At 47.0% G+C, this 72,089-nt stretch overlaps 1 protein-coding gene across 3 annotated transcripts; it reads left to right on the top strand.

Annotated features, from left to right (window-relative positions):
* Positions 1-19,571: 19,571 nt before the first annotated feature.
* adgrg4a (adhesion G protein-coupled receptor G4a) lies at positions 19,572-66,452 on the top strand. 3 transcript variants are annotated; one of them, XM_069893557.1, is made up of 23 exons: positions 19,572-19,648; positions 19,999-20,604; positions 26,342-26,722; positions 26,981-27,072; positions 27,537-27,601; positions 32,443-32,482; positions 32,773-32,801; positions 32,888-33,039; positions 38,833-38,962; positions 39,845-39,954; positions 41,353-41,557; positions 49,565-49,730; positions 50,208-50,351; positions 52,226-52,348; positions 53,011-53,056; positions 53,814-53,917; positions 55,470-55,591; positions 60,120-60,388; positions 60,468-60,564; positions 61,430-61,707; positions 62,721-62,822; positions 64,622-64,762; positions 66,041-66,452. In XM_069893557.1, exons 1-23 carry the CDS (start codon positions 19,576-19,578, stop codon positions 66,292-66,294), a joined length of 3,729 nt encoding a protein of 1,242 aa, XP_069749658.1. In that variant the 5' UTR covers positions 19,572-19,575; the 3' UTR covers positions 66,295-66,452. The 3 variants fall into 3 exon arrangements, with proteins under 3 accessions (XP_069749658.1, XP_069749659.1, XP_069749660.1); XM_069893558.1 differs by lacking the exon at positions 50,208-50,351; XM_069893559.1 differs by lacking the exons at positions 50,208-50,351; positions 52,226-52,348.
* Positions 66,453-72,089: the final 5,637 nt, after the last annotated feature.

Below are 72,089 nucleotides of genomic sequence, written 5' to 3'. Positions count from 1 at the left end.
GTAGACATTGTGCAGAACAACTACTTCTGGACAGTAATCCTCCACAAATCTAATATGTAGACTTTGAGGAGTTAGATCTTTTTTTGAATGCGTGGTTCTCAAGATTAGCTCCTTTTTTTGATAATGATGAAAGTGTAATATTATTGCTCTGGAATGTTCTGAAGCATTCTTTAAAGGTAAGGAGCGTTGTGCTTTTTCCAGCACTAAAATTTTCCAACCACTTCAACTCCCAACCATTCTGTAAATAATTCCATAAAAATTTTATCGTGGTTTACCCTTTTCAAAATCTTCCTTTAGGCCTAAAATATGAAGATTATTTCAACGACTCTGTCCTTCTAATGTCAGTACTCAAGCTTTTAACTTTTTGTTATCAGCATTCAAAGCTTGATTTTGTTGTTCAAGTTTATCCAGCCTATTATTCACCATGATGCTGTGGGCTTCCAATGTAGTCAGATGTTCTTCTTTTGTGGTAGTTAGTCCAAAATTGTATAAAGTTTCTTCTTAGTTTCTTTCGTCCACATTTTTAAAGCTTTGTTAATATCCAATCATTTTGGTAGTCATTTCTAAACATCAGAGGTGTGTCCTATTCAATCTTAGTTTCTTCCTCCATTTCTTCCTCCTCCCTTCTTTCTTTCATGGTTTTAAGCTTGAGAGATCTTCTAGAAGTAATTGACGGTCTTAAAAATAAACTTTAACCAGTTTGGTTAATTAAAATCAAGTAGAAAGTAGGAAATTATAAACAAATTAGTCAGAGCTCACGACCTCACTTCTTTACAGCATCAGGTTGCCAGCAGAAGTCTCTTCCTCCTTTACCATCCTTTCCCCACCTCAGTGGAATATTCTTGTGCAGAGCACCATGCAACTGTTCCCTGAACATTTGTCACATTTCTGTCATACATGTTCCTGAGTACATTTGTTCCCAATGTACTGTATACTCCTAAAGTTCTGTCTAATAGCATCGTATTTTCTCTGACCCCAATTAAATGTTTTCCAAAATTGTCTATTCCTGTCCAGCTCCATTGCTATGGTAAAACTAAGGGAGTTTGATCACTTTCTCTGAAATGTTTCCCCAGCACCAGGTCAAGTATAACCCCTCCTCTAGTTGGTCTAGCTACATATTGTCAGGGAACCTTCCTGAACACACTAACAAATTCTACTCCATCCAAAGCCTTCACTCCAAGATGGTGCCAATCAATGTGAGGAAAGTTAAAATCATCCATCACAACAACCTTTTTTTTCACCTTTCTAGAGTCTGCCTCTCTGTCAGCTCCTCAATGTCACTGTTACAATGGGGACATGGGTTCTATAATATACATTCAATTGAGTTATTTCCCCCTTCCTCTTCCTGACTTCCATCCACACTGATTCAGTAGTCAATCTCTCCACTACTTCTCCCTTTTCTGCAGTCATGATAGTATCCCAGATCAGCAATGCCACTTCCCCTAACTATTTTACCTCCCTCCCTGTGGATGAATCAATAGTAGTTGGCTTCATCAGCAATGATAAGTCAGCTTACAGAGAGGAGGAGGTTGGGAGGTTTGTACAATGGTGTGAGAACAGCAACCTGGACAAGACAAAAGAGTTGGGTCAGTTGGACTAGGCAAAAAAAAATGGTTCAGCACAGACTAGAAGGGCATCCACTACCTGCATCCCCACATCTCTTCATGAGTGAGGAAGGCACAGCTGTGTCTACACTTCCTAAGGAGGTTGAGGAGGGAAAGGTTACCAATCCCCATTTTGACAACTTTTTGCAGGAGCACAATTGAAAGTGTCATGTCTACTTCATCATTGCATGGTCAGAGAATCATCAAGAAGATCGCTGGGCTTTCCTCTGTACATTTACTGGGAGTGATGCTTAAATGGGGCTCAAAGAATTATGGAGGACTTTTTACATGCAGCACACAATATCTTTGATCTGATACCTTCAAGGAGGAGGTACAGGAGTTTCAAAATCAGGATTGCCAGGCTGGGAAACAGCTTTTTCCCATAGGCTGTGAAAGTGATAATCAGTATCCTGTAACGGTGTAAATCATCCAAAAAAATGTATATTTATTTTAAATTGTATATGTACAAATGTAATTATTACATTCCATTTACTGTGTATGTGTGTGCACCATGGTCTTGAGAGGCACTATTTTGTCTGGTTGAATATGTACAGTAAGATGATAATAAACTTGAACTCATCAAGGGTGTTCTTTAAGTCCTTTGGTTTTTGACTTGGCATCAGAACCTCGAGCAGTGGCTCTTTGTGTAAATAGAGGTTCCAAGGGGATATATAGGAATGGCATTGATCATAAGGTTTCTTTATACGCAGATGATCTTTTGCTTTTTGTGTCCAGTCCACATGTCCTGTTACCAAACATATTAGCTTTACTTACTCATATTGGTAAATTTTCTGGATATAAGTTGAATCTGCATAAAAGTTAACTATTATCATTAAATGGTTCTATTTCAAGATATTTCAATTTCCTTTTAAGATTGTAAAGGATCAATTTACTTATCTTGGTATTACAATTACTAGGAGATATAAATATATTTTTAAAGAAAATCTTTTGCTTTTATTGAATCAGGTTAAATTATTGTTATCGAGATTGTCACCATTATCTATCTCCATGATTGGACCTATCAATTCTATCAAAATAAATATTTTACATAAATTTTTGTATCTCTTCCAATCAATACCAATTTTCATTTTCAAATCTTTTTTTGACTCACTTGATTCGATTCTATAATCTTACATTTGGCAAGAAAAACACCCTCGTTTAAATAAAACTCACCTTCAGAAAGCTGAAAGGAATGGTGGATTGGCATTTCCTAATTTTAGATTCTATTATTGGGCAGTCAATGCAGGTAAGTTGCTTCTTTTGTTACAGTTTTAGGAATCTGAGTTCCGCCCTTCAAAGGTAGAAATGGAACTGAAATTTACTAAAAGTACCTCAATGTTGGCAATTCTTGGTCTTTTTTTTATCCTCTTCCTCATACAAAATGACTAATAATTCAATTATTAGACATAGTTTGAGAATATGGGCACTGTTTAGAAGGTTCTTTGGATTTCAGAGTTTTTCTCTTGCCAGCCCTATTACATCTAATCATCTTCATGAACCTTCTTTGTTAGATACTGCTTTTAAGGACTGGCATAGATTAGGTATTCAATGTTTTAAAGATCTTTTTATTTGAAACAATTTTGCTTCCTTTGAATAATTGGTAGTAAAATTTAACTTACCAAACACTCATTTTTTTAGATATTTACAAATTAGACATTTTGTTCAATCAGATTTTGTGCACATTCCCGAGGCAAACGCTTTTGATTTACAGCTTTCCCATAAAGGTTCATATCTATTATTTATAATAACTTGCTGGATTTACGAATAGCCTAGCTAGTTAAGATCAAGAATGATTGGGAACAGGATTTGAATTTATCATTTTCAGATGTTGTTTGGGACTCTATATGTAATTTGATTAATACAACCTCCTTTTGTGCAAGGCACTGTTTATTGCAATTTAAAGTGGTCCATAGAGTACATATGTCTAAAGTTAAACTATCTTGTTTTTATTTGGATATAAATCCTCTATGTGATAAATGGAAAATTGGTGATGCTTCTTTGATTCGCATGTTCTGGACTTGCTGTAGTTTTGAAAATTTTGGAAAGATGTTTTTCAAACATTATTGATGATTCTTAAGGTCCAATTAGAACCTCGTCCTTTAATTTTATGATTTCAAGAAGATGAAGTCTTATTGACTCCAACTCAAAGTTGAATTTTACCTTTTACGTCTTTGATAGTCAGATGTGCAATTCTGATTAAATGGAAAGACAAAACTCCACCTTCACACACACAATGGCTAAATGATATTATGTCTTGTCTAAGTTAAAAAAAAAATTAGATATGCTATTAAAGTTCAAAAATTAACTTCCAAAAGACATGGGGCTCATTTATGGACTACTACCATAATCTAATGAGTTAGGGTTGTCAAAGTGCTTTGGCAGATGTGCTGTCAAGTTCCAGGTTGATGTCACTTGATTTACATGTATCATTTCCTAACATTGCTTAGTTGGAGGGGTTTTAAGCTATTGGTGGGAGGTCTTTTTTTAAAATTATTTTAGTTTCTTTTTTTTCTTTTCTTTTTTAAATTGGATAATATAACAGAAAATGGCTTTGGTCAACCGTGAATAATACAACTTTTGATTAAAAACATTCTTACAGAATGAGAAGAGAATAAAAAAAAATAAGTTTATAATGAATTTGATAACTTTTAAGTTTGTTTTTACTTTCTTTTCTTTATTTCTCTTTCTTTTGAGTTTTTTTTGTTTGATGTTAAATTTTACTACACTATTACCAATGTGCATTGGTACTTTGAATAATGTTCATATTTGAAATCTTTTTCTGATATTTTTAAATGTATTGCACATTATATAATTATATAATTCAAGTGTTTATATATGAAATGCCAAAAAATATTTTAAAAGGGAAAGAACTTCAAACATTTAGGAGCTGTTCCTGTCCCCAAGACAGCCAAGTCTCTGTAATGGTTATAATGTCATAGTTCCATGTATTGACCCGGACTCTGAGTTCACCTTGGTCCATTCCTGATAATCCTTGCATTAAAGTACACCATTTCAACCCATCCAATTTACTGCATTTATGTATGTTCCATCCATTGCCTGTCCTTCCTCACAGTCCCACTATACATTGCATCTACCACTTCACCAACTACTCCATCATCTGACCAAACACTCTGGATCCCATCTCCATGCCACGCTAGTTTAAACCATCCCCAGCAGGTCCAACAAACCTCGATCCCTCTCCAGTTCAGGTTCAACCTGTCCTTTTTGTACAGATCAGACCTTTCCCAGAAGAGATCATAGAGATCCACAAACTTGGACCATTGTCCCCTGTATAAACTGCTCAGCCAACCATTCATCTGCCATAACTTCCTATTCTTGCTCTCTCTAGTGTGTTACACAGGCAGCTATCCAGAGATTACTACCCTTGAGGTGCTGCTCTTTAGTTTGCTTCCTATCTCCCTATATTTCTTGTCACTTTTCCTATTTATGTGTACCACAATAGCTGGCTGTTCACCCTCCCTCTCAAGAATTATATGGATTTCATCAGAGATGTCTGGCATCTGAGAGGTAACAAACCATCTGAGAGACTCAATCCCTTCCACAGAATCTCCTGTTTATTCTCCTCACCAATGAATCCCCCATCACTGTTAAACTGTCCTGAATCTTCTTTCTGATGATCAGGGAGTGAAGAGAGTATGGTCAGGATAGGATGAGTCTCTTAATATGTTGGCTGCTTTTCCAAGGAGTCAGAGAAACATAGATTGAGTTTATAGAAAAAAATAGTTAGTGTGAACTTCCTATTCACTACTACATGTACAATGTGAATTTACGATTGATAATTCTGTCTCCAGACTGCTGAGTTGAAGTGAATGAATACCACCATTTGTCACATTCATGAAAAAAATACAAGTCCCCTGGATCTCTATCCCAATCAACTTCCTGCTGATCTGAGCTTTTCAAATTCAACTGCCTGTGTCTCCTGACTCCAATTGCTAGGTACAGCCTTCAGATAAAATCCCTTGCTGAAGTCTGCTACAAGTTAATGGTGTATGCAATGGACTGAACTGCATTCACTACTCTTTGCAATTTCTGCCATCTTGGGAGTGCAGTTCCTGTAACATGCAGTGAAGCTCCCTCAAGATGTTTCTAATGCTGCATCTGGAGAAGTTGTTCAGGAATACAGGTGACACATCAAATTTTCTCAGGCTTCAGAGAAGGTAAAGGCACTGGTGCACTTTCCTGGTCATTGCATTGACCTAGGTAGATCAGGACAAGTCCCTGGAGATGTTTACCCTGAGGAAATTAAAGCTGCCTTCGATCTCCACCTCAGTACTGTAGATGTGGACCAGGAAGTGAGCTCAACCTCTCCTCCAGAGGTCTATAACCAGTTCCTTGGTCTCACTGATATTGAGAGTGCCATCTATACTCAAACTCATGGTTGATAGCATTTCTGGCTATGACAGGAGTGTGATCTGTAGATTTATAGATGGCATTGGAATGGTGGGAATAAATGTTTTGGTACTGTTGTGTTGAAGGTGGAGCTATATTTAATAAATAACAGTTGATGTAGGTGTTCATGTTCTCCAGGTATTCCAAAGCTGTGTATAGGGCCAGGTGTTAGTGTAGTGGCCAGAGGGATACGGGCCAAATGTAGGACAATGGGACAAATGAACTTGGCCAACATGGATGTTGGGCTGAATGGGCTGTTTCTTCCATGACTTGGAGAAATGACCGTGCATCTGCTGGCATTGTCAGGACAGTGGTGGAGAGGGTTAGGACCTTGAAGTTCCTGAGAGTCCACATTGGAGGATCTCTCCTGGAACCAGCACATTGAGGCAATCATGAAGCAAGCACACCAATACTTCCTAAGAAATCTAAGCAGATTTGGGATTTTTGTCAAAAACTATCAAACTCCTACAGGTGCACTGGGGAAAGAATACCGGTACTTGCGCGTTGCATCACTGCCTGCTTTGGTAATTTGAATATCTGAGAACACAGGAGGCAGTAGAAAATAGCACACATAGCCAGGTCCATCACAGGCTCTGACCTCCTCTCCACTTCAGACAACTAAGTGAAGATGCTGCCTCAAGAAAGCAGCTGACATCATGAATGGCTCCCATCGCCATGGTCAGAACCTCTTCTCAGTGCTCTCTTCAAGAAGAACATATAGAAGTCCACCACCTCTAGGTTCAAGAGCAATTTTTTTCCCACAGGTATCAAGCTCTTGAATCTCTCTGCACTACCCAAATCATAAACTATCCTAGCACCACAAAAAGACCTGTCTGCCCTATTGCAACATTGCTTTTTTTTCTTGCACTAACTTGTATCTGTGAATATATATTAATCTATCTACCTTTTACATATATTATCTCTCTCCATTTGGTAATTTAAGGAGTTTATCTCCATTATTTTGATTTACAATGTATCAATTTAGCTGCAGCTAGTAAGAATTTCAGTGCATATGTACATTGTGTACAACAATAACCTCAATATCCTTACCATTAAAAGACCTAGATTGCTTGCTGGAAACTTTGAGTTATCAAATGAGATTGGATAGGCTGGGTCTGTTTTTCCCTGGAGTGTAGGAGGCTGAGGTGGTGGGGTGGGGACGGGGGGGGGGGGGGGGGGGCGGGTGTGATATATGAGAGTGGTGTATAAAATCATAGGAGGCATAGACAGGGTGGATAACCATATCTTTTTCCCATGGTTAGGAGTGTCTAAAACTAGAGGACATAGGTTTAAGGTGAGAGGGAAAAGGTTTAAATGTTTAAGTTTATTTGTCACAAAATACCTAATACAAAGAGAAGGGCTCTTCTGCAAGCAATCGAAAAAGTTATCTTTGACATTTACAGCTGTGTAGAGAGTATAGGATTGCAAGCAAGGGCAGTATGAGAGCAGTTCATTCAGGAGCCTAATAACTGGAGAAGAACCACATATGATAATTTTGTCACATACAATGTACAGATGAACTTTTTGTAAAAACAAACTCCAATAGTTTAAATTAAATTACCAAATAGAAAGAAATAATAAATGCAAAATATAAATAATTAATATATACAGTTAATGTTCATTCAAGAGAAAAGCTGGTAAAACATTCAATGCTGGGTCAATAAGTGACTTTAAATAAAAGCAGAAACTGCTGGATGTGGTTAACTGCTGACATAAGGCAGTAACGTTGCAATGCAATGTGGGAGACTCTTGAGGCCAGTGTAGTCATCATTGGGATGATGATAAAGCTGTCTCCATGGTTACTGAATCTTGTGGCCATCAACACACGCCAGAATCCAATTTGCTGCTGTTTACAAAGCCTTATTGAGAAACAAATTAAATATTTGAAGAATTTTCTCTGCAAATTATTTGTTCTTCTTGTTTGTACATTTTTCTGGATCTGGGGATTGCTGTGTTTATTGCTTGCTTCTCTAATTGCTTTTGAGAAGGTGATTGTGAGCTGGTGAAAGGTTCTCTACCCTGCCTGATGCTGTTGAAACTCACATGAACATCTCCATTTCCCTCATGTCTGCTCTCATTCCCCCATCCCACAGACAGAACAGTTTGTATTAACTGCATCATTCCTCACCATTTCTACCACCTCCAATAGGACCCACCACCACTCACACCTTTCCTCCTTCCCCTTTTCTGCTTTCCATGGGGAACATTCTCTCCATCACTTCTATTTATCTCTCCCCACCTACCCTCCCTGTCCCCTTGCACTTCCCCCTACAACCACAGGAGGACTAATGTTTTTCCCTACCCTCACTGCCACTCATGGAGGTGTCAGGCCAGGTGTTACAAACTCCTTCCACTTGAAGCAGAGATTCCTCCATTATGAAATGCTTTGAGCATCTGGTGATGGAACGCATCAAAGCGCACCTTCTAAAAATGTTGGACCCATTTCAGTTCACTGTACCAGATGATGCTATAGCCTTGCTCCTTCATGCAGTCTTGACCCAAGTGGAGAACCACGCCTCATGCCAAGCTGATGTTCATTGACTTCATCTTGGTGTTTAATGCAATCATTCCTCAGAGGTTGGTGGAAAAACTGTCCTCCCTGGGACTCAGCACGCCTCTCTGTAAATGGATTATGGACTTTCTAACGGAAAGAGCACAGTCTGTCCAGGTCAGTAGCAGAACTTCAAGTACCCACATGCTGAGCACTGGTGCACCTCAGGGCTTTGAGTTCAGCCGACTCCCATTCATGCTACTGACCCACGACTGCATTGCCAGATGCAGCTCCAACAGAGTCATCAAGTTTGCAGATTATTCAAAAGTAGTTGGCCTGATTAGCGATAACATGAGTTGCACTACACAGAAGAGGTGGAAAATATTGTGATCTGGTGTGAGAGTAACAACCTGGGTCTCAATGTAGACAAGGCAAAGGAGATGATCGTGGACATCAGGAGGTCAAGGAATCATGATCCTCCACTACACATCAACAACTCTGTACTAGAGAGAGTGGAGAGCACCAAGTTCCTTGGTGTTCACTTAGGCACGCAACATCTTCTCATTTGTCAGGAAGGTGCAACTGTGACTGCAGTTCCTGAGAAGACTGAAGCGAGCAAGGCTACCAGCCACCATTATGTTAACCTGCTACAGGAGCTCTATCGAGAGCATCCTGGCCACTGCGTCACAGTTGCTGCAGAGAAATGGATCAGAGGTCAATCCACAGGACCATAAGATGGCAGAGAGGATCACTGGGGTCTCCCTCCCCTCATCAAATGTGATCTACCAGAATCATTGTCTGAAGAGGGCACCCAAAATCATTGAGGACTTCTTCCACCTTGCACACAGCATCTTTCAGCTGCTCCTATTGGGGAAGAGATACAAGAGTGTGAGAGCTAGCACCACCAGACTAAGGAACAGCTTCTTCCCATGAGTAATGAGAATGATAGAATGATGAACAATCTAAGGAATTCCCCACACTCACCATCTGACACTTTCATATTCATGAAACTATTTATTTGTTCATTTGTATATATGAATACTTGCCTTGCATGTGTCTTTCTTGTCTATATGTGCGCTATGTCTGGTTGTATGTCTTCACGTTTTGAACTGAGGACCAGAGAATGCTGATTCATTTGGTTGTGTTTGTGCAATCAGATGACATTAAATGACTTGACTTATTTTGATTTGCCTAAACCTCTCCAATCTGGTCGACTGTATTTGATGCTCTTAATGTGGCCTCCTCCTCATCGGTGAGACCAAGTGTATACTGGGCAACTGCTTTACCAAGCTCAATTCATAATGCCACCCTGAGCTTCTGCTTTCAAGTAATTGTGACTCCCCTTCCCATTCCCACACCAAGATGCCGGTCCCTGGCCTGTGGCGCTGCCCCAGAGAGGCCAAACACAATTCATTTGGGTAGCCTGCAGCCTGCATACATTTAAATTCCTAATATCAGGTAATGGTCCTTTCCCACTCCCACCTGTCCAGTCAGCTTCTCTCACATCTCATCTCAACTCTTCAACCTCCCACATCTGGACCAACCTATCAATCACCCACAAACCTATCCACCTGCATTTCTTTCTCTTTGCTATCCTCCTCCCCCTCTTGGTTCCTTCAGGTCATCAGCTCACCTCTCCCATATCACCAACCCACCCATCTCTAACTCCTGCTCTGTACTCTATCCACTTCTATCTGCCTATTTTATTTTCCATATCTGTTTTCCCACCTAACCCCTACCAGCCTCTATCTCCGCTCTTCCTCTCACTGCTTTACACTGGCTAACTTTCTCTCGGCCCCAATACAGGATCTTGAATTGAAACCTCAGCTGACGAGAGTGAAGATAGGGCCACATAAGGATAAAGGAGCGGATGCCTGGAGTGGATGAGGATGGGGAGGTATAAATAAATACTTTGCTTCAGTATTCACAGAAAAAAGGACCTTGATCAAGATGAGGTTGGATAAGAACAAGATTATGTGCTGGACCATGTTGAGATTAAGAAAGAAGAAGTGCTGGATTTTCTTAAAAACATTAGAATTGATAAGTCCCTGGGATCAGACAAGATATACCCCAGGTTGCTATGGGAATGGATGAGAGAGATGGCAAGGGCATTGGCAATGATCTTTACATCCTCCTTGGCCACAGGGAAGGTGCTGGAGGATTGAAAAAAAAAGTAAAAAGGAGATTCCTGGGAATTATAGACCCATGAGTCTTACATCAATGGTGGGTAAACTATTAGAGAGGATTTTTAAGGTCAGGATTTATGATCATTTAAAGAAGTACAATCTTCTCAGGGATAGTCAGCACAGCTTTGTGAAGGGAAGATCATGTTTTATGAGCCTAATTTAGTTTTTTGAGGAGGTTACAAAAGAAATTGTTGAAGGTAGGGCAATAGAAGGTGGTATATATGAATTTTAGTAAGGCATTTGACCAGGTCCCCAATTCTGAAAATCGTGAGGCATGCAACTTTGGCTGTGTGATTTCAGAATTGACTTGCCTGCATAGAGAGTAGTAGTGGTCGGAAGGTATTTTGCCTGGAAGTCAGTGACTAGTGGAGTTCTGTGGGGGATTTGTTCTGAGATCCCTGATTTTTGTGATTTTTTTAATATGTGACCTTCATGAAGAAGTAAAGGGATGGGTCAGTAAGTTTGCAGATAATATGAAGGTTGGAGGCATAGTGATAGTATTGAAAGTTGTCATAGGTTACAACAGGATATAGCAAGGATACAGAGTTGGGCGAAAAAATGGCAGATGGACTTCCATCTGGATAAGTGTGAGGTGATGCATTTTGGAAGGTCAAACTTGAAGGCAGAGTACATGGTTAATGGTAGGATACTTAACAGTGGGGAGGAACAGAGGGGCCTGGCGGACCAAATACATAGATCTCTCAAGGTCGCTGTGCAGATTGATAGGACAGTTAAGAAGGCCTATGGGATGCTGGACTTTATTAGTCGGGATTGAGTTCAGGAGTCATGAGGTAATGTTCCAACTCTGGTGAGACATTAGAATATTGCATTCAGTTCCAGTCACCTCATTACAGGAAGGATGAGGAAGTTTTGAGAGGGTGAAGAGATTTACAAGAATGTTGCCTGGATTGGAATATATGTCTTATGATGCAAGTTTAGCAGAGCTAGGACTTTTCTCTTTGGAGTGAAGAAGGTTGAGAGGAGACTTCATAAAGGTCTACAATATGAGAAACATAGGTAAGGTAGATAGCCACCACCTTTTTCCCAGGGTGGGAGTAGCAAATAGCAGAGGACATCTGTACAAAGTGAAGGGTAGTAAGTTTCAAGATGACATCAGTGGTAGATTTTTTACACAGAGAGTATGGGTGCCTGGAATGCATTGCCAGGAATGGTGGTGGAATCTGGAACAATTGGGGCATTTAAGAGACTCTTAAACAGGCACATGGATGAAAAAAAGAGGGATATTTAGGGAGGTTTTTTTTGGGGGGGGTGGTGTATAGGCACAATATCATGGTCCAAGGGGCTTGCACTGTGCTGTAATATTCTGTTCATTATTCTTTCCCTCTACAAATGCTAAGTTACAACATAGAACATGGGATGGTACAGATAGCAACAGGCCCTAGGTCTGTGTGGAACACTCTGCTGTCTGCGCATGATCCATATCCCTCCATCCCCTTCATAGTCACGAGTCTATCTTCAAGCTTCTTTATTGTGTCTGCTTTCACCACAACTCCTGGAAGCCAATTTCAGACGGACACCACTATGTGGGTATAGAAAAAGAACTTCCCCATACATTTCCATTAAATTTCCTCTCCCTCACCTTTAACATATCCTCTAATATTTTACATTTTTACCCTAGGAGAAAAATCCATCCTACCATGCCTCTTTATAAACTTCAAGTCTCCCCTCAGCCTCCAACCTTCCAGAGAGAGCAACCAATGTCTCCCCATGGCTCATAATCCTCTAATCCAGACATCATCCTGGTAAACCTGTGCTCTTTTTACAGCCTTGCTGTGTGGTGGGGCAACCAGAATTGCACTCAGGATTGTCGTCCCTCCAGCACTTTGTTTTTGCTCGTGAAAGCGAGCTGAGTCATGACGTGTTTTTTTCTGGTGAAGGTGCGCCCATAGTTCTGTTGATGAGGGAACTCTAGGATTCAGGCCTCAGTGGTGAAGCACCAGTGTTATATTTCCAAATTTTTATGGGGTCTGCTGGTGTTTCTTGCTGCTGGAGGGCTCAGGTTTAGGAGATGTGTCAGAGTAACCTGGATGATTTATTGGAGTGCATTTTGTAGATGTTTCCCATTGCACCTAATATCTGCATGAATTGGGGGATGATGCATTCACATGAAAAGAGGATTGGTTCACCAATAGATGGCAGAGAGTTGGGATAAATGGATGTTTCTCCAGTTGGCTATGAGTAGAGTGCTGCAGGGGTCGATGCTGGGTCCACAACTGTTCACCATATACATTAACAATTGGGAAGAAGTGACTGAGTGTAATGTATCTTAAGTTTGTTGATGACACTAAATTTAGAGGAAAAGCACATTGTGTCCAGGACACAAAGAGTCTATAGATAGACTTAACCCATGGTTAAGTGAGTGGGTAAGGATCTGGCAGATGGAGTAAAATTTTGGTAAATGTGTGGTCATCTACTTTGAAATGAAAATAATGAAATATTGCAGCATCCTGTTGTGCAGAGTGACTTGGGAATGCTGGTGTCTGAATCATAAAAGGATAGTTTTCAGGTGTAATGGGTAATCAAGAATATCTGTACACTGCTTTGAACTGCTGTACACTCCACCCTGTCCTGTGACTGTACCTGTAGCTCCTCTCTCTTGACCCTGTCTAGAGGCTCCAACACCATAACCCCACCCCAGAAAGCTTGGGTCACAGCACAGGATGACCTTCAAGTTTATTGTAAATAAAAGCCTATAGTGTTCTGAAACTCTAGTCTTTCAAGTTATTGATAGCACATCATGAGCAAGCTAGGGCTTTTCTCCTTGGAGTGATGAAGGATGAGAGACAATTTATTATAAGATTATGAGAGATTTAGAAAGAGTGGACAGTCAGCATCTTTTTTCTCAGGGTGGCATTAGCCCATACCAGAGACATCTGTTTAAGATGAGTGGAGAAAAGTTTAGGGTAGATGTCAGAGGTAGGGTTTTTACCCAGTAGGTGCATCGAATGGATTGCCGAAGATGGTAGTGCAGGCTGGTACAATAAGAACATTCAAAAGTCCCTTAGACATGCACATGGTAAGAAGGAAAATAAAGGGTAATGAGCTCTCAGGTTGGGAAGGGTTAGATTGATGTGGAGTAGGCTTATATAAGTTGGCACAATGTGGGCTAAAGGGAACATATGTTCCATGGACTTTGGACTTCATCAAGGTGTTTAACAAGATCCCACATGGGGCCTAGAAAGTGTTGTAGAATTAAATGGAGTTGTTCATTTATTGACTTGTGTACTGAGATGCAGTGAAAATTTGCACCACCTAGTCAACCCATGGATTAAAACATGAAACAAAAGTGTAGAGAAAAGTTCAGTTAAAGCAGTGCAAGGGCAAAAATGAGTTGGGTTTGTGAGATCAAGATAGTATTAAGTCTTAGCAGGAGTGTGAAAGAAACTGCAGGAAAGAAACTGTCCTTGGATCTGGAGATTGATGTTTTCATGTTCAAGGATTTTCTGCCGGACAGAAAGGGGGAGAAGAGAGGGCAACTGAGATGTGATGGGTCCTTAATATGTTGGCTGCTTCCCTAAGACATCGAAAGATATAGATGGAGCTGATGAAGGGGAGGTTGGTTTGTCTGATAGCTTGAGCTGTGTTCAACACTTTCTGCAGTTTCTTTTGGTTTTGGGTAGAACAGTTCCCATCCTAAGCTGTGATGCATCTGGACAGGATACCTCCTGGGTACATATGCAAAAGTTGTTCAGAAATATTGAGTTCATGCCAAATTTCCCATAGCTTCTGAGGAAGTAGTGATGTTGATGCATTTTCTTGTCTGTTGTTCAACATTTTTGGACCAGGACATATTCTTGATGATATTTACATTGAAAAACTTGAAGCTCTCCACCATCTCCACCTACCTACTGTTGATGCAGACAGAGACATATACTCCCCTGTGCTTAGGGGAACAAATACATCATTCCCTGTAAGTGATAGCACAGATAAACAGGGTGGTGAAGAAGGTGTTTGACATGCTTCCCTTTATCAGTCAGGAGGAGGAATTTCATGTTGCGGCTGTATAGGATGTTGGTGAGACCACACTGGAGTATTGTGCATCTTGCTGCTGGAAAGATCTCATTAATCTTCATACATAAGGAAGTTGAGGACCGAGCTAGGAGGATGAGCTGGGACCATATAGAGGTGTACCAAATCATGAAAAGCACAGATTAGGTGAAGAGTCAGAATATTTTTCTCAGGGCAGGAGCTTCAAAATCTAGAGGGCATAAGTTTAAGGTGAGAGGGGAAAGATTAAAAAGTACCTAAGGGGCTCCTTCTTCACATCGAGGATGGCAGATAAATGGAACAAGCTGCCTGAGAAAGTGTTTGAGTTGGGACAATTACAATACAGGGAGTCCCTGGGTTACGAACGTCCGACTTGCAGACAACTCATACTTACGAACAAATTGTGCTCCCAATTCGCACATGCGCATAAATTGTTACGAATGACCCTTCCGGTATGCAAGACATTGATGGAACGAAAGTAAGTGTTAACTTTTAATCATGATCTTTTTATCTTTTTTTAAAATATTTTATTTATTTTCCAAACAAACAATTATCAACATGATCAGTGTCAATGTTAAATGGCTACAATTTACAATGATTTACAAAGTTTTCTGCAGAGTTCAAGCTCTTTTCGTCCCCCTTCCCCACCCCCCGACCCTCAACATTTAACTCTTAACTAACCACAGTTACACATGACATTGAAGATACTCACAACAAAGGTGTGAAACATATATCATGGGTTTATGGGTTTGTCATGGCATGGCCGCCAGAGCTCAAGCTGCTTTCTTTTCTTGACTTTTCCTGGATGGGATAGGATGGACCCCCTCTCCCACCCCACACCCCCCCTCGCCGATTGAGGAATAGACGGGGAAGGTAGGGCGGCGAGGCACGATGGTCCACACTATAGTTGTGTTCCTATGGAATTTAAGTATGGTTGCCAATTTTTTTTTAAAGTGTCATACTTTTTTTCTTAAATTGTAAATGATTTTCTCCAGGAAAACACAGCTTTGCATTTCCGTGTTCCAGTGCGCGATGTTCAGGCAGGAGTCGGATTTCCAAGTAATTGTTATGCACTTTCTAGCCACTGCCAATGTGGTCATTACGAATTGGATTTGGAATTTGGACAGGTTCATCCTAAGTCTTATGTCCATTATATTTCCCAACAGGACCAACTTTGGATCCTGTGGGAATTCTTTGCCAATAATTTTTCCTAAGATTTGGCCTAGTTCCACCCAAAAGGACCTCACCTTGGAACATTATTTTAATATCTTAACTGTTTAAAGAATTTTTTTTACAGTACTAAGATACATTTGACACATTGATGCTAATTAAGAACTGTATATACTTGTTCTAACTAATCTACAAATTTGACTTTAAGATAAATGTAGGAATGGATCTCATTTGTAATCCGTGAAACCGTTAGATAGGAATGTGAAAATAATGGTTGAGTGGAATACAAGCCAAATGTAGGTCAATGGAACAAGCTCAGGAAGGCAACTTGATGGGCATGGTCAAGCTGGGCCAAATGGCCTGCTTCCATGCTGTAAAACTCTGACACCAAGCAGATGTACAGACAGGCTTCTGGAGACACAAGGTGTTTACAGATGTGTGCAGTAAATGATAAAACAGGTGGAGAGCTGCTGAATCACACGATCAAATCAAATGTTGTAAAGGTGGGGTATTTTATGATGCAATGAGTTGCTTGTTCGGTGAAGTGTAGGGAACCAAGGCAACATGTTATAATATTTACTGAATCAAAACTAGCCTGGGAGCAAGTGGTAAAGGATATGTTGGGACATATCCGAGCAGCTGAGCTCCCATCGCATTCAGACCTGCTGTAGTGGAAGAGAGCATTGATGAAGCAGGTGAGTTAACATTCAGCCAACTGATTGGAATGGGTCTTCAGCGATAGAAGAGAAGGAAAGATGTGGAGCTAACGCAACCTTCCTCAACTCAATGCTCAGAAGGAATTTCACTTTTTCAAAATGACCAGGAATTCCAAGGGTACACTGCATAGCGGGAGGGACAGCATTGAGGGAGGTTCACACTGTGGAAATGGCAGTGCAGAAGTCACGGTCTGCACCACCGCAAAGATGGAGAAGGACTAATGATTTAAACAGCTGAAATGGGATTTGAATTGAAAGGAGGTTTTGGGCATGAGATGTGGGAGTACTTGGGCAGTCTTACTGTTCAAAAACCTGCTGCTTGTGAGAAAAGCTCTGCTGTCTCCAACTACACAGTTCAAACAATTAGCAGGCAGTTTGCCAGGGTGGATTTACTCCACCATGAAACTGCTATCTTTCATCTAATTTGCTCATTAAAATTTTAACATCGGGGACTCCACTGCTGGTTCATCACTGATAAGCTCGACATTTCAATGGCATCTTAAAGGTCTGGGAGCCTTGGCCTCACCTTCAAGGAGTTCGGGAAGCTTGGGCAGATTGCCAGGGAGCTAGTTCGTGAGCCATTCAGGGATTTCTGTTATCTCATCGTCCGATAAAGTACTCACATCTCAGACTCTCATTTTAATGTGGGAATACGGATGGTGTGCTCCGAGGAGGATTGTGCTAGTATTACTTCAGTCAATGTGAGACTTGCTCTGTCCTGTTTTGAACTATTATTTTATACAATGGTCTAGTTTGTTTGTTTTTCATAAATATCCCAGACCCATCTTCTAAAATACCTGGGCCCTACAGGAGTTGCACTGGGACAGTGATTTCAGTAACCCCTGTGGCCAGGAATTTTTTTCATCACTGGAAGATGAGAACGCAGTCACAATACTTGCCCACAACTATCATGGTTGGACAATGCACAAAGGCAATGATGGGGAGTGATGGCACCCCAGAAATTACAATGTGTGAAAATGGAGGAAAAATCATGATTTTCCTATGAAAAGTGACCTGGCAGGTCTAGAGATGAGTTGAGTTGATTCATGGACTCACCAGCTGTCTGTCACTTCAGTGGCTCGAATGGGACCATGTTTCATGGAAATATGGAGAATGCAAGGGTGTAGATCTGCTTGTGCTTGAAGGGGTTGCTTTTCAAGCTCTGGGTGGCATTTCATCCCCATGCTCCTGATCTTTGGGCGCCTGATACGAAGGAGGGAGGGTTATCCTTGCCGGTCTGGTACTAGCCCTGGCTAAGATGGCCAAGCATGGATCAGCTCGGGCTAACTGCCTGCCCCTGTTCTGAGGACACCTGTGTGCCCGTATATCTCTGGAGAAGGAGCACTCAGTGCTCACGAGCAGTTTGAAGGGTCTCCAGGAACAGTTGACCCGCTCCAGCCCTGGCCCCGTAGTCCCATGCCGGCCGCCCCAGCCCTATAGTCCCGCGCCAGCCCTGTAGTCCCGTGCCAGTCAGCCCTGTAGTCCCGCACCGAGGGGCTTCAGGCAGTAGGGAGGCGAGCAGTCAGATGGCTACCCCTGCCCCGACTCAGGAGCCGGCATTTGCTCCATGGCACCTCTCCCCGCTGCGGACCTTTCAGATGGCAGAACACCGCCTTCAGCGCTGCCACCTGAATGTCCCTCACAAACATCTGCAGCCAGCTCCGGAGCCACATTCTCCTGGTGATTCCACCTGAAAATGGCTTAAATCTCTCTGCAGATTCTCCTCATGTTCTGCACAATTTGCTTTTCACTCAGTTTAGTGTCATCAGCAAACGTAAGCCCCTTTCACACTTGTGTCCTGGGATAGGAATGGGGATTTAGCCTTCCACACTAGACCACTACTAACTGAGACATTGAACGCTTTCACACTTGCAACAGTCTATCCCTGGCGTTTGGTCTGTTCTACCTTCAATAAAAGAGAGAAGTGATTGCCCATTTCACACTTGCCTGATCTCAATGCCAGCATCTGCAGATGCCAGGGATTATACTAGGGATAGAGGCTGGCAATCCCTGGCATGAGATGATGTTATCTGACACCGGCGTTGAGCAGGTTTTGCTTTCACATTTGCCACTTTAAAGGCTGAGTGGTGATTGATTCCTGGGATCACTGGCAAGTGTGAAAGGGGCTTTAGATTCACTGCACTCTGTCCCCTCTTCCAAATCATTGATGTTTTTCATGAACTGATGCAGGCCCTGTTCTGACCCCAGCGGCACTGCTGATTGCCAATCAGAGAAACACCTATTTATCCCAACTCTGCTTAACCAATCCTATACCCATGCTAAAATATTACCAACTCCATGCATCAATATAACAAAGGATATTAAGAGGGAAAGAAGCTGGGTTGGGGCCAAGTGGTGATAAGGTTCAGGACAGAAGGTGGAAGAAGTGGCTAGAGGTAGAATGGGGGGGGGGGGGGGGAGGGGAAGGGGGAGGTTGTTGGATATAAGAAATGGAGTGAGGAGATTGGAGTTGGAAGTAAGAACTGGAGTAGGAATAAATAGAATTAGATAAAGGTATCACCTAAAGTTTGAAAATTTGGTGTTCATGCCCTTGGATTAAGGCTGCCTGGGAGAAATATATATGTGTTGTTCCATAAGTTTACCTTTAGTCTCACCTGACAACAGAAGAGACTGAGGACACACGTCTGTAGGAATGGTGAAGGAAATTAAAACGTCCGACACTGGGAGTTCGAAGTAGTGGCCACACTGAATACACCGAATGTAGTCGATGAGGTTGGGCGATGTGCAGATAAAGCTCTGTCTCGAAGGTTTGTTTGTGGCCCTAGATAAAGATGAAAGGGAGGTGGGGGGGGGGGGGTGGATGCAAAAAAATGATTTGCACTTTCTGCGATTACAGTGGGAAGTGGCGAATGTGGAAGGGTGGTTGGGAAGGGCAGGGTGGATCTGAGAGACTTTTATCGCTGCAAAACAAAAATGCCACCTTCTCAACTCAGCTTTTCTTTCAGGGAGATCCTCCGCGAGGAAGCAGGATGTTACAGATTCACCGTTCATGGACATGTCTTCTGATCGGTGGAATTCTCCTAATGAACAGACATGCAGCAGGTAACAGTGCGCGCTTTATTTTGGGGAAGGAAGGTTTGTTGTGATTCTGCTCCAGCAGTTGACTGATCTCCTGAGCAGAGGTCATGCATCAATCTTCCGTCGGAGAGGGGAGTGGGAGAAGCAGGTTTAAAGGACGTTTGGACAGGTACGTGGATAGGAAGGGATTAAGGGTATGGACCGAACTAGCACGTCGTGCAGGGCCGAATCGTTTCGGTGCTGTCCAACTCTGCGATTATGGGTCTGTGTGACTTAGAAACTAACCCCCCCCCAACCCAACCCGTGCAATGGGGCGAAGTGACCATCGCCTCTCTGGGTGCAGGGCAGCATTCACCGCTCCCTCTGTTTTGCAGACGGCGTCTCACTGCGGGATCGGAAGGCCACTTTTGATGTGGTGTCCCAGTACGGCCGACTGCGGGACGGCTTGCGTGTGCCGCCACTCACCGCCCTCACCGTTTGCATCGACATTTACCCCACACACAATCTCAGCAAGTGGACGGCGTTCACCTATCAGACCCCGGCGGCGGGCGATGTCCAGGAACTAGGCATCGGCGGCTACAAGGACAACCTGCGAGTGTGGCTGGCCGGGGCGGCTTATGACGTGCGATGCCCGCTTCCACTGAACGCCTGGCACACGGTCTGCTTAACCTGGAGCCTATCCTCCGGGATCCTCGCCGTCTACCTGAACTCCTCGCGGGCGCACAGCTCGCAGCCGGTCGCCCGGAGACTGCGGGCGGGCGGCGCCCTGGTTCTGGGGCAGTACCAGCTCTCACACTCCGACTTCGACAGGTCCTGGGCCTTTCTGGGCGAACTCTATTACTTCAGGCTATGGGACCGCGTCAGGGCTGGCGGGGAACTTTCAGCCACCGACTGTTCCCGAGGCAATGTCATCAGCTGGACGGAGAGCGACCTGAACTTCAGCACCAACACCCTGAGGCAGGACTCCACGCTGCGCTGCGGTGAGGAAGGGGCGCGCCTCTCGGGGGAAAGGTTGGGGGGGGGGGGAGTGCGAGGGAGCGCGGGAAGGTGGGGGGACGGGGGCGGCGGAAGGGAGAGAAGGAGGGATGAGGGACTGGGGAGGGAGATGGAGATGTTTCCCCCAAATCACAGAAGCCGGGACCATTCAATAACCACCCCGCTGTCGTGTAGTCCGTGAGCACAGGATCCCGCGGGTTCTCTGTCGCTCCAAGAAACATCGAAACATAGAAGATAGGAGCAGGAGTAGGTCATTGGACCCTTCGAGCCTGCTCCGCCATTCAACAGATCATGGCTGATCTTAAAGTTCAGTACCCCATCCCCGCCTTCTCTCCGTAACCTTTAATTTAGAACGTGTCTGCAAATGCAACCCGCTAAGAGAGTTGTGTTCCGGTCCTGCCTCCTGTTGATTCCAGTTCTGCCCAGCTTGTCTCTTTTTGGGGTCCTCCCGGCTCACTCAGGGGATGTGGGAAGAATCCGGAGGTCAGAGGAAAGCTCAGGGGGAGAAGGGTCAAACACCACACGGCCACTACCGGAGATCAGGATCCAACCGGAGTCACTGGAGTTTCCGGGCAGCGGCACTACCCGCTGCGTCAACATCGCTCCCCCCACTCCCTCCCCGACACACCCTGCCCCAAAACCAAATTCAACAATCTGGGAACACCCTTGATCCGAGAAGTTTTCCTGAATATATTTCAGAAAGTTGTTATCCTTAACTCCATCATTTTCCCAATAGCCTGGCCCTGTGGTTCAGAAGAGAAAGAGTCAGAAAAGGAGAGACAGGGGATTCAATAGTCAGGGGGCAGGCAGGAGATTCTATGCACATGAAGGAGATACTCAGATGGTTTGATGCCTCAGAGGTGCCAGGGTCTCAGATCAGGTCCATGGCATCCTAAAAAGGGAAGGTGAGCAGCTAAGAGTTGTAGTACATATTGATATCAAATGACATGGGCAGGAAAATGGAGGAAGTCCTAAGAGAGAATACAGGGAGCTTGGTAGGAAGCTGAAAGACAGGACCTCAAGGGTAGTAATTGCTGCCTGTGCCACATCCCAGTGAGGGTAAGTATAGGGTGATATGGCAGATGAATGTGTGGCTGTATAATGAGTGCAGGGGCAGAGTTTCCAGATCATAGGATCTCTTCTGAAGAAGGCATGATCTGTACTAAAAGGACAGGTTGTACCTGAACTGAATTGGGGCTCGATGTCCTGGTGGAGAGGTTTGCAAGAGCCATTGGGGAGGGTTAGACTAGTTTGAGAGGGAAATGGAAGACAGAATGCTAGGACAGAGAATAGAGCAGATGGGGGAAAGGTTGATGCAAAGTGGCATGAGATGGTGAGGAAGGACAGGCAGTGAAGGGAGCACAAATATAGTCAGTTGGAAGAATTGAAATGTTTTTATTTCAATGCAAGAAGTATTGGGATAAGGGAATTGAACTTAGTCCATGGATCAGTAGGAGGAATTACAATGTTGTGGTTGTTACAGAGGCTTGGCTAATGCAAGGACAGGATTGGTTGATGCAGGTTTAGGTGTTTTACAAGGGATAGAATGGGAGGTAAAAGAGGGGAGGTGGGGCAGAAGTATACTGGTCAGGGATAGTATCACAGCTGCAGAAAGGGAACACATTATGAAGGGAATGCCTACTGAGTCAGTGTGGGTGGAAGTCAGAAACAGGAAAGGAACAATGACTCTATTGAGAGCAGTCTGTGGCTGTTAAATAGTCCTCAAGACACTGAGGAACAAATAAGTAGACATATTTTGGAATGGTGCAGAAATTACAGGGTTGTTGTTCTGGGAAACTTCAACTTCCAAAGTATTGACCTCCTTGCTGCAAAAAAAAAGGAGATATGGAGGAGAATTTGTCAGGTGTATCCAACAAGGATTCCTGACACAGTATGTGGAACAACCAATGAGACAGGGGCCATATTGAATCTAGTTCTGGGTAATGAACCTGGTCAGGTAACAGACCTCTTGGTGGGGGAGCATTTTGGTGAGAGTGACCACAATTCCCTGAGCTTTAGCACAGCTGTGGACAAGAATAAAAGCAGAAAAAATAGTATAGTGTTTTAATTGGGGAAGGGCTAATAACAACGGGATGAGGCAGGAAGTAGGGAGAGGAAATTGGGAACAGATCTTCTCAGGAGAGAGCAAAGAAGTAATGTGGAGGATGTTTAGGGACCACTTGCATAGGGTTCTGGATATGTTTGACCTACTAAGACAGGGTAGAATGGTAGGAAAAGGGAACAATGGTGGTTGACAAAAGAGATGAGACAGCTAGTTAAAAGGAAGAAGGAAGCATAGAGAAGATTGAGGAAGAAAATGACAGAAAGGGTTCATGATGATTGTATGGTAGCCAGAACAAACTTAAGGAAGCACTTAGGAGAGACAGAAGGGGACATGAGAAGACCTTGGAAATAGGATTAAGTAAAATCCTAAAATGTTCTATGCATACATGAAGAACATAAGGATGAGAGTGAAAGTAGGGCTGCTTGAGGATAAAGGAGACAACATGTGCCTGGAGGCAGAGGAGGTAGGGGAGGTCCTAAATGAATACTTTGCCTCAGTCCTCGTTAGGGTGAGGGGATCTTGCTCAATGTAAGGTCAGTATAGTTGGGCTGCTTAAGGATAAAGGAGACAACATGTGCCTGGAGGTAGGGGAGGTCCTAAATGAATACTTTGTCTCAGTTCTTGTTAGGGAGATGGAACCTTGGTCAAGCGAGGTCAGTATAGAACAGTCTTATGTGCTGGAGCATGTTGAGGTTAAGAAAAAAGTGCTGGATTTTCTTAAAAAGATTCAGATTGATGTCCTTGCGGCCGCATGAGATATATCCCATTTTACTACAAGAAGTGAGGTAAGAGATTACTGGGGCATTGGCAATAATCTTTGAATCCCTTCTGGCCACAGGGGAGGATTGGAGAATGCAAATGTGTCCCCTTCTTTATTGAAAAGAAAGTAATAGGGAGAATCCTGGGAATTATAGACTAATGAATTTTGTGTCACTGTTGGGGAAAACAATTGTAGAGAATTCTTAGAGACAGGATTTGCAGGAATTTAAAGAAGCATAGACTTCTTGGTTATAGTCAGCAGGGCTTTGTGAGGGGAAAATCATGCCTCATGATTCCAATTTAGTTTTTCAAGAAAGTAACAAAAGAAATTTATGAAGGTAGCTCTATAGATGTGTTGTTTGTGGATCTTAGTAAGACATTTGACATGGTCCCTCAAGTCATGAGGCATGGGATCCATGGAACCTTAGGTGAGTGGATTCAGATTTGGCTTTCCTGCAGAAAGCAGAGAGTAGTAGTGGATTAAATGTACTCTGCCTGGAGGTCAGTGACTGCAGGGATCTGTTCTGGGACCCTTGGTCTTTGTCATTTTTATAAATGACCTGGATGAAGTAGAGGAATGAGTCCTTAAGTTTCCAGATGACATGAAGGTTGGAGAGTGGAGGATGCCTGCAGTGTGGACGGTGCTGACAGTACACTTACATCTCTTTAGAACCAATTGCCTTCAGACCCACAATTTTTCTATTCTTGTAAGATCTTTAGAAGGCCCTCTGCATGCTGGCCAATGTGATCACATCTCCCCTGTAATGTGGTGGTCATACCTGTGCCCACTTTTCAGCCCCATTCAAAACAGTAACTGGAGAACATGGCCTCCGGACCCTACATGTCCTCCTACTCTCACCAGTGGAAAATGAGTGCTGGAGCATGAGGTTACTGACTTGGCACCCCGCTGGCATGCGGCATCCACCCGCAGCTCTGCCTACCCCTATCTCCTCAGCAGGACCATGTCACACTTACCATGCAGAGCATCTTCAACGCATGGTGGGACTTTGGCAAAAAGTGGACCGAGGCCACTTCTGGTGGGGGAAACAATCTGTTCTAGGTGGATCATTGGTTATCCCTTTGGTGGGGGGTCACTCACTTTACCTGCCACAGAGCCAATAGAACCACTCATGCGCGTCCGTACACACACACACACACACACACACACACACACACACACACACACACACACACACACACACACACACACACACACACACACACAAGGATAGAACTACAGCACTGAAACAGGCCCTTTTGCCCATCCAGTCCAGGCAGAGTTATTATTTGGCCTGGTCCCACTAGGCCTTTTCACATTGTCATACAAAATGGGGATTCCCGGGATCCCTCCAGTGAACTGGTGATGTAAAAATGTCGGCCCAGGAAAATTACCCAGTCCGTGGCCCTACCTAAGAGGGTGATTAAAGTAAAGAATTATACTGCAGAAATCCTGACAACAACGGGCAGTTTTGAGGCCGCTCTGGCAACTTGCAGCAGGGGCTCAATGCAGGATCAATGGCCGACCTTGTTACCCATAATCCCCCATGCAACTCGAACTGCTCTGCATTTCCCATTTGATTGAGGGATTATGGGTAATGGTTGGCCATTGATCCTGCATTGTGTCGTGACGTGCCGAAGTGAGGGTGGGGGGGCCTCATTAAACATTTGGACCATATCACCAAATCTGAATCTCATTCAATGCTGATTGGAGAACTGGGTAAAGAAATGCTTTTAAAGACATGTGTTAACATGATAATGAAATAAGCATCCCATATCCAGTTCAAGTATCAGTGAAGGTTGGTTTGAATGAACTATGGGAAGCGACATAAAGGTCCAATTCTGAGAACTCTGGTTAGAGTAACCTCATGTGTAATGCATCATTGCTGGGGGGGGGGGGGACCCCACCCCCCAAATTGCCAGAGAGGGCAAATTTCAGGGAATTTGGACTGCAGTGTGAAAGGCCCAGTAGGTCCTGCCTTCCCAGGAATTTCACCTGGGTGCAATTAGGGTCACTGCTTACCCATGGTGTGAAAAGGCCTACTGACTACACCCCAGCCATATTGCTCTGTATCCCTCCCATCCACGTACCTGTCCAAATTTTTCTTAAATATCAAAATTGAGTCCGCATTCACCACTTCAGCTGGCAGCTCATTCCACACTCCCACCACTCTCTGTGTGAAGAAGTTCCTCATAATATTCCCTTTAAACACCACATTTCATTCTGAACCTATGGCCCCTCTCCCTCCCATAACAACTCATGGCCCCCACCCCCCAGTAACAACTCACTGCCCCCCATAGTAACAACTCAGCCCCCCCAGTAACAATTCACACCTACCCCCGCCAGTAACAACCCATGGGACTCCCCACCCCACCCCCAGTGCTTCCAGGTTGGGAGGTACTGCAGTAGACAATCCTTGACCTGCTGGTGTTCCTTTGCTTGGAACTACTTTTTAAATATGGTACCAAGTAAATGGTGTGTGGTGAAGTGCAGCCCGCCTGTCCTGGATGGAGTTAGACAAAATTATAAGGGATTTAGTTAGACAAAATGCAAACAACCTATGGGTTGTTACTGGCAGTCCATGATCAGTGGTGATGTGGTGCAGACAAATATTACTGATATGATAAACAAGTGATATATAAAGCAAGGTTGTAATTTCATAACAAAAAGAAAAATTCCTAAAAGCCTCAGGAGCAGTCAGGGAAGGGGATCAACCACCACCCTTCCCCCATCCCCCCCCCCCCCACCCCTGGGGATCTGTGAAGTTGTTTGGTATTGAGTGAAGAAATTCTTCAAGTGAAATGTGAGTGAGAAAAGGTTGAGTACCATTGGCTTCTCCAGCTGGGGAATTTTATATTAATTGTAAAATTGTTAACTATAAGATTACTTTCTGTCTTAGATTTGACCACAACGCCATCATCTGATAGGACCACCTCATTGCCAACCTCCACTGCTAAGACCTCCTCATCTCCAACCTCCTCTGGTAGGACCACCTCATCGCTGATCTCCTCAGGCAGGACCACCTCATCGCCAACCTCTGGCAGGACCATCTCTTTGCTGACCTCCTCTGACAGGACCACCTCATCACCATCCTCCTCTGACAGGACCACCTCACCGCCATCCTCCTCTGATAGGACCACCTCATCACCATCCTCCTCTGATAGGACCACCTCATCGGCATCCTCCTCTGATAGGACAACCTCATCAGCATCCTCCTCTGATAGAACCATCTCATCATCAACGTTGTCAAAGACAATCACCATTTCAAGCCCTCCCACAGGTATGGCCACTAAATTGTCACTAAGAAACAGAATTAGTGTTTTGGACTGATGACCCTTCGTCAGATCACCGATATCTTCAAAAGTTAAATCACTCACTGCATCTCAAGGTCCTCACACAGGCATTTACAACCTTGACCGCTGCAGGGGTCAGTAGTGAGTCTGGAGGGGCTCTGGGTGGAGTATCATGATGTAGCAGATGTGGATGGGGAGCTGCTCTGTGCTTTCTGAACCTGGAATCTGTCTCCTTCATCTTTCAGTGAATTTCTTCAGGGTTTCGATGGTCAGCATCGTGACAGAGAGGATAGGAGCATCAGAATCAACAGATGTGCAGAATTTGACCACCAACTGGGTGAGTGAGGCTGTGCCATTGCTTCGGGCAGGAGATGTGGGGCATGTTCCCCCAGCATGGTTCTCTCACCCCCCCCACTCCAACCTGGTCCTCTCACCCCTACCCACCCCCCACCTGGTCCACACCCGCCCAAACCTGGTCCCCAAACATCCCACTTCTATTGGGCCCACCCACCTAACTAAGTCCTCCCACCCTGAGTTCTCCCATCCCATTGGGTCATCTCAACTGGTCCACTCCCACCTGGTCTTCCCACCCGCCACCCCCCCTACTCCTGGTCTTCCAACCACACCCCTCCCACCACTGGTCCTCCCAAGCCCTCCTTGTCCTTTCACCTGCTCCTCCTACCCCCTGCCTGCTGCTCCTCCCACCTGGTATGGTCACATGGCAGGGTCACAGCAGGTGTCCCAAAGTGGCGTCATGTGTTTGTACGTACCTGTTTAACTCTTTTACTCCCTCACCTTCAGCTGAAGCACATCTTCAATAGGGACATTTCACTGGTGGACCTGAGACCATTGACCCTCATACAACGGTAAGTCCCAAGGGGATGTGTGGGGAGAGGGCAACTGGACCCAGCATCACACTGGGAGGGTCTTACCTCAGTTCAGTGGGTGCGGGGGTGTCATGGGGTTCAGAGAGGGTGTCAGTGAGGTGGTGGTGGGGTCAGTGAGGTGGTGGTGGGGTCAGTGAGGTGGTGGTGGGGTCAGTGAGGTGAGGGTCAATATGGTGGGGATGGGGAGTTGAGTGAGGTGAGGGGGGACAATCTGCCAAAATCTCTATTTACAACCCTATCTAACTGTGTCGTCACTTTCAGGGAATTGTGCATCTGAATTCCCAGATCCCTCTGTTCTACCACATTCCTCATTCCCTACCATTTACTGCGTATATTCTATTTTGGTTTGTCCTTCCAAAGTGCAACACCTCACACTTAAATTCCATCTGCCATTTTGCAGCCAATTTTTCCAGCTGGTCCAGATCCCTCTGCAAGTGTTGAAAACCTTCCTCACTGTCTACTACACTTCTGATCTTTGTGTCAGCTACAAACCTGCTGATTCAACTTAGCACATTATCATCCAGATAATGGACCATATCCATAGCCTTTCTTTTGTCAACTTTCCTGGTAACTTCCTTGAAAAACTCTATATGATTGGTTAAACATGCACCATGCCATGCTGACTATCTCTAATCAGTCCATGGGTATCCAAATATTTGTGTATCTCATCTCTTAGAACACCTTTTCATAATTTACCCTCTATTGAGATCAGGCTCAGGCGCAGCAGCCTATAATTTCCCAGATTACTTTTAGAGCCTTTCTTAAACAAGTGAATAACATCAGTTATCATCTAGTCCTCCAGCACCTCACCTGTGGCTAAAGATGTTAAATTTCTCTGCCAGATCCTCTGCTATTTCTACAGTAGTTTCCATCGAGGCCCATGGGATCTATTCACTCTTATTTGCCTCCTCCTCTTTAATTGGTATGGGGTCCATGACCTCACTGCTTGTTTACCTCACTTCCATAGTCTCTGCGTCAGTCTCTTGAGTAAATACTGATATAAGAAACCCATTTAAAATCTCCCCCATTTCTTTTGGTTTTATGTATAGATAACCACACTGATCTTCAAAGGGATCTATTTTATCCCTCTCTATCCTTTAGCACTTAATATATCTGTAGAGGAACCTTGGGATTTTCCTTTACCTTGTCTGCCAGAGAAACCTCATGTCTTCTTTTTGCTCCTTAAGTGTTTTCTTGCATTTCTGATACTCCTCAAAGTCCCCAGCTCGGTCTCTCCCTTTCATCTCCCTTTGCACAAACATGATTAATTCTTACCTCGTCCCTTATTATATCCAATTAACACATTTTGTTGGTTTGGATTAATCTCTCAGCCAACATTTCCTGCTTCTGGATCATTCTGCTTTTTCCTTGAAGAAGGACTTAGGCCCGAAACATCGGCAATATACCTTTGTCTTGTTATGAGCCCAGTGGACCCCAAAACCCAACAGCAATAGATATTCACCAAGACAAATGGTTACTTAAACAAAAGTTGCTTTTAATTATCTTCAAACATGAAAACAGAATCACACTTTAACTTATCACTATTAACTTAACTAACTTGACTTAACCCCCTTCCAATTCTAAGCACACATGTATGTAATGTGTGTGTAAGTTCAGAAAAGTTCTTTGATTCACACCCAATCTCGCTTCTCATTTCTCCAAGTTCACTGGTTGCAGGCAATTCTTATACTGTGAATTTAACATTTATGAATTCCACCAGGCTGTGGTGCTTGAAAGGTAAATGGTTACCGCATAGGAAGGTTCTTGTCAGTTTTCAGAGAGAGATTTGTTGTTCCTGGACATAAACTGATCCCTTTTAATCAGCCTCGTCAGTGTTTTGCCGAAGAAACTTGCCCCATCATGGTTTTTCAGATGATAACCTCTTTCTTTCAGGTCACCACAGAGTTCTTTTTTGTTTCTCTTATTTCAAGTGAAACATTAGGCAGCCAGTCCTCTCCTCTTGCATAAACCACAAGGGCTTTGACCAGGCTGAACTAAGCACTCACAGCCTGTCTTCCAAGTGGAGTTTCTCCTCAAACTTTCCAGCTTGTCCTGTTCTAGTCTCAGCTGCTGCTGCTGGATGTAGAACTGCAGAACTGAATTCCTCTCTCCGTCAGAGACTCTATCTGCTTGGAAAACCACATGACCCTTTTAGAACAGCAAGCTGCACTCCAGATAGTCTGCGGCTCCGATTTCATCTGTTGCCTTTTTGTAAACAACAATCCATTATGAAGTCTTTTGGGCACTCTCCAAAGCTTTTGCAAAGGCCCCCAGGAGCCGCGCTGTCTGGCTTGTGCAGAGCTCCAGTTTTTAAAATTAGTTCTGTTTTGAAGTGTTTGTATGTGACCTACTCTAAAAAACCTTCCCCAATTTATCTCCCAAAATCATATCTATATACAATATAAACACAACATAATCTGTCACAGTCTCCTATGGATGCTGAAAAGACCAGCTGAGTTCCTCCAGCATTTCAGTGTGCTTAACCATACTTTTCCACTTTATCTAATTATAAAAATGATCAGTTTTTTTATATTTTATGTTAGTTAACTTTCATAATCTATCTTTCCTTTTATTGCTTGCTAAGTGGATTTTGTTGCTTTTTAAAGTTTTTCCAGTCTTCCAGTTTCTCACTACTCTTGGCATAAGCTTTTAGTTTGACACTATTCCTTTATTTTCAACACTGGTTCCTCCCACCCTTACTGTCCTTGCTTTCAACTGGAATATATTTTTGTTGAGCACTGTGAAAAATCACTTTGAAAGTCTTCCACTGTTCCTTGACCATCCCACCATACAGCCTGTGTTGCCAGTCAATACCAGCCTCAAGCCATTGTAGGCAGAATGTGCTAGTTTTAGATCGAACTATATCACTCTCCATTTGTATGAGAGATTCAATCACAGTGAACATTCTTTCTGAAAGACCATTCATTTAACCTGTCTCATTGCACAGGTCCCAATCTCAGGTAACGGGTTCCCTGGAGGTTCAGTAACATGCTAGCCAAGAAAGCTATCACCGAGAAATCTATGAATCCTCCTCAAGACTGCCTCGTCCGATGTGATTCACTTAATCACTGTGCATGTTAAAGTCCCTCATGACAACTGCAGTCCCTTTCTTATTTGCATCAGATATTTCTTGGTTCATTGCCTTTGCCACTTTCATGTTATTATTTGGTGGCCCCCACTCAATACCCACCAGTGATTTTCCCCTTACTGTTCCTCCTTTCTACCCAGATGGATTCAACATTGGCTGGTATTGGATCTTATATTGTCTCTCACTCTCTCTCTGATCTTATCCCCTCTTCTATCCTTCCAAATTTCCTGATATCCCTAGATATTTAATTCCTGCTCATCTCCATCCCGCAACCACATTCCTGTAATGATGTAGCTGCAATTCTGTCATTTGTGCCACCAGTTCACGGACCTTGTTTGGAACACTATGGGCATTCAGATAAAGCCCCCCCCCCCCACCCCACCTCACTCCTCCCTTTAATCTTTGAGTCCTTTGCATTTGACTTTTCTCTACTCCCCTCATACTTTTCCCTTTTCTAATGTTTGCTTTGGACTCTGCATTGCTTCCCTCTGTCTTTCTACCTGGATTCCCATCCCCCTGCCATGTTAGTTTAAACTCTCCCATCAGCATGGGCAAACAATCTCTTGGGGCATTGATCCTGGTCCTGCCTAGGTGTAGACTGCTTGATTTGCACTGGTCTCACCTCATTGCACAGGAATCTGAACCTCTCCTTCCTCTACTCCTGCTCGAGCCACGTATTCATCATTACTACCCTGACTAGCACCTGCCACAGGTGGTAATCCTGAGATACCATTTATATTTAACAGGCCATTTCAGCCCATGATCCCATGCATTCCAATTACCCCCAATTGACATACAATCCCGGTACGCTTTGAGGTGGGGGGAGGAAACCAGAGCATCCAGAGGAAAAACTCCTTATAGACAGCACTGGATTTGAACCCCAGTCACTGGGGCTGAAACAGCATTGCACTAACCACCATGCTAACCATGCTGCCCTGAGGTCCTACTTTTTAATTTACCCCTTCTTCCCTAAATTTGGCTTGAAGGATCTCATCCTGCGTTTTTCCATGTTGTTGATACCTACATGCTCCACAACGATTGGCTTTTCACCCTTCTCTTTTCAAATGCCCTGTATCTGCTCCAAAACATCCTGACCCTTGTACCTGGGAGGCAACACACCAACCCAGAGAGCTGTTAGTGGCCACAGAACATCCAGTCTAGATTCGTTATCATGCAATCCCCCACCACTATTGCTCTGCCACCCTATTTCCTGCACAGCAGAGACAACCACAGGGCCATGATCTTGGCTACTGCTGTCTTCCCCAATGACCCATCTGCTCCCAACAGTATCCAAAGGGGTACATCTGTGTTGGAGAGGGATGACCACAGGGGTCTCCTGCTCTACCTTCCTGCCACTGCTCTGCCTAGTGGTCACCCATTCCCCATCTTTCCTGCAGTGTGACCAACTCACTTAACATGTTATTCACAATGTTCCCAGCATTGCAGATGCTCCAGGGCCATCCTACGGTCTGTCAGCTGGACACAGGGGCTGGTCTACCCCATCACGTGATCCGCAGACTCGGCCATCTTGGACCTCCAACCTTGTCAGTCTCTGCCTCCACCAGCCCCCGCAGGCTCCAGACGCCATCCTCCAATCCCTAGAGAAAACATTCCCCAACATCGCGCCCACTCTGGGGTTATATTGCTCGCCAGCAGTTCCTGCATTGCTGGTGAATGCAAGGGAACTCTGACTTCAAGGTGCAAACAGTAACAGGATCTCTTGTGTTTTCAGAGGCATCGGTAGCTGGGACAGAAGTGGCAACTCTCTGATGGTAAGCCCCAACCCTTTCCTCCAACAACCCCACTGGTGGGTGGGTGTGTGGCAAATTTAAGGGGACAGAGTCAGAGACCACCTCCCACAGTGTGATTCTCCCAGTTTATTGTCCCTTCTACAGTGTTGTCCTCCTTCAGCACTGCCCCTTCCAATGTAACCCCCCTCCCATTAGTACACCCGTTCCCACAGTGAGGCTCTGCCTCCCACTTTGGTTGTTGTACATCTGACTGGGTGGAGCCCTCAGTTATGGCCAAAATGAACCTGAAGGTTTGCCTGTGTTTTTTGCAGATTCCAAAGGCCACTCTTATGTCAGACAGGTAGGAGCTGAACCATTTGTCGGCTGTCACCTGTGCTTAGACCCAACTCGAACTTCCAAAGGACTGACTCTCTCTAAACTCTGCAGGTACCAATGTGAGTTCCGGCTGCAAACTCTATTGTCCAATGCGGAATCTCAGGTCCAGAGAGAAATTGAGGACAGACTGAAGAATGGAGATTATGTGGGAGCAACAGTGGAATTGGCAGCTGACCCCTCCACCATCCTAGTGCATCACTTGGGTAATGGCTTGTTGACTGAGACGTAAATCAAATGGCAAAGAGGCAGACCTTTTGACCCATTCAGATGCCTTGCTGTTCAGCCTGGGTGATCATGTCTCTCCATCCATCACAGTCTCTGATCCTCTGAACTGTAGCTGTTGCCTCCCTTGTTTTACACAGTTAATCTATCTATCATTTTCATTTTCTGTCTTGTTCAGCTTCTTTTTCCTTTCCACTTTCCATTTGTAACTAAATGTTCTAATTATCTCTTTGTATGATGTGCCCAAAGTATTTTGAATGCTGTTTTCTGATTCTTTTAAGTAATACACATTTTGTTTTCATTCTTCATAGAACTTTGTTTGTTATCCTGTCCATATATAATATGTGTAGCATTCTTCTGAAAAACCACATCTCATCTCTGCTCGCAAAGTGATCCACCTTGTCCATTCTGCCCACTGTACAATCTAAACCAGCCCCATTTCCTTTTGTCGGGTCTGTGACGTGTAGGTATTGTGACCCTCTGTTGCTCAGTGGGGGGAGTGAAGAAACTACCACTTTGGCATTCCCCTTCTTCAACACCCTAGGACCAAGAAGGGGTTTGCTCTCTGCAGCCAGAGGAAAGGGGAAGGGACAGAGGGGGAGGAATAGGGATGGTGCAGTAACAATGCCATACAGCACATCTTGCTCTGCCCTGCCCAGTCAGTGAAGCTTGGACATGATGGATGGAGATAGGGGGAGGACTGTCTTGGCTAGATGACTCTATTGGGCAGGTTCCAATGTGCTCTTGGTGAGCACCAGTAAGACACACACAATGACTGGAGGGAGCTTGGTGTACAGGTGTACGCATCCCTGAAGGTGGCAGCACAGGTACAAAAGGTAGTGCAGAAGGTGAATAGGAAGTTACCTTCATTAGCTGGGTCACTAAATCTAAACGCAGCTGTACAAAAGGTAGTGCAGAAGGTGAATAGGAAGTTACCTTCATTAGCTGGGGCACTAAATCTAAACGCAGCCAGGTAATGGCAAGACATAAAAAGGCCACAGCTGGAAGTGTAAATCCTTGTGCCACCCTGCAGAATGTGATCACTTTGAAGATTCACCAAGATATCGAACCACAGAAGCTGCAGTTTTCATCAATTTCCATCTCTTCTTTATCCACTGTTGTTCCTAATGTTTTTCTTTCTCTAGCTTTTCTTTCCTGCCCCCCACCCCCACACCATCATGGTTTCTTGCTGTATCTGTCTCTCCACATCTTACACTGTCCTATACTCTTGGCCCCTCCCTCTGCTTCTTTCCCCCTTTGTAAATGTAATTTCACCATTTTACCTTTGTCTTGTTAAAGGTTCCAGACCTAAGATCCACAAACCCACTTGTCCTGATAGACCCAATCAGCCCCATTGAACTGGCATAATATTACCTTGATTCCGTTTTATCCTTCCCACTCCAGTCTCTTCCTACCTACATCCACAATACCTCCCAGGCCCTCCCTCATTTCAACAACTTCTAATTCCCTGAACTTCACTGCGTCATTTTCACTATGGGCATCCAATCTCTAAATACCTCCATCCCCCATACCGAGGGTCTCATAGCCCTTCATTTTCTTCACAACAACAGTCCCAGTCCACCACCACTCTTCTCTGGCAGGCAGAATCTGTCCTCACCCTCAATAACTTTTCTGTTAACTCATCTCACTTCCTCCAAATCAAAGGAGAAGCCATGGGTACCCACATGGGTCCCAGCTACACCTGCCTGGGCTTCGTGGAGCAATCCTGCAAGCCTACTCAGGCAAAGCCCTTCAACTCTTCCACGGTTATATTGATGACTACATTGGGGCTGCCTCATGCACCCACAATGAGCTTGTCAACTTCACGGCCAACTTCCACCCCAATCTCAAACTCATCCAGTCCATCACCGACAACACTCTCCCCTTTCTTAATCTCTCTGTCTCCATCTCAGGAGACTAGCTTTCCATTGACATATATTACAAACCCATTAACTCCCACTACTACCTCGACTACAGCTCTTCACACCCTGTCCCTTGTAAGGATTCTGTTCCTTTCTCTCAATTCCTCCGTCACTGTCGGATCAGCTCCCAGGATGAAGTTTTCCATGTCAGAACATCCGAGATATTCTTGTTCATCAAAAAGTGTGGCTTTCCCTCTATTGTCATCAACTCAGCCCTTACTGTCATCTTCTCAATTTCCTGCACATCTGCCCTGGCACCCTCCACCCTGAGATGCAACAACGACATGATTCCCCTTGTCCTTATCTACCACTCCACCAGCTTCCACTTCCCGCAGAGAAAATATTTTCCCTCATCCCACCCTTCTTGGGTAACAACTTCTGCCACCAACTATGTGATTCCACTATCTTCATGTCTTTCCCTCTCCGTGCCTATCTGCTTTCCTCTGTGTATCTCTCATCCACTCCTCCTTTCCCACTATTAGCCTCCTTGATTCCTACCCCTGTGACTATAAAAAATGCTACACTTGCATCCACACCTCCTCCTTCACCACCATTCGGGGTCCTAAATAGTCCTTCCAAGTGAGGCAAAATTTCACTACAGGGATCATCTATTGCATCTAGTGCTCCTGATGTGGCCTCCTCTACTTTGGAGGGACTGAATATCGACTGGGAGATTATTTTGCTGAACATCTTTGCTCTGTCCACTTCCATAACAGGGATCACCAAGTGGCCAACCATTTTAATTCCACATACCATTCCCACACCAACATATCTATCCATGGACTCATGCATTGCCAAACTGAGGCTACCCATAAATTGGAGGAACAAAGCATCATGTTCTGTCTGGAGACTCTTCAACAAGCATTAATATTGACATAGAACCTTACAACACTAAAGCACAGAAAATAGGCAGTTCGGCCCTTCTAGTCTGTGCTGAAACATTATTCCACTAGTCCTTCTGAATGGCATCATTCTATAACCCTCTCCCAATATTGTATCTATCCAATTTATTCTTAAAACTTCAGAGTGAGCCCATATTTACCACATCAAATGGCAGCTCGTTCCACACTCCCAACCCTCTCTGAGTGAAGAGGTTCCCCCTGATATTCCCCCTAAACCTTTTCCCTTTCACCTTAAAGCCATGTCCTCTTGTATTTATCTAAGTGGAAAGAGCCCACTCACATTTACTCTGTCTATACCCCTCATAATTTTGTAAACCTCAATTAAATCTCCCCTCATTCTTCTACACTCCAAGGAATAGTCTTAACCTGTTTAATCTTTCCCTGTAACTCAACTCCTGAAGACCCAGCAATAACCTAGTAAACCTTCTCTGCTCTTTCAATCTTACTGATAACCTTCCTGTAGTTTTGTGACCAGAACCTCACACAATACTCCAAATTTGGCCTCATCAATGTCTTATACAACCTCACCATATCATCCAACTCCTGTACTCAATACTATTTGAAGGCCAAGATGCCAAAAACTTTCTTCACAACTGTGTCTATCTGTGATGCCACTTTCAGGGAATTATGTATCTGTATTCCCAGATCCCTTTGTTCCTCCGCACTCCTCAATGCCCTCCAATTTACTGTGTATGTCCTACCTTGGTTTGTTCTTCCAAAATGCAACACCTCACATTTGTCTCCATTAAATTCCATCTGCCATTTTCTGTCCCATTTTTCCAGTTGGTCCACATCCCTCTGCAAGCTTTAAAGCCTTCCTCGCTCTCCACAAGGCCTCCAATCTTAGTGTCATCAGCAAACTTGCTGATACAATTTCCCACATTATCATCCAGATCATTGATATAGACAACAAACAACGAAGGTCCCAGCACTGATCTCTAAGGCACACCGGTAATCACAGGCCTCCAGTCTGAGAAGCAATCATCCACTACCACTCTCTGTCTTCTCTCATTCAACCAATTTCAAATCCAGTTTACAATCTCTCCATGGATATCCTAGTGTTTGAACCTTCTGAACTAATTTCTTATGTGGGACCTTGTCAAAGGCCTTACTGAAATCCATGTAGACAACATCCACAACCTTCCCTTAATCTACTTTCTTGATAAACATCCTCGAAAACCTCTATAAGATTTGTTAAACACAACCTACTACGCACAAGGCTGTTGGCTGTCCAAATACTTGTATACCTGATCATTCAGAACACCCTCCAGTTTTCTTTAACCCCCCATCCCTGAATCTTTCTCATTCTCTACCCCTGTCTCCTTTCCTCATCTCTTCACCCACTTTCATTCCCTCTCCATTCATTCTCTCTCTATCACAGCTGTTGGAATGAAACTTCTGGAACCTGGAGGTGCCAGTCTCCAGGCTTCTGAGTCTTCTGCCCAAAGGTAGCAGGAAGAAACGGTGGTGACCAGGGTGATGGGGGTCCTTTATGCTGTTGGCTACCTTCTTGAAGCAGAGTCTCACACAGATGTCTTGAATGGGTGAGAGACCGGTACCTGTGATGGACTTGGCTATGTTTGCTGCTTTCTGCAGCCTTTTGTATTCCTTGGCACAGACCAGGTTGTGATGCAGCCAGTCAGTATACTTTGCAGGGGTTGGTGTGCCTTCACAGTTGCTTCAATGTCCTAGCTCCAAGAGACTGGATAGGCTGGGTTTGTATTTCTTGAAGCCCAGAGGAAGGGCAGAGTGGATGGGTGGGAGGAAAGGAACATCAGATAATGAAGGGCTATAGAATTCTGAATGGGATAGATGAGGGGAGACAATTGAATACTTTTCCCTGGAGCAGAAGTGTTTAGAACGAGTGAACATGAAATTACCCTCAATGGTTTTGGAGGAATGAGGAAAATAGTTTTCCCCAGAGAGTGGTTGGACTCTGCAACACACTACCTGAGGTGGAGAAGTGACTCTCACAACATTCAGGAAGTATCTGTACAAGCAGGTGATTCACCAAGACAGAGAAGGCCAGGGGCCACGTACCGATAAGTATAGATTGGAGCTGACGGTCAGCATGCACGTCATGGGCTGAATGGCCTGTTTCTCTACAATATTCAAAAGTGCTGGTGAAATTCAGCAGGTCACGCAGCACGTATAGGAATTAAAGGGTAACCAAGGTAACCACACACTTGAGCCAATGATCCACAGCTGAGTTACGCTGTGTCTGACAATATATGCCTGTGTGCTGGGTGGGGAAGACTCACACATTCCTTTCCTTTCATCTGATGGATAATATACCTCATATGCTTTATAAAATACAGCCACACTGCCCAGGATGACACAGAGGCGGAAAACCAAAGCCGCAAAGTGGAGTTAATGTTGATGTTATTTAAGGTTGGCAGTGAAGTGGCCAAGCAGCCTTGCTCTCTGCTCATCAACTGGCTCTGACATGGTGTGGCCGGCATTGCTACAGAGACTGAGACCTGTCAGTGTACTGGTTCAGTCAGTGTCCTTGTTCCTGTGGCTGGACACTGAGACTGCATCAATGCATTAACACCAGAGAGTCCCCTCTGACATCTATCCACGTAGAAGTGTGTCTGCACTGTCCACTCTCAGCACTGACCACCATCCATAGCTAGGGTGGGGTAGGGGTGCAGGATGGTGTGGGGGAGCTGGGGTGAGGTGAGAGAGGTGAGGTGGGGAGCTGGGGTGGGGTGGGGAGCTGGGGTGGGGTGTAAGAGGTGAGGTGGGAAGCTGGGGTGATGTGGGGGAGCTGGAGTGGGGTGAGGGAGTGGCTTTGGGCCAATCTCTGCCCCCATCCCTATTGTTTGCTCAGATCTCAGTCTGCAGCTTTTGGGGGAATAACTCAAACCATATCTCCGACATCCTCGCGATCCTGTCTTCTCTCACAGCCATCGGATGTTGATAACGCTTTGTGTTCCTGATCCTTTAGAGCCTGGCATGTGTCAAAGAGACTCGTGGACCGTCAGCGAAGGGACGTATGTTTGGCCACCCACACTGCCCTTGAAGACAGCACAACTCCGGTGCATAGCCAACCCTACTGGCTTCTCCTCCCGAGAATGGTGAGCATTTAAACCCTGGGTTCTGGGTACAAGGTCAATGGTGGCGAAAATTACGCTGCAGCAGTGGGGAAATCACCCCTGACCAGTTTCTCTGGATTCTGTGAGGAAATAAAAAGGAAGCAGGAATGACCCGCGGTTGGATTTTCAAAATGCATTCAACTAAAGGTGATTTTACAGGCCTGTGTATTGAAGGTGATGTATTGGCAGAGGAATGGCTGACAGTCAGAATACAAGGGGGAGGGCGGTGTCAGGGAATGGTCTAGAGCCTGATTTAATTTGTTCTTATTTGATCATTTATATGATTCTGACATGTTGCATCTACCTCATCATGGTTCCTTCCCAAATATTTCCCTGCCGCCACGCTGAGTCCACCTGTAGACACCCTGAGTTCCTGGTTTGTTTTGCTTGTGATCAATCAGCCAATTTAACCAGGGGAAGAAATGCCATCCACTCATGCTTGGTAAAACTGTGACATAAACCTTCAGGGAATCCACTGAAGGAATGAACACTGTCTCCCTTCACCCACAACAGACCAATATGGTCAATCTGCAATAACAGACAGGACCACCATGGAGCTTCCCCCAGCTTCTACAATCCCCCCCTTACCCAGCTCCCCCTCCCCTTTGCAATCTCCCAGCTCCCATCAACATTCCCCCTCCCAAACACTCCCATCCCCACCCATCTCCCACATCCATCACCTTCTTCCCCAACTCCCTCTCCCCCCTCCCTATTGGAGTGAGTGGGTAAGGGGGTAAGATGACATCAGCACCCTCTGCACATAGTTGACCCTCCCCAACCGCCGCACCCCCCCACTGAGACCTGAACCTAGCTTCCTGCTGTCAGCCCAGAGTGAGGCCTCTGATGGTTTGTGTTGTGTTGCAGTAAGCTGAGTGATGTCACAGACCGCGCCATCTGGTCAGACCCCAATATGAGCCAGTGCAGGACTGATTTTGGCAGCATCTTAGAGTTGGAGTCACTGCAAATTACTCCCGGTAAGGGCGCCTCCCTACCTCCCCTCCCCATCTCCCCCTCCATCCAACTCCACACCCTCTTCCATTCCCATCTCCCTCCCTTCACCTAGCTCCTCTCCCTTCCCATTCCCCATCTCCCTCCCCCTTCTCTTCCCACTCCTCTCCTCTCCCCATCCTCAGCTCCTCTCTGCTACTTCCCATCTCCTCCTCCCATCACCTGGCTGCTCCCTATCTCTCCATCCCTATTTCCCCTTCCCCTACCGCCCATCCATTTCCCTTTTTCCATCAGAGATCTACTCCTTTGCCCACTCCTCCCATAACTTCTCAGCTTCTTTTCCTTCTACCCTCCCAACCTTTATCCACCTTTGACCTTTTATCTATTAACATGTGCTCCTCCACCTCCTTCCCCTCCCTCAGTCCTTTCCTCTCCTCCTTACCCCTCCCCACCTGTTTTACCACATTTCTCATGAAGAACTCAGGCTCCAAATGTTGGTTACCTTTTACTTGTTACGGATGCTACGTGACCTGCTGAGTTTCCCTGGCATTCTGGGTCAGTCCTTTTAGCCTGAATTTCCTTCTAATCTCTTCCCATCCTAAATCAGGGCAAATATCTTTTAAAAGTCAAAATCTTACGTCCTCCTGCAGTTTCCTCTGGCAATGATTAATACAAAGATTAGTTCAACACTATTACAGCACCTGAGACCCGGGTTTGAAACCAGAACTGTCTGTACGTTCTCCCTGTGTCTGCATGGGTTTTCTCCGGGTGCTCCTGTTTCCTCCCACCCTTCAAAATACATGGAGTTTGTAGGTTAATTGGGTGTATTTGGCAGAAGGGGTTCATGGGCTGGAAGGACCTGTTTCTATGTTATAGGTCTAAATTTAAAATTTAAATTTAGTTCCAGATACGGTCACCCTATGTGAAAAAGTTGCCTCTTCGTCCCTCCTAAATCTCTCCCTCTCACCTCAAATTTATACACTTTAGTTCTAGAATCATCTTACCTGACCAGTGAGTATTCACATTGTCCATACCCCTCATTTTCATAAACGTCCCTGGGTGAATGAGGAGGGGGCTTCTCCCTGAATGCAAGGGTGGGAGGAGGGAGATTTCTGGAAACTATAGCAAAGAGCTATGGTGCTGGGCCAGTGTGGGGATGGTGGCTTCCCTGGGTAACCATGAGCAGGTGTCTTTGGGTAATGGAGGGGTGGGTCTCTGGGTAATTCTAGAGTGGGTCTGTCTCTCGATAACGGAGGTTGGGGTCTTTGGGTAATTATAGGGTTGGTCTGTCTCTTGGTAACAGAGGGGTAAGGGTCTCTGGGTAATTAGCAGTGGGCGCCAAGTGTCTGAGAATGGACAGAAGATGAGGTGCTTGTCCTACTCATGGGTATATCTGCCTGGTTCACCGTGTTTTGTTTGACCAGAAAACCGTGAGGAAGTGGCGGAGCACATACTCCAACTGACCAAGGATGCCACCAGCTTTTCCACACATGAGCTGAACATTGTGGTCTCCAAGACCTGTGAGATCGTTAACACAACAATGGTCAACATTTCTCTGGCTAGTGATGTGGTCCATATTGTCAACAACCTTCTGGTCAAGACAGAGACCTTTGGCAATCTCTCTTCCAGGTCAGCAGCCCCTCACATTCACTGCCGAAACAGGTCACTGCACAGCAAGATTCCACTATAGGGACAACATAATGATTAGCAAGTTTCTGCTCTGTTGTTGCTTATTCAGGGATAAGGATTAGTCACCAATTCAAATACCAGCCTCTCCACCAACACTAATCCTCCCACAATACGACTGTCCCTCAGTACTGCCTTTTTTTTGTAAAAATATACTTTATTTCACATGTACATCATTGCACAAATATTACTGGAGTCAACAAACAATTACAATACACAAACCACAAAAAAAAACTATCTAGTTATATTAAAATATTGCTATCCCTGTCAAGGATGACGTACACATCCCACGGTTCCCAGCGCCCACAAAACCCATCCATGGCTCCCATGGACAGCGAAAACATACCCCTGGAAGATGTCCAGCACTTCATTGCTGAGGGAGCCCTGAGCCATTCGCTTCCATAAGCCACGGATAGACAGTTTGGCTAGACCTAGGAGCAAGGCAATCAGGACATCTCCCTTCCTCCTGCCCCCTTCCTCACTGGGTGGCCGAAGATAAAGAGGGTGGGGCTCAAATGCAACCAGAATGCGAGGAGTAGCCCCTTCAGAAAGGCAAAGAGGGGCTGCAACCTCGCACATCAACTGTACATGTGGTACAGTCTCCTCCTGTCTGCAAAAGTAGCACACAGCTGGGAGATCCATGTACCGACTCAAAGGTTTGTTGCAGAGCACTGCCTGATGTAATAGGCTCCATGCCAGCTCTCCGATGTACAAGGGGCGAATCACTGCAGAGAGCGACCGCCACTGGGGACACTGCTGACCGGCAGGTGGTAATGCCAGACGCCATGGCATGTCTGAGCGGTGGACCAGGGCAAGGAAGTGGAAGGTGTGGAGCAGCAACCTGTACAAGAACTTCCTCCCCGCCTCCCGGAATGGCACAGTGGGTGTCGAGGAGAGACGCTCAGGTTGTATGGGCCAGGATCCCGGGTGAGATGCTGGGGCCTGGGTCCAACGATCAACTCCAGGCTCACAGCTGGGTCACCACTCTCTGCTGGTGGGGTGGTGGGGGTGTCATCTAGGCCAGAGGCAACCATGTTCCAGCTTTTCAGTAAGGCCTGGTAATAACTTGGCAACCTCTGCAGAGTAACATGGTTGACTCTCGCTGGAGGTAGCCATGTGCCATTGTGAAGGCAGCGGCTCCGTCGGAGTAAGTACATGGCCAGCACGGGTCACCTGGGAGGCTGCTCAGCATACAGGAATCTCTGCAGTGTCCTAAGGTGGAGGGCCACCAGCTGGGAACTCACACACACAAACGACTGTCCACCCTCTGCAATGGACAGACTCAGAACTGCCACAGAGACCCAGTGTTTCCTGTTGCCCCAGAGGATGTCCACCAACTTCCGCTGAAAGCTCATGGCAAAGGCAGCAGATGGGACCAAGGTGGCCAACCGGTACCATAAGATGGAGGCCACCAGCTGATTAATGACCACCACCCTGCCTCGGTGGAAAGCACCCCAAGGAGGCCAGACCAGAGTCCCAGCCGGGCAGCGATTTTCGCTTCCAGATCCTGCCAGTTCACCAGTCTGGTCTCCCCGGTTGGAGTCAGTTGGACTCCCAAGTAGAGGAGATCTGTAGTGCTCCATGTGAATGGTTGCATTTCCTCTGGCCGGAAGTCAATTTGCCACTGACCAACCAAAAGACCGGAACATTTAGCCCAATTGATCCTGGCAGAGGATGCAGCAGAGAAGACCTACTGGCACTCTCGCATCCTCTGCAGGTCAACTGGGTCAGTCACCATTAGGAGCACGTCGTCAGCATAGGCCGAGAGGATGTTCTTCATGTCTGGCTCATGTAGAACCATCCCTGTCAACCTCCTACGAAGAAGTCTCAGGAATGGCTCCAAGCAGATGGAATCCAACTGGCCGGACATGGGGCATCCCTGATGCATTCCCCTGTCGAAGGGAATGGGGAAAGTCAAGTACCTATTCACTTTGACGAGGCACTCTGTGGCAGAGTACAAGAGCCGAATCCGGCTTACAAAGTGCGGCCCAAACCCAAAAGCCTGTAGAGTACCCACTAAGTAGCTGTGGTCCACCCTGTCAAACGCCTTCTCCTGATCCAGGGAGAGAAAGGCTGGTGGTATACCACTCTCCTGGGACAGATCGATCAGGTCCCGGATCAGATGGATATTGTCCTGGATGGACCGGTTTGGGACAGTGTACAACTGGTCAGGGTGGACAACCTGCCCCAGCACAGAGCCCAAACGGTTGGCCAATGCCCAGGCAAAAACCTTGTAGTCCGAGCAAAGGAGAGAGACTGGCCGCCAGTTCTTCAATAGGCAGAGGTCTCCCTTCTTCGGCAGCAGGACCACGACGGCTCTCCGCCACAAAAGGAGCAATTCTCCAGTGGCCAGGATCTCACCCAGGACATGTGCGTAGTCCTCACCAAGGTCCACCTGAAAAGCTTGTATTGGGCTGGGCTTGGGTATAAACATTGATAAGATGCAAAGGTTCGGCATCCTGGCACACGGCCAGATGGAGTAGACGGCAGGCACCAGCTGCTGAACCTTTAGAATTTTGGGTCGGAAGGTTGGGGCCAACAAAATTGCCACCCTGCTCAAAGTGGAGCTTAGGTGACTCATGTAAACCGCTCCGCGCAACTCTGAGCCAGGTAGATTTGTCTCCTGGAATGGTCTGGGACTCCTGCAGGAAACTCACCGCAGGACTGAGAGATGGTGGAACTTTCAGAGAGGCTGGTGTTCAGGCTGGTGACAGTAATCTTCATGACAAGTCACTGGAGACTCTGTCACCATAGCCCTGAGAAGAGGGAGTAGGGCTTCTTGAGACCTCCCCTCTCCATGTCTGCCAGCAGCAGTATTTGGAAGAATGACTTGAAATTGCGCCACTCACTCTTGGTTAATACTGACTCCTTCCTTGACTTTTTAATGATGTTATATAGGGATTGACAAACCCCAGGGAGATCCATCCAGCGGGCGGCAGCCAACCTGGCTCTGTTCATTCTACCCCGGGTGTCCTTCAGGAACTCCCTCACATCCTCCACTGTGACGACCGTAGATCCAGAACTGGGAACAGCGAGGTCTGACAGCTCTGTGTCAAAAAGGTCCTCCTCACCATATCCCACATCCTTGTCTCCCTCTGGGCAGGCACCCCCACTGACCAACGTGCTCACCCCTGTCCTCTCAGCAGGGACCGAGGGAGACCCCGACACACCTTGAGCTAGTATCACAGGCATGGCAGAGTTTGTACCTCCTTCACCACCACTTCCCAGTACAGGCGGCTCACAGACCCTTCTGGAATCTGAATCGGAGGGCACGCATTTTCCGAGATGTGCCCTCCTCCACACAATGGTCACCCACCACAGAATGGACTGGTGACTTATGAACTGAGGGGACTGGTGATCCAGGGGCCATCTGTTCCTCGACAAGACCCCTTGCCTCGATAGAGGCCACTATCTGAGAAAGCACCCCACTGGGTGACCCTCCTTCCTCAGATAACGTCTGGATTCTGGCGCTATCCACTTCACCGGGCAGCGCATACTCTGGGTGTGTAGCCACACCAGGGGGTAGGTCCCCTCCCTCCTGCACAGATGGACCCCCACCAGCTCCGGATGTGTTTCCTCTGGAAGTGCAGCTATGACAGAGGGTAGATCACCCCCTCAAGTGGCCTTGCCGCAACAGTGCTACATACCCTCTAGCTCCAGAAAGGTACTCTCCGCACATGCAGCCTTTACTGGGGGTAAATCCCCTCCCTCAGGTTCCCCTGTTTCCCCTTCTGCAGGCACTTGTCTCCTGCGCTTCATCCCACTTATTTTCTTATTTTCCATCCCTAAGGAATCCTCAGCCTCTGACGCCCCATCACTCTCTTCAACTCCTTCAGGGCCCCAGGGAGTATCAGGTCCTCTGAATCAGGCCTGTAGGAAATCGCCAACTCCTTCAAAGGAGGGCTATGGAGATGTTTTGTCTTCCTCCATGCTTTCCTCCCCTTAACAGGAATCCATCCTTCCCCACCATCTGCCCCATGCTCTCCCCCAGCGCCCTTTGTCCCTGCCCTATATCTACCCTACGGGGAGAAACAGCTGGACAGGGCACAGCAGAGTGAGGGCCAGCTTTACTTCCTCGAGAAGAAGGGCCAGCTTTGCGTCCCGACACCGACAAGGTGGAGTCAGCAGGTCGCTGGTTTGGGCAATCCTTCCGAATATGCCCATACCCCTTACATTCCCGACACCTCGGACGCCCCGTGGTCCAGTACACGGATAAGTGTTCTCCTCTACATTCACTTGGAAACGCCCTTCAGCATCCCCACCCTGTGCCAACTGCATGAAAACAAGCCTTTTAAAGGCATACAATGACTTGTAGCCAGGTACAGGAGGGTTACGCAGCATCGGGGTGATGTCTGATTTAACCTCCCCCAGAGATCGTAGGTGCATCAGGCATAAGGGGGTACACAGCAGACAGGACCACCTTCTGCACGGGGGCCGCCACCGTCAGCCCCTTATAAGTGCCAGGCTCGCCTCTAGTGGACCGCAAGAAAAACATAGTTTTGCCATGAATTTTATCTACCGCCATTATACCCTCTTTCCCACCCAGAGTCTGAGTCAAGCTTTTAAAATGCTTTCCAGACCAATGGATGGAGGTACAGTGCATTGAATGGCATTTTCTAAAGTCATGAAGCTGAAGGCCGACGCCTCTGCAGGAGCCCCGCCTCCAGGAGCTGCAACTGCTGCATAGGTCCGAGGGGCCGCCATCATAGAACTGCAGGCCACCGTGATGGAAGTCCTACGCAGTCAGTAATTATCGCACCTGCTGATAGAAACACTGTCCTTCCACCAGCAGAGCACACAATTGATCAGTTTCCAAAGCGCATACAGGGAAGGGAGTGTAGTGGGGGTTTCCACAGGAATGTCTGCACTGATAACTGCAAACCGCTGCTCCTCTTGAGCGCAGGGAGAATGTCCTCCTCCAGGTCAGCCCGATCCTCTCTGGCCTCACGAATCCCAGGAGCTGTCGATAATCTTCAGTCCCCAGTCGTCCAGAGCGAAAGTCCTCGGTTGGGAGTGGCCCTTCCGATGATACTGACCCAACTCCCACTGAACTCCAGAAAAGGCTCCGGCAATGTAATACTTATAACTTTTAGATGATGAATAATAATGGGACGGTATTGATTTACCATCAAAAAGGCAAAAAAAAGGCACTAAGGGAGTGTGTCATTGTAGGAAGGCAGTACTGAGGGGGTGTGTCGTAGGAAGGCAGTACTGAGGGAGTGTGTCGTTGCAGGAATGCAGTACAAGGGAGTGTGTCGTTGTAGGAAGGCAGTACAAGGGAGTGTGTTGTTGTAGGAAGGCAGTATTGAGGAGTGTGTCATTGTAGGAAGGCAGTTCTGAAGGAGTGTCGTAGAAAGGCAGTACTGAGGGAGTGTGTCATTGTATGAAGGCAGTATTGAGGGAGTGTGTCGTTGCAGGAAGGCAGTACTGAGGGAGTGTGTCATTGTATGAAGGCAGTATTGAGGGAGTGTGTCATTGCAGGAAGGCAGTACTGAGGGAGTGTGTCATTGTATGAAGGCAGTATTGAGGGAGTGTGTCGTTGCAGGAAGGCAGTACTGAGGGAGTGTGTCATTGTATGAAGGCAGTATTGAGGGAGTGTGTCGTTGCAGGAAGGCAGTACTGAGGGAGTGTGTCATTGTATGAAGGCAGTATTGAGGGAGTGTGTCGTTGCAGGAAGGCAGTACTGAGGGAGTGTGTCATTGTATGAAGGCAGTATTGAGGGAGTGTGTCGTTGCAGGAAGGCAGTACTGAGGGAGTGTGTCATTGTATGAAGGCAGTATTGAGGGAGTGTGTCGTTGCAGGAGGGCAGTACTGAGGGAGTGTGTCATTGTATGAAGGCAGTATTGAGGGAGTGTGTCGTTGCAGGAAGGCAGTACTGAGGGAGTGTGTCATTGTATGAAGGCAGTATTGAGGGAGTGTATCATTGTATGAAGGCAGTACTGAGGGAGTGTGTCATTGCAGGAAGACAGTGTACTGACAATAACCACACCAGCAGTGCGAGTATAAGACACCTTTAATAAACTAATATGTACACTAAGAGGTCTTGTCTCTCTGCAAGACGAACCTGGAAGGCTAGACTGTAGCTCTGGACTGCTTTATATACAAGGTCAGCGGATGATCCCTGGTGACCTAGTGGTGTAATTACATATCACCACAGACAGTACTGAGGGAATGTGTCGAAGGAAGGCAGCACTGAGGGAAGGTGTCAGTGCAGGAAGGCAGTACTGAGGGAGGTCAACAATGAAGACGCTGTTTACATCCGGTACCGCACGGACGGCAGTCTCTTCAATCTGAGGCGCCTGCAAGCTCACACCAAAACACACGAGCAACTTGTCCGTGAACTACTCTTTCCAGATGATGCCGCTTTAGTTGCCCATTCAGAGCCAGCTCTTCAGCGCTTGACATCCTGTTTTGCGGAAACTGCCAAAATGTTTGGCCTGGAAGTCAGCCTGAAGAAAACTGAGGTCCTCCATCAGCCAGCTCCCCACCATGACTACCAGCCCCCCCACATCTCCATCGGGCACACAAAACTCAAAACGGTCAACCAGTTTACCTATCTCGGCTGCACCATTTCATCGGATGCAAGGATCGACAACGAGATAGACAACAGACTCGGCAAGGCAAATAGCGCCTTTGGAAGACTACACAAAAGAGTCTGGAAAAACAACCAACTGAAAAACCTCACAAAGATTAGCGTATACAGAGCCGTTGTCATACCCACACTCCTGTTCAGCTCTGAATCATGGGTCCTTAACCGGCATCACCTACGGCTCCTAGAACGCTTCCACCAGCTCCATCCTCAACATTCATTGGAGCGACTTCATCTCCAACATCAAAGTACTCGATGGCAGAGGCCGACAGCATTGAATCCACGCTGCTGAAGATCTAACTGCGCTGGGTAGGTCACGTCTCCAGAATGGAGGATCATCGCCTTCCCAAGATCGTGTTATTTGGCAAGCTCTCCACTGGCCACTGAGATAGAGGTACACCAAAGAAGAGGTACAAGGACTGCCTAAAGAAAGCTCTTGGTGCCTGCCACATTGACCATCGCCAGTGGGCTGATATCGCCTCAAACCGTGCATCTTGGCGCCTCACAGTTTGATGGGCAGCAACTTCCTTTGAAGAAGACCGCAGAGCCCACCTCACTGTCAAAAGACAAAGGAGGAAAAACCCAACACCCAACCCCAACCAACCAATTTTCCCTTGCAATCACTGCAACTGTGTCTGCCTGTCCCGCATCGGACTTGTCAGCCACAAACGAGCCTGCAATGACGTGGACATTACCCCTCCATAAATCTTCATCCGCGAAGCCAAGCCAAAGAACTGAGGGCGTGTGTTGTAGGAATGCAGCGCTGAGGGAGTGTGTCATAGGAAGGCAGTACTGAGGGAGTGCCATGATGTGGGAGCTCTATTGTCGACCAGGGATTTATGGTTTAAAAATTGAATAGTGCATGACCACATTCTCATCTTCCTGTGATGTGAAAGAATTTCTGGCCACAGAGGTTATTGAAATCTCTGGCCCAGCACAATATATGTAGGGTCTGACATATTTTACACACACACACACACACACACACACACACACACACACACACACACACACACACACACACACACACACACACACACACACATGTGTGTGTGTATATATATATTATATATGTATATATATGCACATACATGAATATACAGACAAGTATATACATATATATTTATGTACACACACACCTTCCATTCATATCCCATTTCTTCCGTTTAAATCATTATCTTTCTCCGTCTTCTGCACCTCCGCTCCCACGGTGCACACTGCAGGCACAGGGTTGGAGAAGGAGGAAGGGAGTGTTTGATTTGGCATTTGAGCCACTGATTAAATCTCTCTCCCCCACCCCACCACCCTCCTGCCCAAGCTCATTCTCCAGATTTTGATTGGATAACAAATCTGGGTTTCAGGATTCTTCAACTGATGGAAGACGTGGGAAATAAAGTCAAGTTCCCGGAGAGTGAATTCAACATCACCACGGAAACTGTTTCCCTGAATCTGGTCAATGTCACCCTTGTCCAATTCTGGAACATCGCCTTTGGAGTGCTTTCATATATCAATGGCTTCATCCAGCAGGTACCAGGATGAGACTGCAGGAGTGGGAGGAGGAGAGTGAGGATGCAGTGGGAGATGAGGCGAGAGGTGAAAGGGTTCAAGTAGATAGGGTGGGGTAGAGGGGGAAATAAAAGTGATAGAAGGTGGGGTTGTAGAGGAGTGATGGGAGGAAGGTGGACTGGGAGGGAATGGAAGTGATAGAAATGAAAGGCAAAGTGCTAGAATGACTGAAAAAGAAATTGAGAGGATAAGAGAGTGAGTGACTGATAGAGAAAGGAGGATGGGGGAATGGGAGCAAGTAGAGAGTTCTTCAATTCAGATGGATTGAGGGGAGAGGAAGAACATCAACAGAAACAGCTGAAAACATTGGGATAGAGTCACTTGCCCAATCAGTAATCTATTGCTACAATCCAGCAATTTCAGTTATGTTTACTTAGACCACATTTAGCTTGAAATTCTCAGACACCTAATGGTGTTAATGCAATGTGTTGGTTACAGATATACTTGAACGAAACCTTCGTGGATAATTCTGTTGCATTTATTTCACTGCCTGCAACCTTGCCAGTCAATGAGTTGACCACAAAATCCCTTCCTGCTTCTCAGATACAATTCCAATTTTATGGAGAAACATCACTCTTTCATGTACGTATCCAGTTTACAGACATTGAAACACTAGTTCAGTCTGAGTTTATTGACGCATAGCTATTGTGTTGAGGTTACTGTGAGGTGAACCGATGAGGGCCACGGACAAGGTGAATAATTACAGTGTATTTCCCAGAGTTGGAGAATCTTAGACTAGAGTTCAGAACTATAAGGTGAGGGGATGGTTCTTCACAGAGGTTGTGATGCCAGACTAACTGATGGAGACAGGTACGTTAGCTTCCTTTAAGAAACACTTAGATGACTCCATGGATTGGAGGGGTGTGGGCCTATAAGGTGGGCAAGTGGGACTAAAGAAGGAGGGAACATTGTTTGACATGGACAAACTGGGCCTGTGGATTTGTTACTGTAACACTCTATGGCAAAAAAGATGGGTCACAACACCAATCCCTGTGGAATACCTCTTGTCACAAGCCTCCAGCCTGAATAACTACCTCCACCATTACCCTCTGCCTTCTATGGGCCGGCCAATTCTATATCCAGACAATTGATTCACCATGAATCCCATGAATCTGTATCTTCTGCATCAACCAATCATGATGGACCTTGTGAAACACCTTACTAAAGTCCATGGAGACAACAACTACTGCCCTAGCATCATCAATTACCTTTATCACCTTCTCAAATTGGTTAGATTTGACCTGCCCCTCACTATGCCGTGCTATCTCTAATCTGACCATGACTTTCCAAATATGCATGAATCCTATGCCTAAGTACCATCTCCAATAGTTTCTCCATCACTGATGTGGGTTTTTCTGGCCTGTACTTCATTAGGTTATCTCCAATTCCCTTCTTGAACAAAAGCACATTATCCACTGTTCAGCCCTCCATGACCTTCACTGATGAAAATGAAAAGATCTTTGTCAAGGCCAATCTCTTCACCAGTTTCTTTCAACAACCGAAGATATATCCCATCAGGCACTGGAGCCTTTAATACTCCTCCAAAGGAAAGCACCACCTCTTTCTTGATCTCAAAGGCCCCAAACACAGCACATTCCACCTTCCTCTGGAAGACCAGAACTTCAAGATGCTCTGTGAGGTTTCAAAAACAATGTCTTCAGATGAATCATGTCCCAGTTCCTACTCTGACCAGTGCCTAAGACCCTGTCTTCCTGAGTCACCAGGAAACTGTGCACCTTTTCCCCTAGGTCTCTCCCATCTATAAACCTGAGGCTCTACCATTCACTGTGTAAGTCCTGCCCTCGTTTGACTGACCAAAATGTAACACCGCACTTGTCCCAGTAAACTTCCATTTGATCTTCCTTGGCTCACATTCCCAATTCATCTTGATCCTTTTGTCATCTTAGATAACCTTCCACTGAGGCCTCCAACCTTATAACCCTCCACTACTGCCCTCTACTTTTTACCATCAAGCCAATCTGCAATCAATTGGCCAGCTCACCCTTGATCTGATGTGACTTGACATTGCAGGACGGTCCACCATGAAGGATTATGCCAAGGCCTTGCTAAAGTCTGTGTAGATAACATCTACTGCCCTATCCTCTCGGTCACCTCCTCAAAAAACTCAATCAAATGAATGAGATGTGACTTCCCAACCACAAAGCTATGCTGATCATTCATATATTAATGAGGTTCCCGATGATAAATTCTGATGTAAATTTGTGTATTGGTTTGGAGTATGATTTGCAAATCTGAAATATAAATGGGGAATCCTGCATCCTCTCAGCATTGGTGGTGAGGGGGATCATCCATGTTTCTTGTCTGTTTCCCTTGCTGAGTAGAAGACATGTCCCTCTGTGCAGACATAGCCTGAACCATGAACATGACCAGCATTTGTTGCCTCCTGTTTGACTGTCCGTGTTCAGTCAGCATTTCCCCTTATCCGATATCTGCAGGACGTGAACCTCAGGGGTCAGATTCTCAACAGTTACGTGGTGTCCAGCAGCATCGTATGGACCAGTGTGGAAAACCTCAAGGACCCGGTGCAAGTTACACTCCGGCACTTAAATCCAAAAGAGGTAAAACAGCTCGGCGGGGAAGCAGTGCATGTGCTCTGTGTCATGTCTTGAAAATGAACAAGACACCAGCAGGTGTTACGGGATGGGTGTGAAAATGGGTGCCCAGTTAGACACCTCAGCTGAGATCCCACTCACTGCTGCCCCAAGACTCTCTGCAGCTCACTCTCAAATAATTCCAGAAGGAGAATTCCTATCCTTCACCAGCAAAGGAATCTGACCTCCCTTCACGCCTCCCAAAGGAACTGTAATTTGGTCAGCTCTCTTCCAGCTCCTGGGGAGTGTCGGCACCTGAGTCAGTGCGAAGATGAGAAGAGTGGATGGGGGGGGGGGGGGGTGGGGGAGCAAACTTGGTGGTGGTGGTGGGAATCCCGTGGGCTGCTTCTATCTGAGTGTGAGTGACTGCAAGGTGGATGAGGGACCCTGGCTCCCTGATACCTTGTGTTGGGACCAGCAAACTGTATCACAGAGTGGGAAACTTGCAGGGTAGTCAGGGAGACCCTGGGATTGGGGCTGGGGCAAGGGGACCCAGAGCTGGCGAGAGCGGTGAGACAGGCAGAGTGAACTGGCGTGAGTGGTGAGACGGGCAGGGTGAGCTGGTGTGAGTGGTGAGGTGGGCAGGGTAAGCTGCCGGTTGGGGTCTAACGCCACTTCTCTCCTGTCAGAGCGGCCAACTGGTGACCTGCGTCTTCTGGGACTTCAACCTACACAGTGAGTGCTCCTTCACATGGAGCTGCCCTTGCCTTCCCCTCATGCCCACCTTCCACACACTGTCCTGTTCTTGATCCTGCTCCCTACTCCATGATCTCCCCTCCCCCTTCCCCTTCCCTGCTCCCCATCCCCTTTCCCCACTCCCATTCCTCTTCCCTGCACACCTTCCCCACTTTCCCCTGCCCCTGCCCTCTGACCCCTCCTCTGCCCTCCCTTCCACTCTCTGCTCCATCCCTTCTCCCCACGCTCTCCCACTCCCTCGCCTGTCCCTCATCTGCTCTTTCACTCCCTCCTTTCTTCTGATCCCTCCCTCTGCTCCCTTATTCTTCCCTGCCCTTCTCCCCTCCCTCCCTGCCCCTCCCTCTGTTCCCTCCACATACCCCTGCCCCCTTGCCCCATTCTCTCCCCTCATCTTCTCCCTCCACTCCCTTCCCCACCCTCTCCTTCTGCTCCTCCCATCTCTCAATTCCCTCCATCCCTCCGCTGCCTCCCTGCCCCCTTCCTCTGCTCCTTCCTCTCACCCCCTCCCTCCACTCCCTCCCTCTCACCCTTTCCCTGCACCCTCCCTCTCGCCCCCTCCTTCTGCTCCCTCCTTCTGCTCCTGTCCAGTCTCTGTGCTCCCTCCCTGACCACCTCTCCCTGGCTCTCCTCGATCAGCTCACCCGCTGTAGCTGGAACCTCCACGTGGATTCCATTTCCTCCCCAGCTCCCACCTCTGGGTCCTGCTCCCCCTCTCACTCCGAATCTGTGTCCTTAGGAGGAGCGGGCGGCTGGAATTCGTCAGGATGTGAAGTTGCGAGCAGCGGGCGCCAGTTCACCAGCTGCTCCTGTGACCACCTCACTCATTTCGGCATCTTACTGGTGAGGATTGGGGAAGGGAGAACCAGGACCAGGACCCCCTCCGACCCCAACCCAGTCAACCGGACCACCTCAGACCCGATCCAGACCCGCACTACTCTAGGACCTGGACCACTCCAGATCCAGACCATGACCTGCACCTATCTGGGAACCTGACCCCTGGGGGGACTGCAGCCCTTTTCCCACCCCTGCATGGAACGTGAATGGAAATGGCCTACCACTAACCCTTGGGCAGCCACTGGCCATGACCTGAATGTACTGCCTTTACCCCAACTCAGGGCTCTAGTGAGCTGACGTTCACACATGAGGCCTGGTGTGACATTTGCACTACCCTTTGACCTTTATTAAACACCTGCTGGTAATACACATCTTCAAAAACTGTAATAAAGTTGTCAATCTCAATTTTAAACATAGTGATGATTCTTTAAATAGTTTGTCATCTCCTCCCTGGTAGTGGATGTTTAGCATTTTTCTGTAGCTCTCAAGGAGTAACCCTTGCAGCCCCAGTTTCAGTACCACTCCCTCAGGATTAGAGAAACTGTGTGTGCCTTGCTGGCCTGCATCTGCCAACCAGTTGCTCAGAATTCCCCTTGTCTTCACCTGCCACCCCACCAGCCTCCACATCTAACATATCCTCCTCCGCCATTTCCGCCACGTACGACGTGAACCCACCACCAGACACATCTTCCCTTTTCCTCCCCTCTCCACCTCTCACAGGGACTGCTTCCCTCTGTGACTCCCTCGCCTACTCCTCCCTCCCCACCTACCCCTGTGATCGCAGGAGATGCTTCTCCATTTGTGCCCACACCTGCTCCCTCATCATAATTCGTGGCCCCAAACAGCCCTTCAAAGTGAAGCGACACTTCACTTTTGAATCTGCAGGGGTCATCTTACTGCATCCGGTGCTCCCATTGTTGTCTCCTCTACATCAAAGAGATTGGATGCAGACTAGGAGATCGCTTTGAAGCTACCACGGCTCTGCCCTCCACAATAGTGGGGATCTCCCAGTGGCCACCCATTAAAATTCCCTGCCCTAATCCTTTGCTAGCATGTCTGTCCAGGGCCTCATGCACTGCCAGTTTGAGACCACCACCAATTGGAGGTACACATCTCATCATCTGTCTGGGTACCCTCCAACCAGATGGCATTAACATCGACCTCCCATTTTTGTTGGCACCCCCCTCCCCACCATTTTTCCCTATGTTCACATCCCTCTAGTTCTGTCTCTTTCCCTTTGTCTTCTTTCTCCCAACTCTGCTTTCACAGAGCCATAAACAACCCCTTCCCCGATCCTCTCTCTTCAGTCCTCCCATCCCATATCCAATGAACACCTATACATCTTTGCTTACTATGGATGCTGTGAGATCTGCTGAGTTCCTCCAGCATTTCTGTGCATTTTTACTACAATTACTTCCATGTTTCATTTAGTTGCTCAGCACATATGGCAATGCTGTGTTCCCTTCAGGATATTGCCAGTCAGGTCTGGGTGGGAGGGATTGACTGGAGCTGTGGGCCAGGGTTGTTGTTGAACTTGCTGACAAGCTTTTTCTATTAGGATATCTCTGGGCAGGCGATTGATCCCTTGAACCTGTGGATTCTCACCCTCATTACATATGTGGGATGTGGAGTTTCCTCCTTCTTCCTGGGGATCACTTTGATGACGTACTTGGCCTTCGGGTAAGTTGTTCCCATTGCCATAGTCTGGACCAGTCTCAAGGCAGATTGTCAGACACGGAAAAGAGGGCAAGAGGAACCCATGCACAGCGGGGTTGGTAGGGGCAGGGTAGGGTGGGTAAAATGCCTCGGAGACCAGGTGAACATTCTTAGCAAAGGCCAATTAACTGCAAAAAGTCAGGGTGAGGACATGGTCAGGATCAAGGATGTGGTTAAGGTCATACCAGGGTTAGCAAAAGGTCAGAGTGGGATCCAACGCAGTTGAAGGTCATTGCCTCACATCAGCTACAGACAATGAAGTTCATGATATGATGACGTAATCCAGGCTGACCTACCTCACCCTCTCCCACCCCACCACACTGAGGGAGGATCACACTGTGGGAGCGGTGATGCAGAGTCATGGTCTGCACTGCTGGGAAGATGGATAAATTATTTAAACGGCTGAAATGGGATTTGAATTGAAAGGTCAGTTGTTGGTGATTTTTTGACGGTGTCTCAAAGTTCTGGGAGCCTCGGCCTCACTTTTGAGGAGTTCAGGATGCTTTGGCAGATTGCCAGGGAGCCAGTTCATGAAGCATCTGGGGATTTCTGTTCATTGCTCTGCTATCTCATCATCTAGATAAAGGACTCACATCTCATACTCTCATTTCAACATGGAGAATACAAGAGGATGTGCTCTGAGGAGCACTGAGTTAGCATGACTTCAATCAACATGAGACTTGCCCTTTCCTGTTGTGAACTATTGTTTATTTGCTTTTCATAAATATCCTAGACCTGTCTTCTGAAAGACCTGGACCCTACAGGAGTCATGCTGAGCCTCCAACTTCAACGACCCCTGTGGCCAGGAGTTTTTTTTCGCATCACTGGAAGACGAGAATGTAGTCACGATACTTGTCCCCAACTATCACAGTTGGAAAATGCACAAAGGCAATAGTGGTGAGAGATGGCATCCCAGTAATTATAGTGAGTGTGAAAATGGAGGGGAAATCCATGATTTGCCTATGAATGTGAAGGCAGTGGGTCAATTCATGAATTGACAAAAGAGTTGACAAAGCTCGGAAGAAAGAAGAATACATAAATTTTCGGATGGAAAAGTCAGGAATGGCTCATGAGAATTCTATGGTAGCCAGGTAGGAACTTAAGAAAGGACAGGAGAGCTAGTAGAGGGCACGAGAAGGCCTTGGCAAGTAGGATTAAGAAAAACCCTGAGGGGTTCTGTGCGTATGTGAAAAACAGAAGGATGAGGAGATCGAAGGAAGGCCGCTAAAGAATAAAGGAGGTAACATAAGCCTGGAGGCAGAGGAGGTTGGGGAGGTCCTAAATGAATACCTTGATCAATGTGAGGTCATTTTTGAATAGGTTTATATGCTGGAGGTTAGGAAGGAGGAGGTGCAGGATCTTCATAAAAACATTAGGATTGATAAGTTTTCAGGTCTGGATGAGATGCGTTCCAGGTTACTACAGGAAGTGATGGAAGAGATTGCTGGGTTGTTGGTAATGATCTTTGCGTCCTGCCTGGCTACAGGGGAGGTACCAGAAGATTGGAAACTGGTAAATTTAGTCCCCTTCATTGAAAAAAGGTAATAGGGAGAATCCAGGGATTTATAGATGAGTGAGTTTTACATCAGTAGTGGACAAACTATTGGAGAAAGGATTCTTAGGGTCAGGATTTACATGGATTTAGAGAAGCATATAGCATTTAGACTCTCATCAGTATGGCTTTGTGAGGGGTGTTTTGAAGAAGTAACAAAAGAAATTGATGAAGGTAGGAGAGGAGATGTGGGTTATATAGATTTTTGTCACGATCCCCAAAGGAAAGATGACTAGACAGATAGGGAGATCACTTCATTGAGCACCTCGGCTCTGTTTGTGGTAATAGTGTGAATCTCCCAGTGGCCACCCATTTCAATTCCCCATCCTCTTCCCTTGCTGACATGTCTGTCCATCGTCTCATGCACTGGCAGACTGAGAGCACCTGCAAATTGGAGGAACAGTATATCATATTCCGTCTGGGAGCCCTGCAACCAGATGTTATTAACAGCAACTTCTTCTGTTTCCATTAGCCAACCTCCCACCCCTGCCCCCACCATGTCTTCTCTCCTGTAGTGCTTTCTCTCTCTCTCTCTCTCTCTCTCTCCCTCTCTCTCTCTCTTTTCTCTTTTCCCTCTATCTCCTTTATCCCAGCTCTGCATTAACAGAGCGAACCCCCGCCCAACAATTCTCACCTTTCCTCTCTCTTGGCTTCTTCTCCATATCCAATTATCATCTTTGTATCCCCCCCCCCACCCCCGCCATTTCTTTAGCTGCTTTCAGGGGGCCAGAATACCTGACTGTAAAGCCGCCTATTCTACCCCATTGCGGCTGTCGGGCCGCCACCTGAAAGTGGAGAACCCAGCCAGGAGGAGCACTTACCTAACCCTCCTCCTGTAGGAATATTCTTTGACTCGGAGCACAGTCCACAGGAGCCGGTGTTCACTCAGACACGGTTCTCCTTCAGCCGGGACGTTCAGGTGACAGAAAGGCGTCTTCTCCGAGGCCACCTGAACGTCCAGCTGCACTCCCCCAACCGCGTCTGCCGGCGCATTATCTGCATCCAAGCACCTGAAAGCAGCTTTTTATTCTAGTGCCTGTCTGCTTTTTCTTATACCTTGAAGAAGAGTTCAGGCCTGAAGCGTCAGTAAAATATCTTTTCCTCCTATGGACATTGCTAGACTTGTTGAGTTCCTCCAGCATTTCTGTGTTTTCACTCTCAAGGTTGCTGTGTAGGTTGATAGGGTAGTTAAGAAAGCCTATGTGATACTGGCCAATAGTCATGAGGCAATATTGCAGCTCTATAAAACTCTGGTTGGACCACACTTGGGATATTGTGCTCAGTTCTGGTCACCTCATTGCAAGAAGGATGTGGAAGGTTTGGAGAGGTAGGGGGGTGCAGAGGAGATTTACCAGGATGTTGCCTTGATTGGAGAATGTGTCTTATGAGGCAAGGTTAGTGCAGCTGCAGCTTTTCTGTTTAGAGCGAAGAAGGATGAGAGGCCTGCAAGGTTATGAGAGGCATAGATAGGGTGGACAGCCGGAACCATTTTCCCGGGGTGAGAGTAGCAAATAACAGGACATCTGTATAAAGTGAGGGGAGGAAAGTATAGGGCATACATCAGAGGCAAGTTTTTTTTTTACACAGAGTAGTTGGAGGCTGGTACAATAGGGAGATTTAAAAGACTCTTTGACAGGGACATGGATCCAAGAAAATTAGAGGGTGTGAGGTAGGTAAGGTTTAGATTGTTGAGTAGGTTTATATAGCTCAGCACAACACCGTGGGTTGAAGAGCCTGTACTGTACTGAGATTTTCTATGATTTTGGTCCTTTTGTAAACTTAGATATCCTTCCTCGTTCGCCACTGCATTACCAATTTTCCAAATTTACTCTCATAGTTAATTACATTTTTATGCAAATTGTTAATAAGATTGTGTTATATGGCGAGCTCTCCACTGGCCACCGTGACAGAGGTGCACCAAAGAAAAGGTACAAGGATTGCCTAAAGAAATCTCTTGGTGCCTGCCACATTGACCACCGCCAGTGGGCTGATAACGCCTCAAACCGTGCATCTTGGCGCCTCACAGTTTGGCGGGCAGCAACCTCCTTTGAAGAAGACCGCAGAGCCCACCTCACTGACAAAAGGCAAAGGAGGAAAAACCCAACACCCAACCCCAACCAACCAATTTTCCCCTGCAACCGCTGCAATCGTGTCTGCCTGTCCCGCATCGGACTTGTCAGCCACAAACGAGCCTGCAGCTGACGTGGACTTTTTACCCCCTCCATAAATCTTCGTCCGCGAAGCCAAGCCAAAGAAAAATACAGATGATAAACAGCAGCAGACCCAGTACCAACCTCTGAGACACCCCCTTAGGCATAGGCCTCCAGTCAGAAAAAGATCCATCCATTACTACCCTCTGCTTCTTTCCACTGAGCCCGTTTTGAATCCAACGGGCCAACTCACCATGGATCCCATGTGATTGATCTCTCAGACTAACTTGCCATGTTGTCAAAGTCCACATTATATACAACGTCCATAGTTCTGCCCTCTTCAACCCTTTTTGCCACCTCTTCAAAAACCACACTCACATTCATGAGTCATGATTCATGATGCATGAATCCAATTTGACTACCTCCAGTTGGTCCCTGATTGTCCAAATATCAAGAGTTCCTGATGCTCAGAATCCTTGCCAACAATTTTCCAGCCACAGGCATCAAGCTTACTGACCTGTCCTTGCTGCCCTTTTGTAAATAGTGGCTCAACTCTTTAGTTTTCCGGCACTTCATCAAGGTCAATGATGATGAGAATATCTCAACAAGAACCTCTGGTGCGTTGATACAATTGGTCAGGCTTTGGTAACCTATCCACTTGAAGGTTCTCCAAGGTTGCCAACACGTCCCTGGTAGCTCGAGTATGAATTGTGGGACTAGGTAAGCATCAGCTTACCTCTCCTCCTCACCTCATGGATACTGTGCCACTCACTGACTAGTTCACACCTAGGAACCTGCGGCAGGATTACCCGGCCAAAATCTTGATGAACCTCTGCACCTCACTCTTCTTGCTGAACATGGCCTTCCTGACCAACTCTTGGATGTCATCATTCCATCTGTGGGGCCTGTGTGTGTCTGCGGCTGCCTCACTGCACTACTTCCTGCTGACCTCGTGCACCTGGATGTGCGTGGAGGCTGTGCACATGTACTTCGCCCTGGTCAGGGTCTTCAACATCTACATCCGGCATTACATCCTCAAGTTCTGCCTGATTGGATGGGGTGAGTGAAACAGACTCTGATTAATTTAAGCTGCAGCCAATTGGAAATCAATGTCAACCCATATTATTGCCTTCCACAGGGCTGCCTGCTGCTGTTGTGGTCACCCTGCTCTCTGTTGACATAGACACTTATCAGCAGGAGGAGAATGTGACATCTGTGGGCCCCCTGGTCTCATTGTAAGTTGACCGTCTGCCGGAGTCTGCTCTGTCTTCACCATCTTCCCTCTTCACCATGGCTTCCTGCCCAGAGAACACCCTGGCACCCATGATGTTGGGTCAGGGTCTAAGTCACTGAATCTGGGGTGTGGGGAGGGGACAATGTGGGAAAGGGAGAAGGGAGGGGGAGGATGGTCAAGGAGGGAGTAGGGAGGGGATGATGGCCAAGGAGGTGGAAGAGAGGGGGAAGGGGAGGAGGATGGACAGGGAGGATGGAGAGGGGAGGACAGAGCAATGGGGGGAGGGGAGGATGGTAGGAGAGGGGTCAATGATTGAAAAGGGAGAGTGGATAGGGTGGAGCAGGTGATAATGGTGAGGAGGGGACATTGGGGATAGATGGGGAGGGGGAGGGTTTTGACAATTGAAGATAGAGCCATCAGAGGCTTGAATTAGGTCTTTGGAAATATTATTGGCAATTGGGGGCTTCAGTCATCTTACAGAAAAGTCCAAGGTGTCAGTCATCCTGCATTCCCCACCAGTGGGTTGGAAGGAGGGAGTGGGGATTGAAATCTTTGAGGGGCTGTGTTGGTGTTCTAGTTTTAATGCTGGGTCAGTGGCAAACCCTGGTGAGCTGGTGGTCTCACGGTGAGCCTGTGGTCTCACTGTGTGCTGCCAATCTCATGGTGATCTGGCCACCTCATGGTGATCTGGCAGTCTCATGGTGTGCCGGAAATCTCACAGTGCCAGTGAACTCACAGTGATCCGGCAGTTACTTAGTGATCTAATGGACTTATGGTGATCCTGAGGTCTCACGGTCAGCTGATGATCTCACGGTCTCACAGTATGCTGGTAGTGCAATGGTTTTTCCGGTATTGTGTGTCTCCAGCTGCTGGTTAAGAAATGGTGTTGCCTTCTACATCTCAGTGGTGACCTACTGTGGCCTGGTGTTCCTGGTGAACCTGACCATGTCCCTGGTGGTGCTGCAGCAGATCCGCGTGATGCGTTCGAACCGGCGCAGCAACAGCTCCCAACTCATTCACCACCTGCGAGCCACGGCGAGTCTCATTGTCCTGCTGGGCCTGACTTGGGGCTTGGGCTTCCTCTCCTGGGGCTCAGCCCAGCTCACCTTCACCTACCTCTTCTCTATCCTCAACACACTGCAAGGTAATCAGCAACATGACCTCCAGACTCCCAGCTGCATGGCCATTCACCCGACTCGTCTGCCCAGAGGCTGCGGGGAGGTGACCAGAGGCTGTAGACGTGGGGTGGTGCCCAGAGCCCATGGAGAGGTGCCTGTGGGCCATGGGGATGTCCCCATGAGCCATGGGGAGGTGCCCAGGGTTGAGGGAGACAACAAGGGCCCCTGGGTGTGGGGAGGTGCCTGGGATGCCATGGGAAGATGCCTGGAGGCTGTTAGGAGATTCCCAGGCTTGTGGGGAGATGACAAAGGTCCTCATGGGCGTGAGAGGTGCATGGGACATGGGAAATGCTCAGGACCCATGGGGATGCCCAGGGGCTGTGGGGAGATGATGTGCCTGTGTGTGTGGGGAGCTGGCATGGGGAGATGCCAAGGGGCTGTGGGGGGGAAGGGGGAGATGCCCAGGGACCATGTGGGGAAATGGCCAGGACCCATTGGAGATGACCAGGACCCATGGGAGATGCCTGGGAGCTGTGGAGGTAGATGCCCAGGCCTGAGGGGAGATGACAAGGGGCTGTGGGTGTGGGAAGGTGCCCAGTGGAGATGGCCCCAGGTGCCATGGGAGGATGCCTGGGGACCAGGGGGAGATGCCCGGGGTCTGTGGGGGGATTCCTGGGGTTGTGGGGTGATGCCTCCATGACTCCAAGATTTCATTGAGAAGCACATCTTCACACAAATGGCTTTGGAAATCTGGAGCAACACCCCATGAAATCTGTCAGGTTGCAAGGGAGAGGACAGGGGGAGTTTAAAACCATTGACCTTCATCCTACGTTCAATGGGCATCAAGCCATGAGTCACTAAGACAAGAGACAAACAACAATAAAGGAAAGTATGAGGCTGAGGGGCTGAATGTCCTCCTGTTCCTGGGTGACATTGTTGAGGGGCTGAAAGGCTTGCAGTCCTTGCTGTCACTGTACAGTTGCTCTGAACTGTCTTGGGTTCAGGGAGTTGCCTCACCTCCTTCTTTCCATCTCACCAGGGTTCTTTATCTTCCTGTTTCACTGCTTGATGAAGGACAATGTTCGGACCCAATGGAGGATCCACCTGTGCTGTGGTCGCCTGGAACTCGACAAGTGCTCTGGTACAAGCCTTCCCTCCTTCTCTGGAGATCACAGGAATTCCAGGATTGCCATCCTGTGAAAGAGCTGGTTCAACCCATCCTAACCCTTCCACTGTGGTCACATAGGCCCAGTATTGTGAGCACCCATGCTGAACACCGCAGCCCTAAGCATGTGATGCAGTCTGCAATGGTGCACAGACTAGATTCCTGGGCAAGAGTGCAGCGCAGGATATTGGTGTGCAGGAACAAATGAGGGGAATGGTGCAGTGCAGGGGGTGAAACACGGAAGACTGCAGACACTGTTATTGTACTTAGTACACAATAATGCTGGAGAAACTCATCAGGTCCTGCAGTGTCAACAGGAGGCAAAGATATATAAACAACATTTCAGGCCTGAGGCCTTCGTACGAGTGAATAAAAAGGTGTGGGGGGTGCGGGCGCGGAGGGAAGGAGAAGGCATGGAGAGGAGCATAGGCCAGAGAGTGGTCATGGAAAGGAGGGCATTAGCAAAGATATATAAACAACATTTCAGGTCTGAGGCCTTCAGGCACCTGAATAAAAAGGTTGGGGGGCGGGGGTGCAGAGGGAAGGAGAAGGGATGGAGAGGAGCATAGGCCAGAGAGTGGCCATGGAAAGGAGGGCATTGGAGACAAGCTGAGAATTGATTGTGGGTGGTGGTTCCTCTGAATGCAGAGCTGGAGGAAATGAGACAGAGGGATAGAGGAAGATGGAGAGTGCAGGCAATATGGAACATTGATGCGACTGGACCATATGGTGTGATATTGTTACAGGAGATAGTGAGCACAGAGGTCTCGTATTTACTGCAGGGTGCACAGATTTTGGAGGCAGTGCAGAGATGGTACACTGTTGGTTGCTTGGGTGAAGGGGCTGTTGTATGGAGAAAGGTTGTGTGGGAAGGGATTCGCAGGATCTGGACCAGTGAGGGACATGTGGTGTGGAGGGGAAGCTGGAGGTTATGGGGCTGCCCCGCGTCCTTCCCAGGGAGAAGAGAAGGTGAGTTGTGAAGTTAGGTCCCATCCTCCACAGTGGTTCACACCTGTCCAGGTGTTTGTTTCCCACCATGGGGGGTTTGCACCTGTCCAGGTATTTGATCCTCACTGCAGGATTCTGCACCTGTTCAGGAGTTCCTCACCACAGGGCTCTGCACCTGACCTGGTGTTCCTCACTGTGGGGGTCTACACCTATCCAGGTGTTCCTCACCGCACGGGGGTCTGCAACTGTCCAGGTATTCCTCATCATAGGGATCTGCACCTTTCCAGGTGTTCCCCACTATGAGGGGTCAGCTCCTGTCCAGGAGTTCCCAACTATGGGGGGGGGGTTAGCTCCTGTCCAGGTGTTTCCCTACCATGGGGGGGGGTCAGCTCCTGTCCAGGAGTTCTTCACTGTGGGGGATCCTTAACTCTCCAGATGTTCCTCATCATGGGTATCTGCACCTGTCCAGGTGTTCCTCAACACGCGGGTCCTCACCCATCCAGGTATTCCTCACCATGCAGTGTCTGCACCTGTCCAGGTGTTCCTCACTGGGGGATCCGCACAGGTCCAGGTTTTCTTTACCGTGGTGGGGTGGTCCTGCATCTGTCCAGGTTTACCTCACAGTGGGGAGTCCACACCTGACCAGGTGTTCCTCACCGTGGGGGTTCCGTACCTCACCAGGTGTTCCTCACCATGGGGGTCTGCACCTGTCCAGGTATTCCTCACTGCACAGGGTCCGCACCTGTCTAGGTACTCCTCACCACCGGTGTCTGCATCTGTCCAAGTATTCCTGGCTTGCTGATGGGTGTGTGTGTGTGTGATGGCAGAGGGCAGCAAACCGGGCCCAGGAGCGATGCTGAGAGCTCACAGGACGGGGTCCTGGGCACAGTCCAACAAGTCAGACTCCACCACCACCTCCTGGAGTGGATCCAGAAAGAACTTGGTTCTCCCACAAGTCTACGGGACAGGTATGTACTCCCTGGGTCAGATGGTATCAACAGGGCATAGTGTGAGCAAGGTAGAGGAGTGCGTGCCTGTGTGTAGGGGTGTGTGTGTGGGTGTCTGTTCGTTTGTGTGCTTGTGAGTATAACACTCGGCCATTTCAGGTGAACCCTCCGCCTTGAGGCCGGAGACAGGAGAACTTACCTTTCAGGCGGCAGCCCTAAAAAGCTGCTTCAGTGTCCCATTCATATCCAGGTGCGCCTTGTGGCACCCTCCGGATCTGATGGAGACAGGGTGACTGATGCTGCAGCGCTACCTGTCATAAATATGCAACATTGCAATTGGCTGTCTTCCCTACCATAGTCCCCCATGCAGGTGGAACTGGTCTGTGTTTCCCAGAACAGTTCCAGCTGTGTGAGGGATTATGGGTAGGGAAGACCGCCATTGCTATGCCATGTTTTGAGCCACAAAGAGCAACCCCAAAGACTGAAGCGCCCATTGAGGTGCCGGAGTGACCAGCTGGTCTGTCACAGCCCACACTGACCACCCCTGTCCCAACGGCCCCTGCAGACTTCCCCTGCCCCAGTGGTCCTCACCAACCTCCCCTCCCCAGTGGGTCAGGGGACTGTCAGGTAGTTGGGCTGGTGTCTGTCAGGCAGTAGGGTTGCGGGCTGATGGAGTCATCAGTCTGCTCCTAAGCAGCTGCTGGCTGCACATTCAGGTGCATCCATGGAACCCAACACTCTGCCGATTATCCCTCCCCAAGGAGGGTTGGCATTGGTGCCTCGGAAGCACTTTGGGTGCATTCAGGTCAGTAGATATTTAGCCACGGGGGTGGGGGGGGGGATAATCAGCGGCTTTACACAAAGGGGTTTGGGCCACCTGAAAGGGTCTACTGTGTGTGTGCTGTGTGAGACGAAGTGATGGGTTGTGCAACAGTGCATATAAATCAGGGTTGACATACAATGGTCAGGGTGTGCGTGGCTAATTGTGTGCAATGGGCAGATGCAGGACGATATGTGATGGACGAAGAAGCCTTGGTGGGACAGGAGGCCATATTGGGAAGATCAGGTGTGTGTAATACAGCTCTGCCTGGTTCAGAGGGAGGGGAGTCCTGATGGGGAGAGGGTGATGGGTGGGGGAGGTGAATAATGGGGAGGGGTCGTGAAATAGGGTGGGAGTGACATGTGAGGAGGGCGGTGATGGGTGGGGAAGGAAGTGATGGGTGAGGAGAGGGGGTGACTGGAATCAGCCTGTGAAATCCTTGCCTGGACCTGATTCTGATCTGATCCACATCTTCACAGATCCCGATTACAATAGCCAGTGTAACGAATGGAGTAACCAGTGGAACACTTGGAATGACCAGCGTAACCAGTGGAGTGACGAATGTACTGACCCATGTAACACGTGGCGAGACCGCTGGCATTGGACAATGGGGGTTGACAAGCCTTGGGAAGTGGAGGATGAGGTGGGGGCTGATCCACCACTCTCTCCCCACTGGGAAACTGCTTATTGCCATATACAGGTCAAAAGGGAGGCCCAAGAGGGGATGATGTGATGGAGGGGATGAGATGTGCCTCCTCTCCACCCCCCGCCACCACGTTATGCTCATCCTGAGAGCCAGGCTGTGGGAGGGGCCAGGGGATGCTGTGGATGTGGAGGGATCAGCAGGGATTGTGGGCTGGCTGAGGTGAATCAAGGTCGGGTCAGGGTGAGTGGGGCAGAGAGGCTTGAGCTCGAAGGATCTTATTGGGGGAATCTCAATAAAAAATGTTTGCATCAGTTTGGTTTTAGAACTTCTTATTGACCTCAAGACCCACCCCACATGGAGTGGGCTGTAATCAGGATCTCTGCTGAACCTTCTCTGCCAGTGTCCAGTACAGCACCTCTTAATCAAAGGAACCTGGACAGACTGTTCCTGAGGGACTGGCCTTAAAGGTGAATGTGGATCCTGGCGTTTGGGATGGGAGGTATCTGGTTCAGACGGAAGAGGTTGCCCTGAACTCACCTGGATACCCAGGAGTGGACACCACTCAGCAGTGAACACTGGGATTAACAAGGGTGCAGGTCAGGAGTGTGTGTAGCTCAATGGCTGTGCCATAGTTACATCACTTGATCAGTAAACCAGAAGATTAGAAAGGGATAATTAGGTCATGTTAGATCAGGAGCAGAGGACGCCGCTCGTTTCCTCCCTCTGCCGCACCATTAAATATGATCACAACTGATCAATGCCAGTCTCTTCTTCTCTATTGCAGTGCACCAGCCCCTGCCCACCATGGGTCTCCTCCTCTCAGACAGAAGACATTTCCACCACCTCAAACAGTGTCTCATTCATGGAAATATCTCTGTAGAGCCACCCTCCCCCTTCACTGAGGTCTTGAGGTTCAATAAGATCACTCCTGAACTCCAAGGAACACAGCCCTGGACTGTCCAGCCTCTCTGGGTAGGACAAATCCTTCACCAGCAGTGAACCTCCTTTGAACTGCCTGACATGTTACTGGGCCCTTTCTTAGGTATAGAGAATAAAACTGTGCTCAGTGAAGGGGACCACACTCTGAGCTGCTCCCCACAAACCTGTTCTACCCTCCTGTTGCTCCACTCGATGAGATTTCTGAATGAGCCTCGCCAACAAAATAATGTTGCCTTGGCTGTGTTAACTGATCTCTGTAACTCTGCATTCTGAACTGCTGTACCATGGACAGGGTGTCTAGCTGGACTGCTCGCACAGCAAATGTCATAATTGCAGCTGAGTACGTGTGACAATAAACAAAGAGCGGTCCCACCAATACCCTGTATAACTGGAACAACACCCCTCACCCCATTCTTAAACTCCAACCATAAAGGACAAGTTATTTGCCTTTAGAATGACCTCTGTAGCTGCCTGTCAGCATTTTGTGCTTCACACACCAAGACACCTGAACTTCACCCACTCCCAGTCTCTCTCCTTTTATGGTGTGTGACCTCCCACTTCCACATATCAAGCTGTATTTGACTCAATAGCATTGATGTGTAGAGGGGCCTGGGGTTCAGATCTGTAGCTCTGTCAAAGTGATTGGTGTAAAGAATGCATAGGAATGCCTAGCTTTATCGGTCAGGACACTGAGTGTCAAAGTAAAGAAGTTGACATCTACCCCTGTGACCTCAGGAAAGCTACAGGTGTCCACACCTCCTCCCTCACCACTATTTGGGGCCCCCCAAACAGTCCTTCTAAGTGAAGCACACTTTCACATGAATCTGTGGATGTCATCTACTGCATCCAGTGCTCCCGCTGTGGCCTCCTCTACATTGGAGAGACTAGGAGATTGCTTTGCTGAGCACCTTCACTCTGTCTGCTACAATAACGGTCTTCCCAGTGACCACTCATTTTAATTCCACACCCCACTGCCTCACTGACATATCCATGGCTTCGTGCACTGACAAACCGAGGCTACCAACAAATTGGAGGAAGAACACTTGATATTCTGTCTGGGCTCTCTCCAAGTGGACGGCATTAACATCGACTTCATCAGTTTTCATGAGCTTTCTTTCTTTCTTTCCTATCCTTCTGTTCCCTTTCTTCTCCGTTCACAGCTACCCCTCCATCTATCATTTCTCACCTTTTTTCTCCCACCCATATCCACCTATGACCTCTTACCTTTTGCCTGTGCTCCTCCCCCTGCCCCTTCCTCTCCTCCTCCCACCTTTTTTATTCAGGTGCCTACCTGCCATTTGATCGTACCTTGACCAAGGGCTCAGGCTGGAAATATTGGTTACCCTTTACTTTCGATAGATGCTGCATGACCTGCCGAGTTTCTCCAGCACTTTTGGATACTTTATTGCAATCACAGGATCCGCAGTCTTTCCAGTCATGGTGCAATTCTGGTCGGTCCATTACAGGAAGAATGTGAAGGTTTGGAAATGGTTCAGAAGAGATTTACCAGGATGTTGCCTGGATTACAGAGTGAGCAAGAAGGAGAGGTTGGACAATGAGCCCGGGAGATGGGGAAGACTGGGAGATGGGGAGACCAGGAGCAGTGCAAAGTCTAACACTCCCACTCTGGATGTCCAGGACACAAGAGCCCAGGAGATTGGGGATCAGAGCACAGGCTGTGAACTTCCCTGCAGAAACATCACTAGCTTCACCAAGAGGGAACCCTCACTCGGGGGGAGGTCAGTGCTTTGGACTCAAGACCGAAGCCGGTGTGAAAGCAGTGGGTATATGGGCTAAGGGTGATGAGATATAGGCATCATACCCTGTATGATTGTAATCCCATTGTTGTCCATAAGGCTGGGGGGAACTCCCTCCCTGGGTCTCATGTGGTGATAGACCACTTCACAATCGCTGGTTGTGGGTTATAGCCTCACAGTGGGTATACACTAATACTCCACTCCAGCAGTTCAATGTGCACACCAGACAGACTGAGGCATGGTCAGAATGAATTGCAAACTGTACCTCCACCCTGGCAGAGCTGCCTTCTGATTCTTCTGGAGATCCAGGACAGAATGGGTCCAATGGGAGGATGTATACAGTCACTGGACAATGGAGCAAGGTGATCCCAACACACTCTGCAAATCCTCATTCAGCAAAGAGGTGGGTGACTGTTACCTTCCCATCATAGTAATCTCGGGGGCAACATGTGTAATGGGTGATATTCTGGCTGTACATGAAAAATTACCCACTGGGAGGGCTCCTCTCACCACTTCCATCATCCAGGTACAGGGAGGCTTTCGCCTTTCATGCCCTCATCCTTCCTGATGGATTCAGCCAAGGGCTTTATGCAGCACATAAGCAAGGCAGGAGAGAATGGGCAACCTTGCCTCAATTCAAACTTAATGGGGAAGGTACCCATTGATTTAAACTGCTTTATGGATGTCTGTGTAGAGCAGTTTAATCTAATTCTGGATTCCATCCCCAAAGCCCATTTTGGAGAGCACATTCATCATGAGTCAAGTGATCATAATGACATTAGTTTCAAGTTAATTATAGATAAGGATAGGTCTGGTCCTTGGGTTGAGATTCTAAATTGGAGAAAGGCTAATTTTGAGGAAATGAGAAAGGACCCAGAATACGTGGATTGGGATGTTTGTTTTCTGGCAAGGATGTGCTCGGTAAGTGGAAGGCCTTCAAAGGTGAATTTTGAGAATACTGAGTTTGTATGTTCCTGTCAGGATTAAAGGCAAAGTGACAGGGATATTGGAGATCTGGTTAAGAAGGTGTATAGCAGGTATAGGCAACAAAGAACAAATAAGGTACTTGAGGAGTATAAAAGATGCAGGAAAACACTTAAGAAGACATGAGATTGTTTTGAGAGACAATATGAAGGAAAATCCTAAGGGTTTCTACAGGTATATTAAAAGCAAAAGGATAGTAAGGGACAAAATTGGTTGCTTTGAAGATCAGAAATGCCAGAGGATTGGAGGGTAGCTCAAGCTGTTCCATTGTTTAAAAATTGCTCCAAAAGTAAACTAGGAAATTACAGGCTAATGAGCCTGATGTTAGTAGAAGGTGAATTATTGGAAAGGCTGATTAAGTAGTCAGCAAGGCTTTGTGCGTGGTAGGTTGTTTTTAAAGAAACTTATAGAGTTTTTTGAGGAGGTTACCAAGAAAGTAGATGAGGGGAGGGTGTGGATGATATTTACATGGATTTCAGTAAGGCCTTTGACAAGGTCCCACATGAAAGGTTAGTTCAGAAGGTTCAGACACTAGATATCCATTGGAGAGGTTGTAAACTGGATTTGAAGTTGGCTGAATGGGGGAAGACAGAGAGTAATAGTGGATGATTGCTTCTCAGACGAGGCCTGTGATTACTGATGAGCCTCAGGGATTGGTGCTGGGACCATTGTTGTTTGTGGTCTATATCAATGATCTGGATGATAATGTGGGAAATTGCATCAGCAAGTTTGTTGATAACACAAAGATATGGGGGTGTTGTGGACAGTGAAGAAGCTTCTCAAAGCTTGCAGAGGGATCTGGACCAATTAGAAAAATGGGCTAGAAAATGGCAGATGGAATTTAATGCAGAGAAGTGTGAAGTGTTGCATTTTGGAAGGACAAACCAAGGTAGGACATACACAGTAAATTGTAGGGCACTAAAGAGTGCAGAGGAACAAAGGGATCTGGGTATACAGATACACAATTCCCTGAAAGTGATGTCACAGGTAGACAGGGTTGTGAAGAAAGCTTTTGACATCTTGGCCTTCAGAAATCAAAGTATTGAGTACATACGTTGGATTGTTATGGTGAGATTGTATAGACAATGGTGAAGTCAAATTTGGAGAATTGTGTGCAGTTCTAGTCACCAAACTACAGTAAGGATATCAGTAAGATTGAAAGAGTGCAGAGAAGATTTACTAGGATGTTGCTGGGTCTTCAGGAGTTGAGTTACAGGAAAAGATTAAACAGGTTATGACTTTATTCCCTGGTGCATAGAAGAATGAGTGGGATTTGATAATATAAAATTAAGAGGGGTATCGACAGAGTAAATACTACTAGACGTTTTCCACTGAGGGTAGATGAGATACAGATCAGAGAACACGGGTTAAGGGTGAAAGGGGAAATGTTTAGGGGGAACATTAAGGAGAACTTCTTCACTCAGAGAGTGGTGGGAGTGTGGAATGAACTGCCAGCTGAAGTGGTGAATGCGGGCTCAATTTTAACATGGACTGGGTGCAAGCTAGTGGGGCTAGGCAGAATTAAGCACAGATTAGAAGGGCCAGGGCCTGTTTCTTGTGCCATAATGGTCTATGGTTCTATGTACATTTGTGATATCTGGTCAAAGATTTTCTCCTGGGTGTACCACCCACCACATAGGTGAAGGTATCTCTGAGCAACTCAAAGTTGTGAATGATTTGCAGCACACAGTTTTAATGAAGTAGAAGGTGTCCCTGCTCTCCCAACCAGTGGCCTCTTCTTGAAGACACTTTACTTACATCGTGTATCATTCTCCCTCTCAGAACAAATCCCTGCACCTCTCTGCATCATACCCCATTTGTCTACCCGATACATCAGCACACCTCATCTGGGCATTCCTTCTCATCTGGGAATCCCTTCCTATCTGGGAATCCCTTCCTAACCTCCCAGTTCACATCTTTCCAGCTGAGGGTTGAACTAGGAGTACTATCTGCCATTACAAGGAGGACCATTATCCTCCACCTACCTGCTCCCTGGACCGAGGCATTTCCTTTCCTTGGGGCTCAGAGTCACTGGCAATGCTGGAGGTTGTAGGGAGCAGAGATCTGCTGTGATGACAGGTTGTGTACTGCTATTTCTTTCATGCGTAAGAGCTGATGATGATGTTCATCAGACTTGAAAAACCAGTCTTTCCACGGGATGGCTTTTGTAACTGCAGGCTTGCAGTCAACATCCAGTGTTCA

The sequence above is a fragment of the Narcine bancroftii genome, chromosome 8 (genome assembly GCF_036971445.1).
Source record: "Narcine bancroftii isolate sNarBan1 chromosome 8, sNarBan1.hap1, whole genome shotgun sequence".
Taxonomy (NCBI): Eukaryota; Metazoa; Chordata; class Chondrichthyes; order Torpediniformes; family Narcinidae; genus Narcine; species Narcine bancroftii.
Note: the sequence above shows the minus strand (reverse complement) of the source record. Positions and strands in the feature narration are given on the sequence as shown.

What these genes read in the sequence shown, in the direction of transcription:
- adgrg4a (XM_069893557.1), top strand. Translation starts at nt 19,576, where the DNA reads ATGTTACAGATTCACCGTTCATGGACATGTCTTCTGATCGGTGGAATT. An exon ending in CATCCTAGTGCATCACTTGG is followed by an intron (nt 33,040 to 38,832) that starts GTAATGGCTTGT and finishes CTGATCCTTTAG; the next exon opens with AGCCTGGCATGTGTCAAAGA. An exon ending in CTCATTTCGGCATCTTACTG is followed by an intron (nt 53,918 to 55,469) that starts GTGAGGATTGGG and finishes TTTTTCTATTAG; the next exon opens with GATATCTCTGGGCAGGCGAT.